Here is a 72,089-nt window from a genome sequence, read left to right on the forward strand (position 1 = left end):
TCCATCTGGACTCCGTCTGAAAAAGGGTCAAAACACGAAAAAAATAGAAACTGGCACTTCGCACTGAGTTAATAGGTTAGTCCCAAAAAAGATATAAAATAGCATATTCATGCATATAAAATATCCAAAGTTGACAAGATAATATCATGGAACCATCAAAAATTATAGATACGTTGGAGACGTATCAAGCATCCCCAAGCTTAACTCCTGCTCGTCCTCGAGTAGGGAAGTGATAAAGACCGAATTTTTGATGTGGAATGCTACCTAACATATTTGTCCTTTGTAACTTCTTTCTTGTGGCATGAATGTTCAGATCCGTAAGATTCAAAACAATAGTTTACTATTGACATGAAAACAATAATACTTCAAGCATACTAGCAAAGTAATCATGAACTTTTGAAATAACAAGGCCAAAGAAAGTTATCCCTACAAAATCATATAGTCTGGCTATGCTCCATCATCCCCACACAACGAATTTAAATCATGCACAACCCCGGTATTGGCCAAGTAATTGTTTTTGCACTCTTACTTTCTCAAACTTTTTCAACTCTCATGCAATACATGAGCGTGAGCCATGGATATAACACTATAGGTGGAATAGAGTGTGGTGGAAGTCATGACGCAAAAAGGAGGAGATGGTCACATTGACTCGGCGTATCTATGGGCTATGGAGATGCCCATCAACAGATATCAATGTGAATGAGTAGGGATTACCATGCAACGGATGCACTAGAGCTATAAGTGTGTCAAAGCTCAAAAGGAAAACTAGTGGGTGTGCACCCAACTTGCTTGCTCACGAAGACCTAGGGCAAATTTGAGGAAGCCCATCATTGGAATATACAAGCCAAGTTATATAATGAAAATTCCCACTAGTATATGGAGGTGACAAAATGAGAGACTCTCTATCATGAAGAACATGGTGCTATTGTGAAGCACAAGTGTGGAAAAAGATAGTAGCATTGTCCCTTCTCTCTTTTTTTCTCTCCTTTTTTTGTTTGGTCTCTTTGGCCTCTTTTCATATTTTTTTTGGTGGGCATCTTTGGCCTCCTTTTTTTTATTCCTCACATGGGACAATGCTCTAATAATGATGATCATCGCACTTTTATTTACTTACAACTCAACACTTAGAGCAATGATGACTCTATAGGAAATGCCTCCGGCAGTGTACCAGGATGTGCAACGATCTAGCTTAGCGTATGAGGTTGAAACATCTCGCTAGCTATCCTACGATCATGCAATGGCAATATAAAAGTGACGGCACATGTCATGATACGGAACGGTGGGAGTTGCCTGGCAATATATCTCGGAATGGCTATGAAAATGCCATAGTAGGTACGTATGGTGGCTGTTTTGAGGAAGGTATATGGTGGGTTTGTGCACCGGCGAAAGTTGCGCGGCACTAGAGAGGCTAGCAATGGTGGAAGGTGAAAGTGCATCTATACCATGGACTCACATTAGTCATGAAGAACTCATATACTTATTGCTAAAGTTTTATTTGTAATCGAAACAAAGTGCTAAACGCATACTCCTAGGGGAAGGGTTGGTAGGTGTTAACCATCGCGCGATCCCGACCGCAACACAAAGGATGACAATCAATAAATCAATTATGCTCCGACTTCCTAACATAGCGGTTCACCATACGTGCATGCTACGGGAATCACTAACTTCAACACAAGTATTTCTATATTCACAACACCCTACTAACATAACTCTAATATTACCATATCCATATCTCAAAACTAATTGTGAGGAATCAAACTTCTCTTACTAATCAATGCACTTGAATATGGAAGTTTTTATTTTATCCTCTTTGGATGCCGATCATATTTAGGACTAATTTCATAGCACGCGCCAATTACCAAGTTACTTAGAGAGAGCACTCTCAAAAAGATATAAGTGAAGATCGATAGTTTTTATTTCTACAAAATATGACACCGCCGTGCTCTAAAAAGATTTAAGTGAAGCACTAGAGCAAAATTATCTAGCTCAAAAGATATAAGTGAAGCTCAATGAGTAGTTGAATAATTATTTGGCTATGTGAAGACTCTCCCATCTAAGAATTTCAGATCCTAAGTACCTTATTCAAACAAAATAAAATGACGCTCCAAGCAAAACACATATGATGTGGTGAGTAAAAATATAGCCCCAAGTAAAGTTACCGATGGATTGAAGACGAAAGAGGGGATGCCTTCCCGGGGCATCCCCAAGCTTAGGCTTTTTGGTCTCCTTGAATATGGATTTGGGGTGCCTTGTTCATCCTCAAGCTTAGGCTCTTTCCACTCCTTGTTCCATAGTCCATCGAAACTCTACCCAAAACTTCAAAACTTCACAACACAAAACTTAACGGAACTTCGTGAGATGGGTTAGTATGATAACGAGCAGATCAATCACTTGGGTACTGTAAAAACAAGACTCATAATTATTTTAACACAATGCCTACTATATCTTACTATTTCCACAATTTATATTACTCAATATAATCTATGGAAACACCAAAACAGGCAAACTATGCATTGAAAATAGAATATGTCAAAAACAGAACAGTCTGTAATGATCTGAATGCTAACCATACTTCTGCACCTCCAAAAATTATGAAACAATTATGAAAATTAAGACAATTTGCATATAAATCAGCAGCAAAAAAGAATCAGCTCAATATCTATCTATGGATACGAATGATAAATAATTTCGTGAGCGCAAAGTTTCTGTCTTTTTCGGCATGATCAAACAACTATCACCCAAACTAATCATAAAGGCTTTACTTGGCACTTTATTGAAACTAAGGCAATAAAACATGATTAATACAGTAGCTTAATCATGTGAACACACAAAAACAGTAAGGATACATATTGGGTTGTCTCCCAACAAGCACTTTTCTTTAATGCCTTTCAAGCTAGGCATGATGATTTCAATGATGCTCACATAAAAGATAAGGATTGAAACATAATGAAAGCATCATGGAGCATATGACTAGCACATTTAAGTCTAACCCACTTCCTATGCATAAGGATTTTGTGATCAAACAATTTATTGGAGCAAGAATCAACTAGCATAGCAAGATAAAACAAGCATGACTTCAACAATTTCAACACATGGAGAGGAAGCTTGATATAATTGCAATATGTAGAAGCATATAATCCTCTCTCATAATAATTTTCAGTAGAATCATGAATGAATTCAACAATACAACCAGCACCTAAAGCATTCTTTTCATGATCTACAAGCATAGAAATTTTACTACTCTCCACATAAGGAAATTTATTCTCATCAATAGTAGTGGGAGTATCGTAAAAGACTTGAACACTACAAATTGTTTCCACATTAAAAGAGTAATGTTCAGTGAAAGGATACTCAAGAGTATGACAAGTTTTATCATCCCTCTTCTTTATAGCATAAGTATCATCACAATAATCATCATAGATAGGGTGCATGCTTTCATCATAATAATTTTGATCCTTCAAAGTGGGGGAACTAAAAAGATCATCTTCATCAAACATAGCATCCCCAAGCTTGTGGCTTTGCATATCATTAGCATCATGGGTATTCAAAGAATTCATACTAACAACATTGCAATCATGCTCATCATTCACATATTTTATGCCAAGCATTCTATGTAATTCTTCATCTAGCACTTGAGCACAATTTTCTTTTCCATCATTTTCACGAAAGACGTGATAAAGATGAAGCATATGTGGCCAACTCAACTCCATTTTTTTTGTAATTTTATTTTATAGACTAAACTAGTGATAAAACAAGAAACTAAAAGATTCGATTGCATAATCTAAAGATATACCTTCAAGCGCTAACCTCCCCGGCAACGGCGCCAGAAAACAGCTTGATGTCTGCTATGCAACCTTCTCCTTGTAGACATTGTTCGGCCTCCAAGTGCAAAGGTGTGTAGAACAGTAGCAATTTTCCCTCAAGTGGGTGACTTAAGGTTTATCAATCCGCGGGAGGCGTAGGATGAATATGGTCTCTCTCAAGCAACCCTGCAACCAAATAACAAAGAGTCTCTTGTGTCCCCAACACACCCAATACAATGGTAAGTTGTATAGGTGCACTAGTTCGGCGAAGAGATGGTGATACAAGTGCAATATGGATGGCGGATATAGGTTTTTGTAATCTGAAATTACAAAAACAGCAAGGTAACTAAAAATAAAAGTGAGCACGAACAATATTGCAATGCGTGGAAACAAGGCCTAGGGTTCATACTTTCACTAGTGATGTTCTCTCAACAATGATAACATAATTGGATCATATAACTAGCCCTCAACATGCAACAAAGAGTCACTCCAAAGTAACTAATAGCGGAGAAAAAACGAAGAGATTATTATCGCGTACGAAACCACCACAAAGTTATTCTTTCTGATCGATCTATTCAAGAGTCCGTAGTAAAATAACACGAAGCTATTCTTTTTGTTCAATCCATCATAGAGTTCGTACTGGAATAACACCTTAAGACACACATCAACCGAGACCCTAATGTCACCTAGATACTCCATTGTCACCTCAAGTATCCGTGGGCATGATTATACGATATGCATCACACAATCTCAGAATCATCTATTCAATCAACACATAGAACTTCAAAGAGTGCCCCGAAGTTTCTACCGGAGAGTCAAAACGTGTGCCAACCCATATGCATAGGTTCCCGATGTCACGAAACCCGCAAGTTGATCACCAAAACATACATCAAGTACTCACATGAATATCCCATTGTCACCACAGATAGACACGTGCAAGACATACATCAAGTGTGCTTAAAGACTCAATTCGACAAGATAACTCCAAAGGGAAAACTCAATTCATTACAAGAAGGGAGAGGGGGAAGAACATCATAAGATCCAACTATAGTAGCAAAGCCCGCGGTACATCGAGATCAAGACATCTCAAGAACACGAGAGAGAGAGAGAGATCAAACACATAGCTACTGGTACATACCCTCAGCCCCGAGGGAGAACTACTCCCTCCTCATCATGGAGATCGCCGGGATGATGAAGATGGCCATCGGAGATGGATCCCCCCTCCGGCAGGGTGCCGGAACGGGCTCCCGATTGGTTTTTGGTGGCTACAGAGGCTTGCGGCGGCGAAACTCCCGATCTAGGTTTCTTTTTGGGGGTTTCTGAATTTATAGGAATTTATGGCGGTGGAATTACGTCGGTTGAGTCCACGAGGAGGTCACAAGCCTGGTAGGTGCGGCCTAGGGGGGTGGGGGTGCCTCCTGGGCTTGTGACTCCCTCGTGGCTCTTCTGGCCTTCTTCCAAACTTCGGGGGTCTCTTTTGGTCCAAAAACATCATCGCGAAAGTTTTATTCCATTTGGACTCCGTCTGAAAAAAGGGTCAAAAACACGGAAAAAACAGAAACTGGCACTTGGCACTGAGTTAATAGGTTACTCCCAAAAAAGATATAAAATAGCATATTCATGCATATAAAACATCCAAAGTTGACAATATAATAGCATGGAACCATCAAAAATTATAGATACGTTGGAGATGTATCAAGCATCCCCAAGCTTAACTCCTACTCGTCCTAGAATATTTTAAACCCCACTTTGTAAATTCCTATAGTATTCAAATCAACTCCAACTGGAGTGATTCCAAATTCCACAGTCTTCTTATACCATGCCCTATTTTTGAAGCCTTGGTCAACACTTTTATCAAGTTTTATTCTGTTACATTAAATAAATAGCTTCCTATTTCTATTTATCCAATATTAGAAAATCTCTAGTATATTCATATCAGTTCCAAATCCAGTGAATCAACTTCCTAAATATTTCTAAAATTATACTCTGTTAAATGAGTGCCCCCGCTCATTTTTATCATGATATTTTATGTAAGCTTCTTTAAAGATCACCTATTCTTCCTTTCATCCATTCAAATTCCCTGATGAACCAAGTCTCCTATAGCAAGCTTCAGGTATTTTTCTTATGACCAGAGAGGTCCAAGAAAGATATAGCTCCTATTTATGTAGCACTTTTAGTTCTGCTTGTTGTCTGGCTTACCATGGTTATTTCCGATGATAGTTTACGGAGTAGATGGATTACCCGGAGTTGGATCGGAACACCTCGAAGACCCCGAGGACTTATGTGAGCAAAGGAAAGCATCCCTTTGACCATGTTTGAGCAAATATTATATTGCATGCTAGTAGAGCAATTATTCCATTGCATATGATCATGAATATTCGGTAAATCAACGATATGATGTTTCCGATGGCTCCTCCGAAGCACTTGCATCTTGAGCATGATCCTACCACCTATGAGGGTCATGCTAATATCATGTTGACAAGTAGATCTAAGCATAGTAGAAGCATGAGCATGATGATGGTGAATAACAAAGGTTTATGAGAACCCCGTCGGGTGCCACTAATGCCTGAGGGTGATGATCAGATAAGGTGGCCACTTGTGAAGAAGTGGTGCACCAGGTATATTTGGTGTGAGTGGTTTCGAAAATGGGATTAGATTTATGATGTGTCGACTGTCCCAACCTTACATGTGCGACCACGTTACCCCTTTATGGAACGTGGCTTTGTTGATTACTTTGGTTAGTGCTAGCAAAGAGCCACATTACTAGTGGCGGGAGTGATGTGTGGTCACTCTCGTGACGGGGTCGTGCTAGGTAGGACGACTATGCCGTTTTTACGTGTTCCGGGCATACCGTTGGTCCCCGCATGGATGATACTGTCCACAGTCGGTGCTTGTAAGCCGTACATCATGTGGGTTGGGTACCAATCGAGTGGATCTCTTTGTCTAGTATCGTCAGGGGAAAGGCAATGATCGGGTACTTACCTCGGGTATGTTATATACCGCGAGTCGTGGATGACATGGAAGTTTCCTGGATCTCGTGGGTACAGCGTACAACCTCTGCAGAGTGTCAAACTATTCGAATAGTCGTGTCCACGGTCAAGGACAGTTGGGTAATCCTGCTTAAACTACGTCCAGTTGTTTCCGCATATACCAAGTGTGTGTGTGTTTGTGTGTGTGTTCAAGAAGTTATCTGAGTAAGAGACGATATGACCAAGTTTGGTGACTTGGCATATTGGGTGGACCCGAAGTGTTCAGCCCACAACAGATATGTTGACATCTGTAACCTGTTCTTCAAAATACCATCTAGTTTATGATGCATATCCATCTATGATCATGTTTATTTACAGTTAAGGTGCTATCCACCAATAATGGATATTACTTGTTACCATACCAACTGCATTATCCATATCATGGGTTGTTTGCGAGTACATTCAAAGTACTCATTGGCTTGCCACTGCTTATTTCATTCACCAGGTATGAGTGATCAGGATATGGTGAAGAGTAACTTGGTGACATTCCTACGAGCTAGGACGCTTCCCAGCCAGAATGCATGTAGGTTAAGGTTGATGGCATGGGTTCACGCTTTCAACCAATATTTCCGCTATTGCTCAAGTTTGGTGTGTTGGCCCTCAATGTTGGGGAACGTCGCATGGGAAACAAAAATTTCCTACGCGCACGAAGACCTATCATGGTGATGTCCATCTACGAGAGGGGATGAGTGATCTACGTACCCTTGTAGATCGCACAGCAGAAGCGTTAGAGAACGCGGTTGATGTAGTGGAACGTCCTCACGTACCTCGATCCGCCCCGCGAACAATCCCGCGATCAGTCCCACGATCTAGTACCGAACGGACGGCACCTCCGCGTTCAGCACACGTACAGCTCGACGATGATCTCGGCCTTCTTGATCCAGCAAGAGAGACGGAGAGGTAGAAGAGTTCTCCGGCGGCGTGACGGCGCTCCGGAGGTTGGTGATGATCTTGTCTCAGCAGGGCTCCGCCCAAGCTCCGCAGAAACACGATCTAGAGGAAAAACTATGGAGGTATGTGGTCGGGCAGCCGTGAGAAAGTCGTCTCAAATCTGCCCTAAAAGCCCCATATATATAGGAGGAGGGAGGGGGACCTTGCCTTGGGGTCCAAGGGATCCCCAAGGGGTCGGCCGAGCCAGGGGGGAGGACTCTCCCCCCCCCAAACCGAGTCCTACTTGGTTTGGTGGGAGGGAGTCCTTCCCCTTTCCCACTTCTTCCTTTTTTTTTCTTTCCTTTGATTTTTTTCTCACTTGGCGCATAGGGGATTGGTGGGCTGTCCCACCAGCCCACTAAGGGCTGGTGTGACCCCCCAAATGCCTATGGGCTTCCCCGGAGTGGGTTGCCCCCCTCCGGTGAACTCCCGGAACCCATTCGTCATTCCCGGTACATTCCCGGTAACTCCGAAAACCTTCCGGTAATCAAATGAGGTCATCCTATATATCAATCTTCGTTTCCGGACCATTCCGGAAACCCTCGTGACGTCCGTGATCTCATCCAGGACTCCGAACAACATTCGGTAACCAACCATATAACTCAAATACGCATAAAACAACGTCGAACCTTAAGTGTGCAGACCCTGCGGGTTCGAGAACTATGTAGACATGACCCGAGAGACTCCTCGGTCAATATCCAATAGCGGGACCTGGATGCCCATATTGGATCCTACATATTCTACGAAGATCTTATCGTTTGAACCTCAGTGCCAAGGATTCATATAATCCCGTATGTCATTCCCTTTGTCCTTCGGTATGTTACTTGCCCGAGATTCGATCGTTAGTATCCGCATACCTATTTCAATCTCGTTTACCGGCAAGTCTCTTTACTCGTTCCGTAATACAAGATCCCGCAACTTACATTAAGTTACATTGCTTGCAAGGCTTGTGTGTGATGTTGTATTACCGAGTGGGCCCCGAGATACCTCTCCGTCACACGGAGTGACAAATCCCAGTCTTGATCCATACTAACTCAACTAACACCTTTGGAGATACCTGTAGAGTATCTTTATAGTCACCCAGTTACGTTGCGACGTTTGATACACACAAAGCATTCCTCCGGTGTGAGTGAGTTATATGATCTCATGGTCATAGGAACAAATACTTGACACGCAGAAAACAGTAGCAACAAAATGACACGATCAACATGCTACGTCTATTAGTTTGGGTCTAGTCCATCACATGATTCTCCTAATGATGTGATCCCATTACCAAGTAACAACACTTGCCTATGGCCAGGAAACCTTGGCCATCTTTGATCAACGAGCTAGTCAACTAGAGGCTTACTAGGGACAGTGTTTTGTCTATGTATCCACACAAGTATTGTGTTTCCAATCAATACAATTATAGCATGGATAATAAACGATTATCATGAACTAAGAAATATAATAATAACTAATTTATTATTGCCTCTAGGGCATATTTCCAACAGTCTCCCACTTGCACTAGAGTCAATATTCTAGTTCACATCACCATGTGATTCCAACGAATCCAACACCCATATAGTTATGGGGTCTGATCACGTCTTGCTCGTGAGAGAGGTTTTAGTCAACGGTTCTGAGACTTTCAGATCCGTGCGTTCTTTACAAATCTTTATGTCATCTTATAGATGCTGCTACTACGTGCTATTCGGAAATGCTCCAAATATCTACTCTACTATACGAATCCGTTTCACTACTCATAGTTATTCGGATTAGTGTCAAAGCTTGCATCGACGTAACCCTTTACGACGAACTCTTTAACCACCTCCATAATCGAGAAAAATTCCTTAGTCCATCAGTTACTAAGGATAAATTTTGACCGCTGCTAGTGATTCAATCATGGATCACTCTCTGTACCTCTCAACAGATTTTGAGTCAAGGCACACATCAGGTGCGGTACACAGCATGGCATACTTTAGATTCTACAGCTAAGGCATAGAAGACGACCTTCGTCTATTCTCTTTATTCTGCCGTGGTCGGGTTTTGAGTCTTACTCAAATTCACACCTCACAACGCAACCAAGAACTCCTTCTTTGCTGATCCATTTTGAACTCTTTCAAAAACTTGTCAAGGCATGCATCTTGTTGAAACTTCTATTAAGCGCTTTCGATCTATCTCCATAGATCTTTGATGCTCAACGTTCAAGTAGCGCAATCCAGGTACTCCTTTGAAAACTCCTTTCAAACAACCTTGTATGCTTTACAGAAATTCTACATTACTTCTGATCCACAATATGTCACCCACATATACTTATCAGAAATTCTATAGTGCTCCCACTCACTTCTTTGGAAATACAAGTTTCTCGTAAACCTTGTACAAACCCAAAATCTTTGATCATCTCATCAAAGTATATATATTCCAATTCCGAGATGCTTGCACCAGTCCATTGAAGGATGGCTGGAGCTTGCATACTTGCTAGTATCTTTAGGATCGATAAAATCTCCTGCTTGTATCATATACAATGTTTGCTCAAGGAAACCGTCGAGGAAACAATGTTTTGACATCCTACGTGCAATATTTCATAAATAATGCATCAACAACTAACATAATTCTAACAGACCTTTAGCATCGCTACGAGTGAGAAAGTCTCATCATAGTCAACTGTTTGATCTTGTCGAAAACATCTTTGCGACAAGTCGAGCTTTTCTTAATAGTGACTTATCACCATCATTGTCTGTTTTCCTTTAAAGATCCATTTTTACTCAATAGTCTTATGACCATCAAGCAGTTCTACTAAAGTCTACACTTTGTTTTCACACATGGATCCTCTCTCGGATTTCATGGCTTCCAGCCATCTGTCGGAATCTGGGCCCACCATCGCTTTCTCCATAACTCGTAGGTTCACTGTTGCTCAACAACATGACCTCCAAGACAGGGTTACCGTACTACTCTGCAGCAGTACGCGACCTTGTCGACCTACGAGGTTTGTAGTAACTTGATTCGAAGCTCAATGATCACCATCATCAGCTTCCACTTCAATTGGTGTAGGCGCCACAGAAACAACTTCCTGCGCCCTGCTACACACTGGTTGAAGTGATGGTTCAGTAACCTCATCAAGTTCTACTACCCTCCCACTCAATCCTTTCGAGAGAAACCTTTCCTCGAGAAAGGATCCGTTTCTAGAAACAAACATTTTGCTTTCGGATCTGAGATAGGAGATGTACCCAACTGTTTTGGATATCCTATGAAGATGCATTTATCCGCTTTGGGTTCGAGCTTATCAGACTGAAACTTTTTCACATAAGTGTCGAAACCTCAAACTTTCAAGAAACGACAGTTTAGATTTCTCTAAACCTCAGTCTATACTGTGTCATCTCAACGGAAATACGCGGTGCCCTATTTAAAGTGAGTGCGGTTGTCTCTAATGCATAACCCATAAACGATAGTGGTAATTCGATAAGAGACATCATAGTATGTACCATACCAAATAGTGCGTGGCTATGACGTTCAGACACATCATCACACTACGATGTTCCAGGTGGCATGAACTGCGAAACAATTTCCACATTGTCTTAACTGTGTACCAAAACTCGTAACTCAGATATTCATTTCCATGATCATATCGTAGACAGTTTATCCTCTTGTTACGATGAACTTCACTCTGAAACGGATTTGAACTTTTCAACATTTCAGACTTGTGATTCATTAAGTAAATACTCCTGTATCTACTCAAATCGTCAGTAAAGTAAGAACATAATGATATCCACTGCGTGCCTCAGTACCCATTGGACTGCATACATCAAAATGTATCACTTCCAACAAGTTACTTTCTTATTTCATCTCAATGAAAACAAGGCCTTGCTCATGTGGTATGGTTTGCATGTCACTAGTGATTCGAAATCAGGTGAGTACAAAGATCCATCAGCATGGAGCCTCTTCATGCAATTTATACTAACATGACTCAAGCGGCAGTGCCACAAGTAAGTGGTACTATCATCATCAACTCGTATCTTTTGGCACCAATATCATGAACATGTGCAACACTACGATCGAGATTCAATAAACCATTGAAGGTGATTATTCAAGAAAATAGAGTAACCATTATTCTCTTTAAATGAATAATCATATTGCAATAAACACGATCCAATCATGTTCATGCTTAACGCAAGCACCAAATAACAATTATTTAGGTTTAACACCAATCCCGATGGTAGAGGGAGCGTGCGACGTTTGATCATATCAACCTTGGAAACACTTCCAACACGTATCGTCACCTCGCCTTTAGCTAGTCTCCGTTTATGCCAAAGCTTTCATTTCGTGTTACTAATCACTTAGCAACCGAACCGGTATCCAATACCCTCATGCTACTAGGAGTACTAGTAAAGTACACATCAACATCATGTATATCTAATATACTTCTCTTGACTTTTGCCACCCTTCTTATCTACCAAGTATCTAGAGTTGCTCCGCCTCAGTGACTGTTCCCCTCATTACAGAAGCACTTAGTTTCGGGTTTGGGTTTAATCTTGGGTCTCTTCATTAGTGCAGCAACTGTTTTGTCGTTTCACGAAGTATCCCTTCTAGCCCTTGCCTTTCTTGAAACTTAGTGGTTTTACAAACCATCAACTATTGATGCTCCTTCTTGATTTCTACTTTCGTACTGTCAAACATCGCGAATCGCTCAAGGATCATTGTATGTATCCTCGATATGTTATAGTTCATCACGAAGCTCTCACAGCTTGGTGGCAGTGACTTTGGAGAACTATCACTATCTCATCTGGAAGATTAACTCCCACTTGATTCAAGCGATTGTCGTACTCAGACAATCTGAGCACACGCTCAACGATTGAGCCTTTCTCCTTTACTTTGTGGACAAAGAATCTTGTCGGAGGTCTCGTACCTCTTAACAAGGGCACAAGCATGAAATCACAATTTCATCTCTTTAGAACATCACTTATGTTCCGTGACGTTTTAAAACGTTTTCGGTGCCTTGCTTCTAAGCCATTAAGTACTTCGCACTGAACTATCGTGTAGTCATCAGAAACGTGTATGTCGGATGTTCACAGCATCCACAGACGACGCTCGAGGTGCAGCACACCGAGTGGTGCATTAAGGACATAAGCCTTCTGTGCAGCAACGAGGAAATCCTCGGTTTTACAGACCCAGTCTGCAAAGTTTTGCTACTATCAATTTTCAACTAAATTTTCTCTAGGAACATATAAAAACAGTAGAGCTATAGCGCAAGCTACATCGTAATTCGCAAAGACCATTAGACTATGTTCATGACAATTAGTTCAATTAATCATATTACTTAAGAACTCCCACTCAAAAAGTACATCTCTCTAGTCATTTGAGTGGTTCATGATCCAAATCCACTATCTCAAGTCCGATCATCACGTGAGTCGAGAATAGTTTCAGTGGTAAGCATCTCTATGCTAATCATATCAACTATACGATTCATGCTCGACCTTTCGGTCTCATGTGTTCCGAGGCCATGTCTGCACATGCTAGGCTCGTCAAGCTTAACCCGAGTGTTCCGCGTGTGCAACTGTTTTGCACCCGTTGTATGTGAACGTTGAGTCTATCACACCCGATCATCACGTGGTGTCTCAAAACGAAGAACTGTCGCAACGGTGCACAGTCGGGGAGAACACAATTTCGTCTTGAAATTTTAGTGAGAGATCACCTCATAATGCTACCGTCGTTCTAAGCAAGATAAGGTGCATAAAGGATTAACATCACATGCAATTCATAAGTGACATCATATGGCCATCATCATGTGCTTCTTGATCTCCATCACCAAAGCACCGGCACGATCTTCTTGTCACCGGCGTCACACCATGATCTCCATCAACGTGTCGCCATTGGGGTTGTCGTGCTACTCATGCTATTATTACTAAAGCTACATCCTAGCAATATAGTAAACGCATCTGCAAGCAAAAACGTTAGTTTAAAGACAACCATATGGCTACTGCCGGTTGCCGTACCATCGACGTACAAGTCGATATTAACTATTACAACATGATCATCTCATACATCCAATATATCACATCACATCGTTGGCCATATCACATCACAAGCATACCCTACAAAAACAAGTTAGACGTCCTCTAATTGTTGTTGCATGTTTTACGTGGTGACCATGGGTATCTTAGTAGGATCGCATCGTACTTACGCAAACACCACAACGGAGATATATGAGTTGCTATTTAACCTCATCCAAGGACCTCCTTGGTCAAATCCGATTCAACTAAAGTTGGAGAAACCGACACTTGCCAGTCATCTTTGAGCAAAGGGGGTTACTCGTAACGATGAAACCAGTCTCTCGTAAGCGTACGAGTAATGTCGGTCCAAGCCGCTTCAATCCAACAATACCGCGGAATCAAGAAAAGACTAAGGAGGGCAGCAAAACGCACATCACCGCCCACAAAACCTTTTGTGTTCTACTCGAGAAGACATCTACGCATGAACCTAGCTCATGATGCCACTGTTGGGGAACGTCGCATGGGAAACAAAAATTTCCTACGCGCACGAAGACCTATCATGGTGATGTCCATCTACGAGAGGGGATGAGTGATCTACGTACCCTTGTAGATCGCACAGCAGAAGCGTTAGAGAACGCGGTTGATGTAGTGGAACATCCTCACGTCCCTCAATCCGCCCCGCGAACAATCCCGCGATCAGTCCCACGATCTAGTACCGAACGGACGGCACCTCCGCGTTCAGCACACGTACAGCTCGACGATGATCTCGGCCTTCTTGATCCAGCAAGAGAGACGGAGAGGTAGAGGAGTTCTCCGGCAGCGCGACGGCGCTCCGGAGGTTGGTGATGATCTTGTCTCAGCAGGGGTCCGCCCGAGCTCCGCAGAAACACGATCTAGAGGAAAAACTATGGAGGTATGTGGTCGGGCAGCCGTGAGAAAGTCGTCTCAAATCTGCCCTAAAAGCCCCATATATATAGGAGGAGGGAGGGGGACCTTGCCTTGGGGTCCAAGGGATCCCCAAGGGGTCGGCCGAGCCAGGGGGGAGGACTCTCCCCCCCCAAACCGAGTCCTACTTGGTTTGGTGGGAGGGAGTCCTTCCCCTTTCCCACTTCTTCCTTTTCTTTCTTTCCTTTGATTTTTTTCTCTCTTGGCACATAGGGGATTGGTGGGCTGTCCCACCAGCCCACTAAGGGCTGGTGTGACCCCCCAAATGCCTATCGGCTCCCCCAAACCGAGTCCTACTTGGTTTGGTGGGAGGGAGTCCTTCCCCTTTCCCACTTCTTCCTTTTCTTTCTTTCCTTTGATTTTTTTCTCTCTTGGCGCATAGGGGATTGGTGGGCTGTCCCACCAGCCCACTAAGGGCTGGTGTGACCCCCCAAATGCCTATCGGCTTCCCCGGAGTGGGTTGCCCCCCTCCGGTGAACTCCCGGAACCCATTCGTCATTCCCGGTACATTCCCGGTAACTCCGAAAACCTTCCGGTAATCAAATGAGGTCATCCTATATATCAATCTTCGTTTCCGGACCATTCCGGAAACCCTCGTGACGTCCGTGATCTCATCCAGGACTCCGAACAACATTCGGTAACCAACCATATAACTCAAATACGCATAAAACAACGTCGAACCTTAAGTGTGCAGACCCTGCGGGTTCGAGAACTATGTAGACATGACCCGAGAGACTCCTCGGTCAATATCCAATAGCGGGACCTGGATGCCATATTGGATCCTACATATTCTACGAAGATCTTATCGTTTGAACCTCAGTGCCAAGGATTCATATAATCCCGTATGTCATTCCCTTTGTCCTTCGGTATGTTACTTGCCCGAGATTCGATCGTTAGTATCCGCATACCTATTTCAATCTCGTTTACCGGCAAGTCTCTTTACTCGTTCCGTAATACAAGATCCCGCAACTTACATTAAGTTACATTGCTTGCAGGGCTTGTGTGTGATGTTGTATTACCGAGTGGGCCCCGAGATACCTCTCCGTCACACGAAGTGACAAATCCCAGTCTTGATCCATACTAACTCAACTAACACCTTCGGAGATACCTGTAGAGTATCTTTATAGTCACCCAGTTACGTTGCGACGTTTGATACACACAAAGCATTCCTCCGGTGTGAGTGAGTTATATGATCTCATGGTCATAGGAACAAATACTTGACACGCAGAAAACAGTAGCAACAAAATGACACGATCAACATGCTACGTCTATTAGTTTGGGTCTAGTCCATCACATGATCCTCCTAATGATGTGGTCCCGTTACCAAGTAACAACACTTGCCTATGGCCAGGAAACCTTGGCCATCTTTGATCAACGAGCTAGTCAACTAGAGGCTTACTAGGGACAGTGTTTTGTCTATGTATCCACACAAGTATTGTGTTTCCAATCAATACAATTATAGCATGGATAATAAACGATTATCATGAACTAAGAAATATAATAATAACTAACTTATTATTGCCTCTAGGGCATATTTCCAACACTCAAGGCCCTATATATATAAGACTTGACCTACGATGAACAAGACATAATATATGCAAGGCCATTATCTGCATCGCTAATAGAGCGACCTTGTCAATAACAAGATTGTGTCGATCACCACCGGTGGATGAGAACCTCGCCATTTGGTCCGCCTCACCCTAGTGAGCAGGAAAACGGTTCTCTTCATCCCCTGCTCTAGGTGTCGATACTATGATCAACATGACTAACGGGTTGGAACTCTATCATGCCTTACTGATGTCATTGCATAAAAGTTGTCCACTTGGAACTCTCAACGTCTTGAAAGGCAAAAACACAACGACAAGGTTATAAAGACAACAGAAGACCTGTCAACAGTAGCCATGAAGAACCATCTTCATTTGCAACTCACCACACGAGAAGTCATCAAGAATTCTTTCAACTCAACCCGAGTCGCTTCGGCGAGCAACAATAAGAGATGTGGCAACACCATGAGAAGGTCCAGAAGACTTAGCGGACTCCTCTCCAGAGCACGGAGCAAGCACGACTGTTGATTCCAAGAACCCTAGGGTAGGATGAGTCGTGAATCCCTTATGCGAAGTTGAGTCCGTGAAATGGTTCAGATGGGACCATGTTGTGTGTTGCTTGTTTTTGTTTGTTTGCGCTTGATATAAATCGCGCTTTTGCTCTAGGCAAGAAGCCCGTGATTATATCACCTGCCTCATCTTGATGTTTCAGTTGACTTTCCAACACTTGTTTGATTGCACTTGCACTATAGCACCCCTTAGGCACACCCCTGTGTGTTGCTACTCTCTCTCACCCCTCTCGACAGCTGAAGGCCAGCAAGACAGGATGCACCAGGGATCCACTTCGATAGACAGCTGACACTGAAGACACTGGCTATACCATGCTTAACCACACGCAACTCGTAGAGGTTATGATTTCCTCCAGATTGGAAACCCTCCCTAGCCCAGCCTAACCTCCACAAGCCTTTCCGGCCCAAATTTCTGGTCACGTGTCCAATACACGGATTTGAGAGAACACCCGTCGAGCCCCGATAAACCCCCGCTTAGCACCGAGTTCTTCAAGGAACGAGTGATCATGGTGAACGAGTATCCTTCATTCTTAAGATAGCACCATAACCCTGATGCCATAAATAGGACCGTGCTCGGATTTAAGAATACTAGACTATGGTTTGTTGTGGTGATGATGTGTATCTTGAGGATATAGCTAAACTATCCTGGTGGATCGTAACACCCTTATAAAGGTAGGTGAATTTGGTGGAACAAATTGATATAGTAGCATAACCTACATATTCCTAGAGTAAGTTGGATTCAGTAGGATGATTATGGTCGTGAGAAATAATTCTTGGTGGTATAATTGACTTTAACAAGTAGTTGACGTGGTTTGATGCTTTTACCATAATGACTTGGAGTATCAAGTAAGAGTTCTTATTGGACTTGATTTTTGGATTTAAATAGGTAATCTCAATAGAGTATCGATATTGGCACAGACTACATGGTTCGGAGTAAATCGGATTTAGTCCAACGATATTGATCATGATGCCATGTTTCTCGATGGGTTACAAGTAGTTGTAATTGGAATTGTAGGAATAACTCACGAACTTGTATAAGCATAGCCTTGGAGATTAGTTGTCCATGATATTGGAAGTTGGTGGATATACTATGATGTAATCCTTGCGGTAAAATGTGAATTATGAGGATTCTAAGTGATTATGCAGAATTTCGTCAATACTGGATTTGTAGGAGTGATGGGTCCAGTGATGATCGACCGGATTGATGGACCATTTGATCGGATTCGTAGAAAGGAAACAAGATATTGGATCGGTGTACTACGTATTTCCTTAGTATAGAAATGCAGTACCCTGTCCATTGAATGATCTAGCTGGACGTTTGGATTCGTAGCATCCCAGTTCAAGCTTAGCAGCTTATATGCTTTCCTGAGGCTCTAGCATACAAATGCATGTGCAACGTATGCTATATCATACTTGTGGTATTTGGGTTTAGTCCTCCCCTCAACCCCAGAGTTGACTAGCATGAGCGGTGTGGAGTTGACTTATGTGAGATGGTATCTTTGATGAAATAGAGTGATTTTGTCCGGAGTGAGAGGTCAGAATACTGGCATCTAAGGAATGTGCTTAAGATAAGATGATAACTGTTCACTCACATCCTAAGTTACTTGAGACCCTAAAGCCTCACCGAGCCATAAGGTGGTCGGATTACGACCATAGAAAACGACCCTAAGTCGTTGGAATATGGCCCGTACTCCACCCGACCTCCACCCATCGTGCCTATGACAAGCATGGGCATGAGGTACCAGGTCATATTGGATCACAAACCCCTCGGCCAGTGACCGCCCATAGTGAGTCCCCGCTCTCCTCACCTATCTCATAAGCACTATGCTTATGTGATGCTTGGGAAAATATGTCGTTATCCTCACAGATGACATACTTATTCACCCGATAAGAGGAAGAACACCTTAGTCCTGTTTGGGCAAGCCCCAAGAATGTCGATCATTGTGCCTCTCGTGGGTATGGTGTTATCCCAAGAGGATGGGTTTCTTGAAGCAACCTCAAGACAGGGAAAGTCTATCCTACCCAAGACAAGATGAAGAACCGCTATGGTTGGGAAACCACGACAATGACAAGGAAGCAGAAGACGTCAACCACCGATCCTGCACCGACTACATCAACGATGTCAAGAAGCCTCGACGATTCAAGATGATGAAACCTTTGGACAGCAAGGGAAATCAGAGAGCCTCTTCTTGGTTCAAATCAAGGACTAGAGTATTGATTGGATCATGGTGAAAACCTGCTAAAGGTGATTCACCCACTTGACGAGCCGCAGACCTTGGGAGTGGATGACTGGTCTATACTCTTGGGTAGCCAGCTCATCCAGAACCCCTCGCGAACCTTCCGAGATGTTAGGACCTATTCTGGACTCTGAGTCCCCGAGCTTAGACTCCTGGGCGATACCCAACCCACACCCTTTTGCGAGAAGCCTTCGGAGGCCCATTGCAACACCCTCGAGGATGAAGACCACCTATGAGCATAGCTTGCCTGCCTTAAGGAGTCAAGGACTTCCCCATCAGCAGAGAGCTACGCGAGGACCTTGACCGTACGTTCTAACATGAGACATCTAGATGTCACTAACCGGCATGAGCAGCCTAGGACCAGAACCCAAACACATTCTCTTGCCACGTATTCCGACTTTGGAATGAACTTGCAAGCCAGAACCTTGCACGGACTTGTTCACAAAGCCCTCGACAGGCGGAGCATTTGAAGCTGTGTCATCAAGCACCTCAAGACCAAGAAAAGCAACATGGGGACATGAAGACTACCTCCGACTCAAGATTTTGTATCCCTCCAACACCTAGCCTAGAAATTTCGGGGACAAGATTTTCTTAAGGGGGTAAGGTATGTAACACCCTGTTTTTAACTCTTCTAACTGATTTGACTTTTCTCAAAAAATTAGGACCAATTAAATTTTTTGTGAATGCTTGTGATGCTTGAAGTGACTATTGTTTGCTTGCTTGCTTGTATGCTTGTGTTTGATTCTCAATAATTTCTGTTACTCTCCAGACTCACCTCCTTAGCCCAAAAACACTTGCCTAATGATCATGCCATGTGTTTAGGACCAGAAACTATTATTACCAAGTATTATTTTCACCAAAAAGCATTTCTTTGAATTAAGCTTTCAAAACCCCTCACATGGGATTTGTACTACAAGTCCTCAAATTAGGGAATTTATTTTTCACCAATTATTTTATCTAAAACCCATTATCAAAATGGATTCCCAAATCCACAATATTATTATTTTAAAAGTCATTTTACTATTTTATTTAAATGCCTTCATGTGAGGCCAGAAATGGTCTCTTATGAAGGAAAGTTATTTCTATTGCTTTCAAATTATTTAAGAAAACTTAGGGAAACTTAGTGGACATATATATTCCATATATATGAGTTTCAAAACATGGTCATGTTCAAAATATTGGGTAAACCCCTTCAAAACCCTTCTTGCCTATTTCAAGCTTTTGGAATAATAAATTCCTGTAAAATTCTAGCATGCCACATATGATATATGTGATGATCTTGCCAAGTTTCATGTCAATCCAAGTCGAATTGATTCCCCTAATTATTCTAAAACCCTATCTGTCCAGATCCAAATTTGAGCAACTCTACATTGCCAAGTGTCTCCAATTGTGCTCAAATTTGGTGGACATGTTCTAATGTTCTAATAATGCATCCACACCAAGTGGTGCATCAAGGAGAATAGAAGAACTTGTTCCAAGCCCCTCAAAACCCTCTCCGTTGATTTATGACTTTGGGAAACTTTACATTATAAAGTTTCTCCAATTGACCCCCAAACTTTTTGGGCATGCTTTAATGCTCAAATAATGCCTCCACACCAAATATTGGATTTGTGGGAATTGATTTGAATAGCTTTGTAAGAGAAGGCCATTTCTGCCCATTTCATGGGTTTTCTAAGTCTACATTGGAAACCTTCTCCACCAAATCCCAAATTTGGTGTCCAAGCTTATTTTCGTCTATTATTTGATCTTGTTAATCTTCATGTCGATTGAAGTCCATCTGGTTGCCCTGACACCCATCAAACACCTTGTGTGCACTCAAAAAAGTGGCTACTTTGGCCCCTTCCACTGTTACCCTTGATCTCAAATTCCTACCACAGCCTCCCCTAGTTACCTTTTTACTCCAGTAGCTTTTCCATTGCCACTAGTCTATTACTGGAGAGAGACTCCTTGTAGCTACCTCTCATTTTTACCCTTGGATCACCATTTTTACCCCTCTTGACCCACTTGTGCTTAATCCAAAGCCCCCACCTGTTTTCAAAGATTCCCCAACATGCTAATCCATCATTTCAAACAAAGAGATGGCATGCTCATGTAGGAAAAATAACCAACACATCTACAAGTTGATTTCTGGCTGAAATGTAGCTTTGTATAGCAAGTACTAGCTACCCACGTGTGTGTGAGCTCAAACTTGGCATTGTTGTAGTCCTTCCATGTTTAAGACGGGTAGACAAGGTTTCACCTCAATTACCTTTGTGTGAAAACCACTTTTGCCAGCCCCTAGTTTCCTATTGCAAATTAATCACAGTCAAAACCCCATCTACCCTGTCCCAAGTGCAACCAAATTCCTCCTCCAGTCTCTAGAGGGCATGCCTTGCATGTTTGACAGTAAGGCTTGACCACAAGACGGACCTAGGCACACCTGGCCGTGGTGACCACCACCCTAACCTGCAATAAGGGTGCTCTGCACCTTGTTTTCTTTCTCCAGGACATATCCAGTCGTTGCATCATGTCCGAGCGCACCAGGGCATCCCCCTTGACTGGTATAAGCCCTTCCCGATACTTGCTAGCCTCCATAGTGCCCTAGGGACGCGTGTCTTCCCCCATGCCAGAGAGCTCAAAAGCTTCTCTTCGGCCGCCCCCTCCATTTGTGGCCTCCCCCGAGCCATTGCTGCCTGTGCATCTCTTCCCCTCTCCCTGGAAGCCTCCTGGACCACCTCCCCTTCTTTCCCAAGCTCTCCACCTCCTCCTACCCCTCAAATGGTCGGAGCTTTCCCTCCGGGAGCAGGCTCGCGCGGCTCCCTCCTTCCCTTCTAGCTCCCAGAGCTCCCCAGAGATCCCACCCCACCCCACCCCCCGTGCTCCCTCCTTTCCTTCCCGTCGCCGGAGCATCCCCAGCCAAGGCCGACCCTTGCGGCCTCCGCCATGGCCAGGGGCCCCCTCGCCCCTGAAGCTCTCCTGAGGGGCTGGGCCACCAGGTGGGTGTGGAGGTCCTTCCCGAGCTCAATGGTAGGTGCGGCATCAGCAGCCATCGTCGGAGCCAACGGGCCGAGCTTCGGCATGGCCTGCCTCCCGCTCCCGTGCTTCCTCTCTGTCCAAGCGAAGGAGGAAGAAGACTCCTGCGCGCGGGCCCCCTGTCGGCAAGCCAACGCCGGGCCCACGCATTAAGTGGTTGCGCCCCTGGACGGAGACCGTCTACACCCGCGTGGAGGCGCATTCACATGAATGCGTCTTCGACGTGGACGGCCTGCCCGCGTGGCTGGGCAGCTGGGTCGGCCCACTTGTCTACCGGCCGCCCTGAGCGATCTATAGGCTCCCTCGTAGCCCGTTTCTTTTGCCTTTTCTTTTTCAGAAACTTCAGAAATCAATAGCAAAATCATTTGAGCCCCAAAATTGATGATTCAAATTTCTGCAGGTCCCTAAAATCAAGTTCAATCCATTTAAGTGCATTGCACATTTTTCAAGAAGACTTTCTGTGGGATTAATATTCAAACGCCCATTTGAATATTTTAGACCCCACTTTGTGAATTCCTATAGCATTCAAATCAACTCCATATGGAGTGATTCCAAATTCTAGAGTCTTCTTATATCATGCCCTATTTTTGAAGCCTTGGTCAACATTTTTATCAGGCTTTATTCTCTTACATTAAATAAATAGCTTCCTATTGCTATTTATCCAATATTAGAAAATCCCTAGTATATTCATATCAACTCCAAATCCAGTGAAAGAACTTCCAAAATATTTCTAAAATTATACTCTGTTAAATGAGTGCCTCCACTCATTTCTATCATGATATTTTTTGTAGGCTTCTTTAAAGATCACCTATTCTTCCTTTCATCCATTCAAATTCCCTGATGAACCAAGTATCCTATAGCAAGCTTCACGTATTTTTCTTATGACTAGAGAGGTCCAAGAAAGATATAACTCCTATTTATGTAGCACTTTTAATTCTGCTTGTTGTGTGGCTTACCGTGGTTATTTCCGACGATAGTTGAGGGAGTAGATGGAGTACTCAGAGTTGGACCGAAAGACCTCGAAGACCCCAAGGACTTATGTGAGCGAAGGCAAGCACCCTTTGACCTTGTTTGAGCAAATATTATATTGCATGCTACTAGAGAAATTATTCCCGTTGCATATGATCATGAATATTCGGTAAAGCATCGATATGATGTTTCCGATGGCTCCTCCAAGGCACTTGCATCTTGAGCATGATCCTACCACCTATGAGGATCACGCTAATATCATGTTGACAAGTAGATCTAAGCATAGTAGAAGCATGAGCATGATGATGGTGAATAACAAAGGTTTATGAAAACCCCGTCCGGTGCCACTAATGCCCGAGGGTGATGATGAGTTAAGGTGGCTGATACGTCTCCATCGTATCTACTTTTCCAAACTCTTTTGCCCTTGTTTTGGACTCTAATTTTCATGATTTGAATGGAACTAACCTGGACTGATGCTGTTTTCAGCAGAATTGCCTTGGTATTATTTTTGTGCAGAAATCGAAGTTCTCCAAATGTCCTGAAAATCTACAGGGAGCAGTTTTGGAAATATGAAAAATATTTGCGCCAAGTTCCACCTGAGGAGGTGGGATAGTGGGCCACAAGCCCTGGCTCCGCCACCACCCCCCTGGTGGCAGTGGGCAGGTTTGTGGGGCCCACACGGCTCTGCCGCCCCCAACCTCAGGTCTATAAGTTCCCTTTCGTCCCAGAAAAAATAAAAAGAGAAGTTTTCATCGTGTTTGCGATACGGAGGTGCCGCCACCACCTGTTCTTCATATGGAGGGCAGATCTGGAGTCCGTCTTGGGCTCCGGAGAGGGGAAATCGTCGCCATCGTCATCATCAACCTTCTTCCCTCTCCAATTCCATGAAGCTCTTCGTCATTCGTGAGTAATCTATTCGTAGGCTCGTTGGGCGGTGATGAGTAGGATGAGATCTATCATGTAATCGAGTTAGTTTTGATGGGGATTGATCCCTAGTATCCGCTATGTTCTGAGATTGATGTTGCTACTACTTTGCCATGCTTAATGCTTGTAACTAGGGCCCGAGTGCCATGATTTCAGATCTGAAATTATTATGTTGTCACCAATATATGTGTGTATTAGATCCGATCTTGCAAGTTGTAGTTACCTACTTTGTGTTATGATCCGGCAACCCCGGAGTGACAATAACCGGAACCACTCCCGGTGATGACCATAGTTTGAGGAGTTCATGTGTTCACCAAGTGCTAATGCGTTGTTCCGGTTCTTTATTAAAAGGAGAACCTTAATATCCCGTTGTTTCCTTTTGGACCCCGCTGCCACGGGAGGGATGGACAATAGATGTCATGCAAGTTCTTTTCCCTAAGCACGTATGACAACACACAGAATGCATGCCTACACCACATTGACGAACGGGAGCTAGCCACATATCTCTCCGTGTTATAGATGTTGCATGATGAATATCATCCAAACAAATCACCGACCCATTGCCTACGAGTTTGTCCTACTGTTGTTGTTACTACTGTTGCTACTGCTGTTACTTGTCTTGCTCTGCTGCTGTTACTACTGTTGCTACTGTTGTTACTTGTCTTGCTCTGCTGCTACTGTTGCTACTTGCTACTGCTGTCACTATTGCTTTTCCTTGCCGCTGCTATTGCTCGTTACACTGCTGCTACCTGCTACAATCTTGATCGCTGGTCGTTGATGGGAACTGACAATTTCCATCAACGAGGCAACTTGGCGCCATTGATATGACACTTAGGAATAGTCTGCCGTCAACAGATCGTTTCTGACACCGTTGTTATCGTACTACTTTGTTGTTACTACTTTGCTTGCAGATACTAATCTTTCAGGTGTGGTTGAATCTGACGCATTTAGCTGCTAATACTTGACATTATCCTCTCACCTCCTATAGGCGTACCAACAAATTTGGGTCGAATACTCTACCCTCGAAAACTGCTACGATCCCACGCGCTGGTGGGCCGTCAACAACATTCTTCTAGTTTCGATTGCCGGAGAGTGCTAGCAGCATTCTTCTGGTGCCGTTGCAAGGGGAAGAACAGTTGACATCAGTGGCCACTTGTGAAGAAGTGGTGCACCGGGTATATTTGGTGTGAGTGGTTTCAGAATTGGAATTAGATTTATGATGTGTCGACCGTCCCAACCTTACATGTGCGACCATGTTAGCCCTTTATGGGACGGGGCTTTGTTGATTACTTTGGTCGGTGCTAGCAAAGAGCCACATTACCGGTGGCACGAGTGATGCGTGGTCACTCTCGTGACGGGGCCGTGCCAGGTAGGATGACTATGTCGTTTTTACGTGTTCCGGGCACACCGTTGGTCCCCGCATGGATGATACTGTCCAGAGTCGGTGCTCGTAAGACGTACATCATGTGGGCTGGGTGCCAATCAAGTGGATCTCTTTGTCTAGTATCCTTAGGGGAAAGGCATTGATCGAGTACTTACCTCGGGTATGTTATATACCGCGAGTCGTGGATGACACGGAAGTTTCCCGGATCTCGTGGGTACAGCGTACAACCTGTGCAGAGTATCAAACTATTCGAATAGTCGTGTCCACGGTCAAGGACAGTTGGGTAATCCTGCTTAAATTACGTCTAGTTGTTTCCGCATAAACCAAGTGTGTGTGTGTGTTCAAGAAGTTATCTGAGTAAGAGATGATATTACCAAGTTTGGTGACTTGGCATATTGGGTGGACCCGAAGTGTTCAGCCCACAACAGATATGTTCACATCTGTAACATGTTCTTCTAAATACCATCTAGCTTATGATGCACATCCATCTATGATCATGTTTATTTACAGTTAAGCTGCTATCCACCAATACTGCATCTTACTTGTTACCATACCAACTGCATTATCCATATCATGGGCTGCTTGCAAGTACATTCAAATATTTCCGCTGGTTATTTCATTGGCTTTCCACTAGTTATTTCATTCACCAGGTATGAGAGATCAGGATATGGTGAAGAGTAACTTGGTGACGTTCCTGCGAGCTAGGATGCTTCCCAGTGAGAATGCCTGTAGGTTAACGCTGATGGCATGGGTTCACGCTTTCGACCAATATTTCCGCTATTGGTCAAGTTTGGTGTGTTGGCCCTCAAGTCCCTATATATGTAAGACTTGACCGCATAAGTCATTTATTGTATCAAAGGGTATGTATGGATGTAAGACTCTTGTTATTCAGTTTCTGTGTGTTCGGTGAGCAATGATGTAATACCCCAGATGTAACCCTTGCCATATTTGGGAACCTTTCCTATTTGGAACCATGATGTCAATGCTATAAGAGTTATCATTTCATGTCATCACCTTTGCATCATGGCATCATCCTTTCTTGCAACTTTATTTCTTTCTTTTTGTTGTTGTTAGCTATGCTTGTGGTGTGTTGTGATGATGTGGTGTTTGCCAAGCTATTATTTCAAACTAGGTTGTTTTCAAACTAGGTTTCAAAAAAACCTTCACCATTATTATTTGAGCTCATGATTTAACTTGTTTAAAACCTGTTGTAAAAATGTTGTTCATTTGTTGTTTTATCTTGTGTGTGAAGGGGTGTTGTCTTGGGTTTTAAAACCTAAACCATATAGGGTTTTTATCTACAAAACAGTATAGGAAGTTATGTTTTGCATTTAATTTAGTTGCTCCAAAAATCAGTTTTATATTTTATTTAAATAGGGCATAATTCCCTTATGCCCTAGGAAAAACCCTTTTGTTTTATTCAGAGAGGCCAGGTGGGCTGGCTCCCTCCTTTCTCCCTGGCCCATCTTCTTTCTGTCGCTAACGCAACCCATCCCCCGACCATCTCCTTCCTCCTCGCGATGTCAGCACTGTACGACCGAAGGCCAGCCACTGATCCTCCCTCCCCTATGATCTTGCGGCTCCAAGCGCACCTCCCGAGGCCATTTAAGCGGCTCGTCGCCCTCTCCAGCCCTAGGCCGTTCCATTTCCCCCTTCTCCTCTCCCTCGCGTCGTCAGGGCAGCCCTCCGACGCCGACGCCATGGAGGGGCTCCAATGAGCTTCGGGCAGTCAGCAGTTCATGATCCTCCGCCTCTTCGTCAGCACCAAGAGGACGCGGTGGCCGTGGAGGTTCCGTTCCCGCAGCAACCGGACGGCGACGGCTTCTTCCACGACGTCCACGACGTCGACTACTTCCCCTGCTGCCGGCGATCTCCTCTGCTCCGGCTCGTCGCCCTCCCTCCTCTCCCGCGCCGGATCGACGCCTAGGCCCTAGGTGAGCTGCGCAACATCTTCCCCCCGCTCCTTCCCTCTCTGTCAGCGCGTGTAGATGGTCGCACCGATGCCTCGCTGCAGTAGCGCCGTAGGAGCTCGAGCAGAAGCTGTCGCCGTAGTTCCTCGCAGTAGTAGTAGCGCATGGTAGGGCCTTTTCCCGCGCTGGCTTCGGGAATGGATTCCATGTGCTGTCTGCATCCCTCGTCGGTGACCAGCTCCTCCGATGAGACCCCGTGTGCTCGTCGACGGCGCCTCTGTTTTGGTCAGCTAGTTGCAGGTAGCATCGAGGGGTATGCTCAAAAGAGCAACTTCCCCCTCCCTGTCAAGCATCTGTCCGTAGCCCGACTGGTATAGCGCGTGGGCTTGTCGCCACAAGTCGTGGGTTCGAATCCCCGCATACCCCCTTTTGTTGTTTCATTTTATTTCAGAGTGCGGCGTCGTCAGAGCTAGCTTACCTGCTCTGTTGCTCCTACTAGAGCAGTAACAGAGTGCTAGCCCAGTGGTTGGTGTGTGTCGTGGCACGAGGGAGGTCCTGGGTTCGAAGTCGTGCTCATGCATGTGTGTGTGTGGGCATGGGTGCACATATGCACTTGTGCATGACGGCTAACCCATCATGCTTGACAATTTGGGGTGATGTAGTGGTGTATGGGCTTGTGTGTGTGCATATGTGGGTGTAGTTGATGCTACAAGTGCTCTTTTACATGTGACATTGTTCCTACATATCTTGTTGGATTCTAGGTGGTGTTTTTCGAGCTAGCTTTGTGCCTAGATGTTACATGAAAGTGCCCATGTATTATATATGATTTTGGGGTAGAATCATCCATGGAATCCATTGGTGGAATCAGATTTCACTTTAGAGCAACTTCATAAAACTGTTATTTTCTATCGTGATGCCATGTTTAGTGCTATACATTGTGCCTTGTCAAAGTTGACACTTGGCTGAAACTGACAGCTTTGTGAAAATCTATGATTTTTACTAAGTTTGAGAATCTGATGTTATTTTCTTCCTTTGTTGTCTTGGTTGCAAAAGCTCATGTGTTGGGAATCAGCCCATGCAACAAACTAAAGTTTGTGAGATTTTGTGTTTGTCTAGCACCCTGTTAAATTTCATGCTTATTCACTGCCTGTAGATATCATTTTGGAGGCTGTCCAAATGCTTCAGGGCATAAGCAGCTGGTGAAAATCTGAGATTTTCAGTAAGTCCCAGAATCTATGATATTTTGTCCATTTTAGTGTGTGTAGATCTGCTCACGTGTGACTCCTTTGAATTAACTTCTTGTTCGGGGTTGTAGAGCTTTTGAATGGCTTTTGCCTCATATCTTGTTTGGCTCATTTGGATGGATGTAGCTACTTTAAATATTGTAGACAAACTTCTATAATGTTGTTAAAAACAGATTGCATGTTTTTGTTGATTTGAAGCTTGTGTGGGCATTGTTGATGGTGTGGTGTGTTCTAATGCACCACCCCACTTATATTTGGTTGTTTGATCATGTGGCAACCTGGTAACACCAGGGGAGTGCCATTGGAGTGTGTTTGTGGTTGATTTGAACCGTAGGTCTCCATATCTTGTTTTGTAGTTTCTGGTTGATCCGTAGCTCCGTTCCCTACGTTCTTTATATGTTTTTGCTTCGTTTTCTCGTGATGCACATGTTCATGTCATCTCCATGCATGTCAAGATAACTTAAAATGAGGTTCTGTCCAGAATTCTATTAACTCAACTAATGCATATGAAAGTGACTAGAATAGTGATGCATGCTTCCTTCTTCACACATGCATCATATTGTTTGTTGCATAATGGTGTGTTGGTGTTCATTGGCTGTTATTTTATCTTGGGTAGCATCGGGATCGGGGCCCCCTTGATAAATCGTGTGGTGTTAAGGCTTGTCCGGCAGGACCCAACATTGGTTTTAATTTGTTAATCACCTAATAATAATCTGCATAGGGAATAGCTACCCCGAGGATTTAATCAACAACCCGGGCCAGTGCTCCTCATGAGTGGTGGTCCAAACTAGAGCACCGTGCAGGGTCAACTCAGGGCAACTTGAGTGATTTCTATCGGGCCACTGTACGCGTCGCTTATCCGTCGTGTCCTGAGACTGAGATGCGCGGTTCTTATCGGGGTCGTCGACACGACGAGAGGTCCTGCCAGATTTGTCTTACCTTAGCGATATATCTTGCGTATAGGAATCCCGGTGAAACTTTGGGTCTCCTCAAAGTTGAGGTTTTCCTCTAAGGAATCCGACGAGATCACGAGATTCGTGATAGAGGATTACTTTGCGGCCCGTGGCAGTTTGGGATGGACTAGTTGGAGCACCCCTGCAGGGTTAAATCTTTTGGAAAGCCGTGCCCGCGGTTATGTGGCAAACATGGATAATTTGTTAACATCTCGTTCTAGACAACTTAAAGTAACTCTAATAAAACTGCCAATTGTGTGTGTAACCTTGATTGTCTCCTTCGAAGACCACTCTTCGATCGGGAACACGGTGGGGTTATGATTGACGTAGGTAGTTGTTCAGGATCACTTAGTGATCAATCTAGTCTTCGATCAATTGCATAGACCACCATATAAATTACTCTGATCATCGTAAGTTTGCCACCATATATGCTTAGGTTGCTGCAAACCCATACACTAAACCTTCCTCACCTAATAACTTGACTAGATTCAGTACCAAGGTCATTAGATTGTGAGTCCATGTGGCTCACAGATTACTACAAACCCCCAATAGGTATACATACGCCCGATGTGGGAGATCCTGATGACAACCAGCTGAAATGGGAGTATGATGAGCACTCTGACCGTCTGTATGTGAAATATCCAGAAGACAGAAGTCGTGGTCGTGGTCGTGGGCTAGCATACGGGATGTGTTAGATCATCTATTTTTCTGTTTAAAGTCCGTAGCTGGACTTACTGCTACTTTGAATAATGTATGTGTGTAAGCTATGATATATTCTTAACAGATGGCAAGTGTATGCCTGATACGTCTCCAACGTATCTATATTTTTTTATGGTTTCATGCTATTATCTTGTCAAACTTCGGATGTTTGTATGCCTTTTATATCTTTTTTGGGACTAACTTATTAACTCAGTGCCAAGTGCCAGTTCTTGTTTTTTCCGTGTTTTTGACCCTTTTCAGAGGAGGATTTTAAACGGAGTCCAAACAGAACGAAACTTCCAAAAAGATTTTTTCCAAAACAGAAGAAGATCGGGGAACTTGAGAACCAAGGAAGGAGGTCACCAGGGACCCCACAAGCCCCCTAGCCGTGGCCAGGGGGCGCGCCTCCCAGGCTTGTGGGCTCCCTGGGCCTCCCCTGTCCTAGGTCTTTCTACTATAAATTCCCAATAATTCGAGAAAAAATCAAGAGATCATCGAAAGTACTTTTCCGCCGTCGCAAGCTTCTGCCTCTGCAAGATCCCATCTGGGGCACGTTCTGGTGCCCTGCCGAAGGGGGGATTCGGATACAGAGGGCTTCTTGATCAACACCATGACCTCTCCGATGATGCGTGAGTACTTCACCATAGACCTACGGGTCCATAGCTAGTAGCTAGATGGCTTCTTCTCTCTCTTGGATCTTCAATACAAAGTTCTCCATGATCTTCATGGAGATCTATCCGATGTAATCTTCTTTTGCGGTGTGTTTGTCGAGATCCGATGAATTGTGGATTTATGATCAGATTATCTATGAATCTTATTTGAGTTTCTTCTGATCTCTTATGTGCATGATTTCATATCCTTATAATTCTGTTCGAGTTGTGCGTTTTGTTTGCCTAGCTTGATCTATGATTCTTGCAATGGGAGAAGTGCTTGGTTTTGGGTTCATACCGTGCGGTGACCTCACCCAGTGACACAAGGGATAGCGAGGCACGCATCGTGTTGTCGCCATCAAGGGTAAAAAGATGGGGTTTTCATCATTGGTTTGAGCTTATCCCTCTACATCATGTCATGTTGCTTAAGGCGTTACTCTGTTCGTCATGAACTCAATACACTAGATGCATGCTGGATAGCGGTCGATGTGTGGAGTAATAGTAGTAGATGCAGAAAGTATCGGTCTACTTGTCTCGGACGTGCTGCCTATATGTATGATCATTGCCTTAGATATCGTCATGACTTTGCGCGGTTCTATCAATTGCTCGGCAGTAATTTGTTCACCCACCGTAATATTTGCTATTTTGAGAGAAGCCTCTAGTGAACACTATGGCCCCCGGGTCTACTTCACATCATATTTTCAGACTTAAACTTTTACTTCGTTGCACTTTCCGCCTTCAGATCTCACTTTGCAATCAATCTTGAAGGGATTGACAACCCCTTTATAGCGTTGGGTGCAAGCTCTTTTGTGTTTGTGCAGGTACTCTGGACTTGACGATATTCTCCTACTGGATTGATACCTTGGTTCTCAAACTGAGGGAAATACTTATTGCTCCTGTGCTGCATCACCCTTTCCTCTTCAAGGGAAAAACCAACGCAAGCAAGTCTCCGTCAACGTGTCAATTTCTAGAGCTGTTGTTTCAGAAGTAGCAATGCCCTACTTGTTAATCTTTATTTATGTAATGTGATGATTATCCTGTTTGCGAAACGCGTAGATACGCCCCTTTCCCCTTTTGAGGCCTCACCCCCGAATAAGGAAAGGGTCGTATCTTAGTCGTTACAAGTTGGTAATGAGAGCCTTACGACCATAGGAGCCTTTGTGTGATCGAACTTGGCCGAGTCGAGTCTAGAAAAATGTTTTGAGTCTTAGTTATATCGGAGAGTAGGTTTCTTTTTTCTCCTATTCTATGCTCTGGTGAGGTTCTCAACTTAGGAAATCTTAATTCTACTCCTCTTCTCGCTCAAAAAAATTAGGATCACGCGGGTATTTTGAAATCTATATGATATCGATGTGACGGAGTTCTGTCTTGGTGCCTCCTGTCTGACTTGATTTCTTCCAGGGAGTTGAGCTCCAAGGGATTCTTGTGCACATTGCCATCATTCAGATTTCTTAGTATCTCAGGACAGAGGATGTTCGTAATTGCTTCAATACTAGTTGTGACGAGAGGAGTCCGGCTTCCCCAGTACTGGTGCAGAGAGTACCGGATGTATGGCCACACTTTGTATCGTTGTGATCACGAGGGTCTGTAGTAGATGAAGGTCCGAGATTCTGGTTATGTGTTGGCAGATGTGATACACTGGACGGGTTAGTATAGGAGTTGTGTGAAATATTACTCCTTGTATCCGTGTACCAGATTGCATGACCAGATATTTCGGGATTTCATAGGTGGGATATCAAGTAGTGACTTATAGGACAATCTTCCTACAGATGCATGATGTGAGGTTGGGATTCGACATTTAGTGGGTACGTTTGTTCACGGTCGTCTTACAGCGGTTCTCGTTATGTCTTAAAGAGTCCTTGTAGCTTGCTATGACTCGGGGACGCTTCGTAAGTCATGTGCACTACCTTGGACAGGATGGCTACTGTAAATTCGAGCCCGTGCAATCATATCCACGAAGATATCGGATGGAATCTCGATCATACGTTTGTTCCGAGAAGTTCTAGCTCATACTTGGTTTGCAAGTGGTCTTTAATCAGATTTTGTCGACAGCCACCTTGAGGAAGCATTCTTACTATTTTGTTCGAGTGCAATTGCTAATATTCTTGTTCAGATATTCCTGCCTTTTGATTCAGCTTTTCCTTCAATGTTATTCAATGGTCTAATGTATTGTCCGTCTTCAGGATGGCTCCAGCAACTCGTCAAAATCCGGGTCGTGAGGGTGCTGATGTTCCGCCACCACCCCCTCCGCCTCCTCCTCCGCCGCCTTCTCCTCCTGCAGAGGCTTAACAAGCGGTGATGGCTGCAACAAATGCTAACACCCAGATGTTAATCCAGCTGTTGCAAGAGAGGACAAATTAGCAGCAGTGCAATTTCAACCATGGTGGTAATCAGTTTGCATCTCTGAGTCTATTCCTGGCAAAGCAGCCGAACACCTTCACGTCGTGTGATCAGTCGTTTGACGCTGAGGGCTGGATTCTGGACATGAACAAACACTTTGAGTGCAGCAATGTCCGTCCAGAGGACTTCGTCAAGTTTGCAACATTTCAGCTCAAGGGGTAGGCAGCAGTTTGGTGGCAGCAGTTGAAGGACTCCAGGGGTGGCAGATTGATCAGTTGGGATGAGTTGTGCAGAGATTTCAGGTCTCGCTATATTCCATCTAGCTTTGTGGAGGAGATGCGTGAGAAGTTCAGACGCTTGAAGCAAGGTGGTTCCTCTGTGTACAAGTACAACGTCGAGTTCCACGAGCTGGCTCGATATACCTTGCAGGACATTCCAGATCAGAAGAGCAAGATCTATCAGTTTAGAGCAGGTCTGAAAGAGGACTTGCAGCTGGCCCTCGTCTTGCACGATCCCAATGAGTTTGATAAGTTCTATAACTTGGCTCTCAGGGCTGAGACAGCTTTGCTCAGGGTGGAGAATTCGAAGAAGTGTTCCGGAGCGTCCAGTCCGAAGCAGCAGAAGTACTGGGTGTCTCCTCCTCCTCGACAGACTTAGCAGTTCAAGCAATCAGGTGGTCGTGGTTCTTCCCACCCACCCAACCCATCTTTCCAGCAGAGGTTTCAGCAGCAGAAGCAAGGGAATCCTCAGGTGCAGTTCCGTCAGCCGGCAGATGTCACTTGTCACAAGTGTGGACAGAAGGGTCACTATGCCAACAAGTGCACCTCTCAACTGCGTCTTTTGCCCCCTCCTCCAGGGAAGCCTCCAAGCAATGCAATAGTGAAGTTTAACCCCAGGTCTGCGAGAGTCAATTTGGTGAATGCAGCTGAAGCAGACAACTCCTCAAACGTGATTATGGGTAATCTCCTCGTTAATGATATTCCTGCTAAGGTTCTGTTTGATTCTCGTGCTTCTCATTCATTCATGTCTAGAATGTTCTTTTCCGAGCATGATTTTGATTCTGAGTATGTCATGGGTATAAGTCTGACAGTAGAAGTATGGGGTACGAAAGTATATGGGCAGAGCCTTAGCTACGGCCAGGATGTATGAGTTCAGTCCCCTCTACGGTGGAGGTAGAAGCCCTACATCTCAGTGCTCTGGGGAGCTTTGTGTCGAGTGTATTAGGGGATTACAACAAATGCCAACCCCTGTACCAGTGGTGAAGGGCGGCTTATATAGAGTGCGCTGCCCTTCATAATGGCCCGGTGGACAGGGGTGGAATAGTGGCGATTAAAGGTTGGCGTTACTGGTAACGTAAGCCTTAAATGCTAGTTATGGTGTATGAAAACGTATGACCGTTGCCCTCCTGGGAAGTTACGACGTATAGAGTGGATTCCAGTCGGTATGTTAGATATGCTCCGAGTGGATCATCGCCGACTGGATGATGGGGGTGTCCTTAGTTCAGTCGGAACTGTCTAAGGGTCTTGTCTTCTATGAAGGGTAGTCCTTGGGTAGGACCTATAGGGCATACCTATGACCCTACCCTGGGACTATAACCCCATCATTAGTCCCCAAATGGACCGAGGTTGGAACGATGAAGTGATGTCCGGAGTTTGGAGCCGACTGGTATTGAGGTGATCTTAGCGTTGTTTGCCTCGATCCATTTTTACCTTTGCGGCTAGTGATCCGAGTGGATATGCGAGCGAAACGAACCGTGAGGGACCGATTGCTTCTGCGGAATCTTTCGACGTGACCGGTCATACTGACAGCGCCGGATTTTCCGGGATCCTCAAATTTCGGTTGCCGCGCGCTCAGCGGGGATGACGACATCGTCATCGAGTAGATTTCTCCTCCTCGATTACCGTGCCGTGATCTTCTCCACTAATCTTGCTGCAGCCGGTGGGAGGATAAGATCTCGGGCCCACCTGTAGGTGACTCAGTCTGAGGCCTATTAAAGCCTCCCTGGCGGAATTTCCTGTTGCGCTGCTCATCCTCCTCCCATTAATTTCGCCCTCCTCGCAACTCCTTGCACACCTCAAGCCACCTCCTTCCCCTCCTCCTCTACGGACCCGTCACCCTCTCCATGATGAAGGGGCGGACCAGCAAGCTCGAGGCGAAGAAGAAGAAGAAGGGGGCGGCCTCCACTCAGCGGCGGCAGTGGGCGTTGCGGGCGGGCTGGATCCAGGGGGACTTCCTCCCCTCCACGGTGAGGGAGAACGACGTGCTGGAGCTGGTGGAGCACGGCATGGTCGTCAACAAGTCCTGGAGGCTGCCGGAAGGCGAGATGGAGCCGGCGCCGAAGGAGGGAGAGCGTGTTCTTCTGCTCAGCCACGTGGCCAGAGGTTTCTCCCTGCCTCCCCATCCTTTCTTCCGAGGTATCATGAATTACTTCGGGGCACAGCTCCATCACTTTCCGCCGAATGCGATAGCTCATCTTTCCGCATTCATCACCCTTTGCGAGTGCTTCATAGGATGTCCTCCCCATTGGGGGCTCTTTAAATATGTCTTCTCCGCTAGATCTCAAACTGTTAAGAAGCTTAGCCAGTCGGATGATAAGACACACATCCTCCAGCTCTGCGGGGGTTTAGGCTTTCAGAAGAAAACAAAGAGTAGTTGCCCCGGATGAGGATCGTTGTTCCGGTCGCCTCAGCGTAAGTATGTTTGCTCTTCCATCTTCCTTCAGTATCCGATTGGGCTCTTCTTTTTGGGAATTCATGTTTAACCATCGAGTGGATTTCACTCAACACAGTGCTACCTCTGCCACCTCTATGCCGCGTCAGGATGATGATCCCATGGACACTGATAACGCCGCCACGTCCCAGCAAGGTACGTTGTCACGGCTCCGAGAGCTATATTACCGTTTCGCGAGTGCTTTCTTTGATCTTGACCTTTTTCTGTATTTTTATTTTGCTCGGTCGGGCTTCCTTCGGAGGTGATCCATCTGGACGACGACGACCAAAGGAGGTCGGAACCAGCTTTGGCGCCTGTCCCTGGGTTATCCAACCTGCCGGCAATCCCGCCATGAACGTGCCGCCGACTGAGACTGTGGCCCTCATGGCAGAACCAACTGGAGCAGAGCTCGGGATGCCCAGGGAGCCTTCTGCCACGCCGGGTCCGTCGGCTGTTCAATATGATGCACGACGCCTCCCGAAAGATCAAGTAGGAGCAGCCAAGGACGCCATGGTACAAGTGGAGCTGATGGTGGGCGATGCCAAGGGAGCATATGACTCCATCACGTCCCTGTACAAGAAGATCTTGGAGCTTCGGGATGATATCCGAGTAAGTGCGCTAGTAAGTGTTTACATTCCTCTTGGTGCCCACTGGGGGTTTCAGCGAGATACTCGGATACAGTAAGTTGATTTTCCAGTGGGTTCACTCCGAGTGAACCCAGTGGTTGTAGTCCCCGAGACTTCTGTCGAGTGTTTGCACCGGAAGTTGTCTTTATATGTATTTTCCATAATCTCTATAGATCAGAATTGGTCTGCCCGAATGGTACCAGTGGGGGCACGCCGAGTGCACTCACTGGGTGTAGTCCCCGAGAGTAGTGTTACTCGGGTCGAGTAAAAGTAATCTCATAGTGTTGTTGGTGTGCTATGGAGCTCAATGGGACCGACCTGTTCGAGCTTCATACCAGTGGGGTCACTCTCAGTGAACCCGCTGGGTGTAGTCCCCGAGACCGCTGTCGATTGCTTGCATTGGCAGGGGTCTGAAGAATCTTGAGTTTTGACTGTTTTGTCATATCTGTCGAGACTTTTTCCTTGTTGAATTTGGCTGATCCTCCCTTTGTGTCTCTTTGCCAGAAGACTTTTGAAATGGGGTCAGCCTATAATGATCTGAAGGCTGAGAAGACTCAATTTGCTGTCGACTTGGAGGTGGCTGCAAATGACCTGGCTGGCATGAAGGAGGCTCTCGCTGAACGAGAAAAATCTTTGGAGGAATCTCGGGAGGCTAACAAGGCACTGGTAGCCGAGGTAGAAAAAATGAAGAAGGAGAGATCCGAATGGATGGGCCAGCTGAAGTTAATGAACACTCGGTGCAGAGCGCAGGAGAACTACGTCGGCGACTGGGCGAAGAAGATGGTCGCACTGCTCGGTGGTAAGTTGCTTGCCGAGTGCTTTTTGACTTTGGAGTTCACTCCGCGCTTATTTTCTCCCTGTCTTTTCTTTGCAGATTTCTGTCGGGATGTTGAGGCCGAAACAGCCGAAATTGAACGGTCGCTTGGGCAACCGAATGTTCCACTCGGCGACGAAGCTAACCGGGACATGTTCCGAGTGAATTCCCGCCTTAACAGGGTGGGTCCTTTCATTGGTCGCCTGAGAGGAGTTGTCGGCCGAATTGACAAGGAGTTGTGGCCTGAAGATGACTCCCGGAACGAGATAGAGGGGTTGATGAATCGACTGGAGGACGTTCCAAGCAGAGTGCGGGCATGGAAGAAGTCTGTCGCTCGGTGTGGTGCGGACGTGGCGCTGTCTCTAGTCCGAGTGCACTGCAAAGAAGCCCGTGAAGACAAGTTGAAGACGTTACAGGTCGCCAACACCAAGAAGCTTCGATTTGAAGATTTCATGGAGACCTTCCTCGACACGGGCACTCGGATTGCAGATGGAATCGACCTCGACACCTTTGTGGAGCCTGCCAGCCCCGGCGACGCTTGATAAACTTTATGTTGAACGTGCATTTACCTCAGGATGCCGTGTGGAGTATGTATTAAACTTTGGCCACTGATGTTGGCCGGTACATTCGTGGCTCGGTGTGGATAAACTTGATTCACACCGAGCCGACTGATCGTAGAACCAATTTGAATTCGAACCGGATCTTTTGCTCTTCTTTCGCTGAGTTTTTTTTGACACGATTTTGGCTCGTGGTTTTTGTTTGGACGTCTCTTGGTGAACCCAATGGCAAACATGCGGAGCATGTAGTTGTTAGTTATCTTCACATCCACATGAGCCTCAATGAGGGTCTGCTAAGCCTCCGAGTGTATCTCGAGTGTCCACTCGGAGGAAGCTTTTTACTTAGGCGACTCTGGGCCGCAGCTAAGTCCCCGAGTGTGACTTTTGGTGCACACTCGGAGCGAGTTGTTACTTAGGCGACTCTGGGTCGCAGCTAAGTCCCCGAGTGTGACTTTTGGTGCACACTCGGAGCGAGTTGTTACTTAGGCGACTCTGGGTCGCACCTAAGTCTCCGAGTGTGACTTTTCGTGCACACTCGGAGCGAGTTGTTTACTTAGGCGACTCCGGGTTGCAGCTAAGTCCCCGAGTGTGACTTTTAGTGCACACTCGGAGCGAGTTTTACTTAGGCGGCTCTGGGTCGCAGCTAAGTCCTCGAGTGTGACTTTTAGTGCACACTCGGAGCGAGTTTTTACTTAGGCGACCCTGGGTCGCAGCTAAGTCCCCGAGTGTGACTGTTAGTGCACACTCGGAGCGAGTTTTTTACTTAGACGACTCTGGGTCGCAGCTAAGTCCCCAAGTGTGACTTTTAGTGCACACTCGGGGCGAGTTGTTTACTTAGGCGACTCTGGGTCGCAGCTAAGTCTCTTGGTGAAGCCAATGGCAAACATGCGGAGCATGTAGTTGTCAGTTGTCTTCACATCCATATGAGCATCAATGAGGGTCTGCTAAGCCTCCGAGTGTATCTCGAGTGCCCACTCGGAGGAAGCTTTTTACTTAGGCGACTCTGGTTCGCAGCTAAGTCTCCGAGTGTGACTTGAAATGCACACTCGGAGCAAGTTGTTTACTTAGGCGACTCTGAGTCGCAGCTAAGTCCCCGAGTGTGACTTTTGGTGCACACTCGGAGCGAGTTTTTACTTAGGCGACTCTGGGTCGTAGCTAAGTCCTCGAGTGTGGCTTTTAGCGCACACTCGGAGTTATTTTTTAGACCGGAGTCTGCAAACGCGGAAGAATTTTGAATCGGCAGGAAATTAATCTGCTTTGTATTACTTCGATGATACTGGTTCTTTACATTGTCTCTGTCGGCGGTTATGTGTAGAAGCGCTTCAGTAGATCTCCATTCCATGCTCGCGGCTCGTACGTTTCCCTGTCGAGGTTGTAGAGTCGATATGCTCCATTGTTCAGCACCTTAGAAATGATGAACGGTCCTTCCCAGGCGGGAGCCAACTTGTGGGGTCTCTGTTGATCCACTCGGAGCACCAGGTCGCCTGCTTGGAACATGCGGCTCCTAACGTGTCGCGCATGAAATCGCCGCAGATCTTGTTGATAAATTGTTGAACGGATCAGTGCCATCTCACGCTCCTCTTCTAAAAGGTCCACTCCGTATTGCCTGGCTTGCTCTGCTTCGGCTTCGGAGAAGAGTTCGACTCATGGAGAGTTGTGAAGCAAGTCACTCGGAAGGACTGTCTCTGCTCCATAAACGAGGAAAAACGGGGATCGCCCTGTCGATCTATTCGGAGTTGTGCGGAGGCCCCACGGCACCGAAGGCAGCTCAGTGACCCATGCGTCGGCGGCATGCCCAACTTCCCGCAGGAGTCGAGGCTTCAACCCTTGAAGAATGAGTCCATTCGCCCGCTCCGCTTGTCCGTTTGTTTGGGGGTGCGCAACAGATGCAAAATCCACTCGGATACCTTGGCCTGCGCAAAAACCTTTGAACCTGTCCGAGTCGAAGTTTGTGCCATTGTCGGTGATTATGTTGTGGGGAACCCCGTATCTGGCGATGATGTCTCTGATAAATTTGATGGTCGTAAGGGCATCAAGCTTCTTGATTGGCTTGGCTTCAATCCACTTGGTAAATTTGTCGACTACTACCAACAGATGGGTGAATCCTCCTTGGCCTATTCTGAATGGTCCCACTGTATCTAATCCCCATACGGCGAATGGCCAAGAAAGGGGAATTGTCTTCAGCGCGGACGTTGGCTTGTGGGACTTGTTTGAATAGAACTGACAACCCTCGCAACGGTCGACCATATCTTTTGCCATTTCATTCGCCTGCAACCACAAGAAACCAGTTCTGAATGCTTTGGCGACGATCGCCCTTGGGAGGCATGATGACCGCAGGTTCCCGAATGGATTTCTTCCAAAATTAACTGTCCTTCCTCAAGAGAGATACAGCGCTGAAGGACGCTTGAAACACTTTCTCTGTATAACTGGTCATCAATGACGGTGAAGGACTTCGACCTACGAACGATCTGCCTAGCTTGGACCTCGTCTTCCGGTAACTCTTGCCTCGGGATGTATGCAATGAAAGGCACAGTCCATTCGGGAATGACAGCTAGAATCTCCATGACCAGGTCAACACAGCGGGAACCTCGACTTCAGTCTGGTCTGTTGAGCTCTTTGGTTGCACAGGTTCTTCTATAAAAGGATCTTCTTTTACCGAGGGGAGGTGTAGGTGCTCGAGGCAGACATCACTCAGGACAAGTCTCCGTGTGGATCCAAGTTTCACTAATTCATGTGCTGCTTGGTTTTTCAGTCGGGGAACATGGTGAAGTTCCAGACCTTCAAACTTCTTTTCAAGCTTCCTTATTGCATTGCAGTATGCAGTCATAGTGGGGTTCCTTACATCCCACTCCTTCATTACTTGATTAACCACTAAACCTGAGTCGCCATAGACCATCAGGCGACGGACGCCGAGTGTGATGGCCATGCGCAGCCCATAAAGGAGAGCTTCATACTCTGCTTCGTTGTTGGAAGAATCAAAATGGATCTGCAACACATACTTGAGTTTATCACCTTTCGGGGATACGAGCACTACGCCGGCGCCGGAGCCATTCAACATCTTGGACCCATCGAAGAACATGGTCCAATGAGCCGAGTAGATGTGAGTCGGTTGTTGTTGTTCTACCCATTCTGCTATGAAGTCAGCAAGAGCTTGAGACTTTATAGCTTTCTTGGCTTTGAACTTGATGTCGTAGTATAGCATCTCCATTGCCCACTTTGCCACTCGGCCTGATGCGTCCCGATTGTGGAGAATTTCCGACAACGGAGCATCAGATATGACAAATACCGAGTGGTCTTGGAAATAATGAGCCACCTTCTTTGCAGTCATGTAGATCCCATAAATAAGCTTCTGATAATGGGGATACCTCTGTCTGGAAGGAGTCAGGACTTCGGAAACATAATATACTGGCCGCTGAACCTTGTACGCTTTGCCTTCTTCTTCGCGTTCGACTGTCAGAACGGTGGTGACGACTTGATTTGTAGCCGCGATGTACAGATGAAGGGGTTCTTTACTGAGCGGGGCAGTAAGAACCGGCTGGGTGGAAAGCAGGGCTTTGAGGTCGTCGAATGCGGTTTGGGCTTCGTCTGTCCACTCGAAGGTATCTGACTTCTTCATGAGTCCGTACAGAGGTAACGCCTTCTCGCCGAGTCGAGCGATAAACCTTCTCAAAGCCGCTAGGCAACCTGTGAGATTTTGTACGTCATGTACTCTTACCGGTCGCTCCATTCGAACAATGGTCCCGATCTTTTCGGGGTTGACATCAATCCCTCGATCAGAAACGAAGAAACCGAGTAACTTCCCGCTGGGAACACCGAATGAACACTTGGCTGGGTTGAGCTTGATATCGTACCTTCATAGGTTGGCGAAAGTTTCTGCCAAGTCAGTCAGCAGGTCGGAACCTTTGCGTGACTTGACTACGATATCGTCCATATATGCCTCCACATTTCGACCAATCTGGTCTAGGAGGCATTTTTGGATCATTCGCATAAAAGTTGCTCCTGCATTCTTCATACCGAATGGCATAGTGATGTAACAAAAGCACCCGAATGGGGTGATGAAAGATGTCTTTAATTCATCCAGACCATACAGACGGGTCTGATGATAGCCTGAATAGGCATCAAGGAAGGATAAGCGCTCGCAACCCGCAGTCGAATCAATGATTTGATCAATGCGGGGGAGCGGGAAGTGGTCTTTCGGACAGACCTTATTAAGGTGCTTGAAATTGATGCACATACAGAGAGACTTGTCCTTCTTGGGCACCATGACCACATTAGCGAGCCACTCGGAGTGGTGTACCTCGCGAATGAAGTTGGCTGCCAGAAGTTTAGCTACCTCCTCTCCGATTGCTTTTCTCTTGTGCGCGGTGGACCGACGCAGGCGTTCTCGGACGGGCCGAGCGGCAGGATCCACGTGCAGTAGGTGCTCAGCCAACTCCCTGGGTACACCTGGCATGTCAGCAGGCTTCCATGCAAAAATGTCCCAGTTCTCACGGAGGAATTGGATGAGCTCGGCTTCCTATTTTGGATCAAGGGTGGTGGAGATGTTTGTTGGGGCAGCGGTGGCATCCGTCGGGTGGACGCTTACTTTCTTCGTGTCTCCCGCCGACTGGAATGCGGACTCGGAAGCTGGCTTCTTTGAACACATCAGGTCGGCGGGGTCGGCAATCTTCTTGTACTCATCCAACTCGAGTACAACCATCTGCTGGTCTGAAATTCTCGATCCCTGCTGCAAACACTCCTCGGCCCGCTGCTGATTGCCTGTGACAGTAATCACGCCTTTGGGACCAGGCATCTTCAACTTCAAATATACGTAACATGGACGGGCCATGAAACGTACGTACGCCGGACGGCCCAGAATGGCATGGTATGCACTATGGAAATCTACCACCTCGAATGTTAACTTCTCTTTGCGGAAGTTCTTGTCAGAGCCGAAAACGACATCCAACACAATCTGGCCGAGTGATTTGGCCTTTCTTCCTGGGACGACTCCATGGAACTGCATACTGCTCTCGCTAAGCCTGGACATCAGAATGCCCATCCCCTTGAGAGTATAGGCGTACATGATATTCAAGCCGCTGCCGCCGTCCATGAGGACTTTGCGCAGCCTAACTCCTTCCACCACCGGGTCGATGACTAGAGCTTGCCTCCCTGGGGTGGGTATGTGTGCTGGGTGGTCTGACTGATCAAAGGTGATTGCAGTCTGTGACCACTTGAGGAACGTGGGAGTGGATGGAGTTGCCATGTTTACCTCCCTGTTGACCAGCTTCAGTCGACTTTTGCTTTCTACGTCAGCAAAAATCATTAACGTTGCATGGACTTGAGGGAACGGATCCTCCTTGTCCTCATCATCTTGCTCGGTGTCTTTCTCACTAGGTTGTCCTTCACCGAATCCTCGGATCAGGAGGCGACACTGCCGAGTGGTATGTTTCGGCAATATGACATTGCCTTCTTCATCCGTCTTCATGTGGATTGGACATGGTTGATCTAGGATGGAATTTCCTGACTGCTTCTTCTTGGGGTGTACTATTGTTTCCCCTTGCCTTTGAACTTAGCGTTTGTAACGACTGCTGCCTCTGCTTGCAGAGTGGATTGGGCTTTCTGTTTCTGCTTCCGAGTGTTGCTCCCATCTCCATCGGCGACTGACTTATGATTGTCGCTACGAATGCGGTCCTCCTCTTTGCCATTTGCATAGCACGCGGCTATCTCCATCATCTTGCTCATGGAGATGTCGCTTGTCCGACCAAACTTCAGGTATAGATCTCTGTACCGAACGCCTGCCTTGAAGGCGCAGACTGCTTGGTGTTCTGTAACATTCTCCACCGTGTGGTAGAGGGTTGTCCAGCGCTGGATGAAATCGCGCAAGGGCTCATTTTGCTTCTGGACACAGTGCTGAAGCTCTGTGAGACCAGCAGGGCATTTGCACGTACCCTCGAAGGTCCTGATGAAGACTCGGGACAGATCTGCCCAACTGTAAATGCTTGATGGAGCTAACTGGTTCAGCCAAGCTCGAGCCGAACCGTCGAGCATCAGTGGAAGATGTTTCATGGCAACATGGTCATCTCCGCCACCGATCTGGACCGCCACTCTGTAGTCGTCTAACCAAGTTTCTGGTTTGGACTCTCCTGTGAATTTGCTTATTCCCGTCGCCAATCGGAAGTTAGGAGGGATGTCAGCTGAGCGAATGGCCCGACTGAAACACTCAGGACCAAAAACGACGGTCCTGCTTCCACTCGGACGGTCTCTATCGTGACCATCACGGTGGGCTCGACTTCTATCAACCTTCTTCTGAGTGATATACCCTCTTGCATCAGGCCTTTGATCACGTGCGCCACCACCCGAACGATGATCATCGTAATGCCGGGGTCCGTAAGGCCCGCTCCGCGGAGGAGTACACGAACGGCGACGATCTTCGGGATGAGACCGAATGGAAAGAGAATTCCGACTCAGATCCCTGGAACGGCTGCCCCCTCTGTGTCGCTGGTGAGAGCCGGGACTGAAAACCGACCGACGTGTGTTCGCTTGAACGGAACTGTTGTGGATCTTGTTGTGCGACTGGGAGACCGCCGAGTTTTGCTCGATTCCTCTACCAGACTCCGAATCAGTCGGCTGGAGAGAATCGGCGATCCTGGCGGTTGCAGCCAAGTTGAGGATGGGTGTACGGAACACCTCGACGTTGCTCTGGCGAGTGCGTCGACTGGAAGAACGAAGGTGCTGACGACGAGCGCCGGATGATTCTCCGAACTCACGCTCGTTCCGGCCAGTCCCGGGGAGACTTTCGTGGGAATCGGCCATGAGTACTTCGGCTGTAGGCCCGTGACCCTGATACTCGGAAGGTAGTTCAGTCGGAACTGACTCCAAGCACTGGGATGACGGTGGGACCACAACCGATTCGAGCACCGCCACTTGAGAGGACATGTTCTGTCGCGCTAGGGCGTGTCGCACCCAATGCTGGAGCCGCGAGCGACTGGATCGCTTGTTGCGGCGCGTGACAGGGACGAAGATCGACACCGAGTCGATGGCTGGAGAAGAAGAGCGCTGCAGGAACTGGCACGGAAGTGCGTAGCTCCAGGACTCGGAAGCGCCTCGATGCCGAGGGGCGCATCCTAAAGCCATGCCGAATCGTCGGCGATGAAGGAGAGTGCACCAAAGAGGATCTCATGACCCATGCGCAGATCTCCGCTGGATGACATGACGAAAAGATGAAATCGCAAACTCGCCGGAAGTCGCTTAGACGCCTGCCCCAAGGTGGGCGCCAACTGTCGTGGGTATAAGTCTGACAGTAGAAGTACGGGGTACGAAAGTATATGGGCAGAGCCTTAGCTATGTTGAGGATGTATGAGTTGAGGCCCCTCTACGGTGGAGGTAAAAGCCCTACATCTCAGTGCTCTGGGGAGCTTTGTGTCGAGTGTATTAGGGGATTACAGCAAGTGCCAACCCCTGTACCAGTGGTGAAGGGCGGCTTATATAGAGTGCGCTGCCCTTCATAAAGGCCGGTGGACAGGGGTGGAATAGTGGCGATTAAAGGCTGGCGTTACTGGTAACATAAGCCTTAAATGCTAGTTATGGTGTATGAAAACGTATGACCGTTGCCCTCTTGGGAAGTTACGACGTACAGAGTGGATTCCAGTCGGTATGTTAGATATGCTCCGAGTGGATCGTCGCCGACTAGATGATGGGGGTGTCCTTAGTTCAGTCGGAACTGTCTAAGGGTCTTGTCTTCTATGAAGGGTAGTCCTTGGGTAGGACCTATAGGGCAGACCTATGACCCTACCCTGGGACTATAACCCCATCACAGTATTTGAGCAAGGCTTTGTGTGTGGTGTCACCTGGCACTCTTATGAGCGCCAACAAAGTGGTTCGGGATGTCACTGTCAAGATGGGTGATTATGCCTTTCTGGCTTTTCCTATTGTCATTGGCAACTCTGATATTGATTTGATCCTTGGAATGGATTCGTTGGCTATGAACAAGGCGTCTATTGATTTGAAGCTAAAGAAGTGAAGCTCACTCATTCTTCGGAGGACGTGATTATCTTCGCAACGCGTGATGACACGGTCCGTCTGTTTTCCTTGAATGAGAAAGGTGAGATCTCTCCAATTTCGCAAGTCCCAGTGGTCTACGAATATGAAGATGTTTTTCCGGAAGAACTGCCAGGAATGCCTCCGCGCCGAGCAGTTGAGTTCGTACTTGAGCTTGAACCGGGTGCTGAGCCTGTGTGCAAACGGCCGTACAGACTGGGTCTAGAAGAGCTGAAGGAGCTGAAGAAACAACTTGATGAGCAAGAGCGTCTGGGTCTGATCAGACCAAGCTCACCTCCTTGGGGCTGTGGAGTTCTTTTCGTCAAGAAGAAGGATGGTACGGAACGACTCTGTGTTGATTACCGCCCATTGAATAAGAAGACGAATAAAAACAAGTATCCACTTCCTAACATCAATGAGTTGTTCGAGCAATTGAAAGGGGCTAAGATTTCTCGAAGCTTGATCTCAGGATGGGTTATCATCAGATTCGCATTCGTGAAGAGGACATTCCAGATACTGCTTTCAGAACAAGCTTTGGCTCGTATGAGTACACAGCAATGTCTTTCGGTCTGGCCAATGCTCCATCGACCTTCTGTCGAATGATGAATATATCTTCTCCCCATTCAAGAATGAATTTGTCTTGCTGTTTCTTGATGATATTCTGGTCTTTTCAAAAACTGAGGAAGAGCATGAAGAACATCTCAGGCTTGTGCTTGATAAGCTAAGAGAGCATAAGTTCTATGCTAAGTTTTCCAAATGTGAGTTCTGGTTGAAAGAAGTTGTCTACCTTGGGCACATCATCTCTTCCGAGGGCATCAAAGTTGATCTATCGAAGGTGCATGCCATTGTTGAGTGGGAGCCTCCGCAAAAAGTGAAGCAGCTTCGAAGCTTTCTCGGGCTTGCAAGCTATTGTAGAAGATTCGTTGAGAATTTCTCCAAGAAAGCAAAGCCTCTCTCAAGTCTTCTTCAGAAGGGTGTGAAGTATGTCTCGTCTCCAGAGTGTCAGTTGGATTTTGACACACTCAAAAAGAAGCTCACTTCTACTCCAGTCTTGGTCCCTCCTGATGACTCCAAACCTTATCAAGTGTTCTGCGACGCCTCTCTTCAAGGTCTTGGTGCAGTGTTGATGCAAGACAAGAAAGTGGTAGCTTATACCTCGAGGCAGTTGAAGCCAAGTGAGAAGAATTACCCCACTCATGATCTTGAGTTGGCGGCAGTGGTACATGCTCTGATGACTTGGAGACACCTCTTGAGAAAGGTTCAAGTGTTCACCGATCACAAGAGTTTCGAGTACATCTTCACCCAGCCTAACCTCAATCTTTGGCAAACTCGTTGGGTGGAAATGCTCCAAGATTTTAATCCGAGCGTTGAGTACACTCCACGCAAAGCTAATGTCGTGGCAGATGCTTTGAGTAGGAAGGCTTACTGCAACAGTCTCATTCTGAAACCTCTCCAGCCTAACCTTTGAGAATCTTTCAGAAAGCTCAACCTTCAGTTAGTACCTCAGGGATTTCTTGCTAATCTTCAGATTTCTCCTACCTTGGAAGACCAGGTCCGACAAGCTCAACTTCTTGATGCAATGGTGAAGAAAGTTAAGATTGGCTTGGCAAAGGGAGTTCCCAAATATAAGTGCTTCAGTGTTGATGCCAGAGATACATTATTCTTTGAGGTTCGTCTTGTCGTTCCGAAAGGGGATCTCAGAAAGGTTATCATGGAGGAAGCTCAGAAATCTCTTCTCTCCATACGTCCAGGAAGTTCCAAGATGTATCAGGATTTGAAACAGACCATCTGGTGGACTCGCATGAAGCGTGAATTTGCTCAGTTCGTAAATGAATGTGATGTATGTCAAAGGATGAAAGCAGAGCATCAACGTCCAGTAGGTCTTTTGCATCCATTGCCCATTCCCAAGTGGAAGTTCGACCATATTGAGATGGATTTCGTCACCGGGTTTCCGGAGTCCAAGAAGGGTAACGATGCCATCTTCGTCGTCATCGACAAGTTGAGCAAAGTAGCTCATTTCCTTCCAGTCAAGGAGTCTATCTCAGCAGCTCAGCTTGCACAGTTGTACACTTCGATGATAATCTCTTTGCACAGTGTTCCAATGGTGATTTCTTTGGATCACGGAAGCATCTTTACTTCCAAGTTTTGGGACTCATTTCAGTCTACGATGGGTACTAAGATTCGATTCAACACAACCTTTCATCCTCAGACTAGTGGGCAAGTTGAGAGAGTCAATCAGGTCCTCAAGGATATGCTAAGAGCCTGTGTCATTTCCTTTGGCATGAAGTGGGAAGACTACCTACCTTTTGTTGAGTTTTGTTATAAGAACAGCTATCAGGCAAGTTCAGGCAAAGCTCCGTTTGAGATTCTCTATGGCAAGAAATGCCATACCCCGCTCAACTGGTCAGAGACTCGCGAGCGTCAGATTCTTGCGAATGACTTGATTGAAGAAGCATAAGAGATGTGTCGTGTTATTGGGGATAATCTCAAAGCATCGCAGTCCCGTTAGAAGAGCTACTATGATAGTAAGCATCATGACATGTCTTATGAGCTCGATGACTTCGTCTATCTTAAAGTGTCTCCTATGAAGGGTACACAGTGTTTTGGCATCAAAGGCAAGCTTGCTCCTCGTTTTGTTGGGCCTTTCAGAATTGTTGGCAAGAGAGGCGACCTTGCTTATCAACTTGAGCTCCCTTCAAACTTCAAAAATGTGCATGACGTGTTCCATGTCTCTCAGCTCCGGAGATGCTTCAAGACTCCCGAGCGCACAGTTGATCTTCAAGATATCGACCTTCAACCCGACCTATCCTATCGTGAGCATCCAGTTGCAGTTCTTGAGTCGACTGAGCGCAAGACCCGCAATAAGTCAATCAAGTTTCTCAAGGTGCAGTGGTCACATCATTCTGATAAAGTGGCCACTTGGGAGCGCGAGGATCACCTCCGTTCTGAATTTCCAGAGTTCTTTCAGTCCTAGATCTCGGGTCGAGATCTTTTTGTAGTGTGGGAGAGTTTGTAATGCCCCAGATGTAACCCATGCCATATTTGGAAACCTTTCCTATTTGAAACCATGATGTCAATGCTATAAGAGTTATCATTTCATGTGGTCATTTCATGTCATCACCTTTGCATCATGGCATCATCCTTTCTTGCAACTTTATTTCTTTCTTCTTGTTGTTGTAAGCTATGCTTGTGGTGTGTTGTGATGATGTGGTGTTTGCCAAGCTATTATTTCAAACTAGGTTGCTTTCAAACTAGGTTTCAAAAAAAAAACCTTGACCATTATTATTTGAGCTCATGATTTAACTTGTTTAAAACTTGTTGTAAAAATGTTGTTCATTTGTTGTTTTATCTTGTGTGTGAAGGGGTGTTGTCTTGGGGTTTTAAAACCTAAACCATATAGAGTTTTTATCTACAAAACAACATAGGAAATTATGTTTTGCATTTAATTTAGTTGCTACAAAAATTAGTTTTATATTTTATTTAAATAGGGCATAATTCCCTTATGCCCTAGGTATTTTTATTTTGTTTTCTTCAAACCCCTGTGTGGCTGTGTGTATTTTTGTTTGAAGGTGTTATTTAAAATAGGAAAAACCCTTTTGTTTTATTCAAAGAGGCGACGTGGGCTCGCTCCCTCCTTTCTCCCTGGACCATCTCCTTTCTGTCGCTAGTGCAGCCCATCCCCCGACCGTCTCCTTCCTCCTCACGACGTCAGCACTGTACGACCGAAGGCCACCCACTGATCCTTCCTCCCCTATGATCTTGCGGCTCCAAACGCGCCTCCCGAGGCCATTTAAGCGGCTCGTCGCCCTCTCCAGCCCTAGGCGGTTCCATTTCCCCCTTCTCCTCTCCCTCGTGCCGTCAGGGCAGCCCTCCGACGCTAACGCCATGGAAGGGCTCCGGTGAGCTTCGGGCAGTCAGCAGTTCATGCAACAAACTAAAGTTTGTGAGATTTTGTGTTTGTATAGCACCCTGTTAAATTTCATGCTTATTCACTTCCTGTAGATATCATTTTGGAGGCTGCCAAAATGCTTAAGGGCATAAGCAGCTGGTGAAAATCTGAGATTTCACTAAGTCCCAGAATTTGTGATGTTTTGTCCATTTTAGTGCCTATAGATCTGCTCACGTGTGACTCCTTTGAATTAACTTCTTGTTGAGGGTTGTAGAGCTTTTGAATGGCTTTTTCCTCATATCTTGTTTGGCTCATTTGGATGGTTCTAGCTACTTTAAATATTGTAGACAAACTCCTATGATGTTGTTAAAAACAGATTGCATGTTTTTGTTGATTTGAAGCTTGTGTGGGCATTGTTGAGGATGTGGTGTGTTCTAATGCACCACCCCACTTATATTTTGTTGTTTGATCATGTGGCAACCTGGTAACACCAGGGGAGTGCCATTGGAGTGTGTTTGTGGTTGATTTGAACCGTAGGTCTCCATATCTTGTTTTGTAGTTTCCAGTTGATCCGTAGCTCCGTTCCCTATGTTCTTTATATGTTTGTGCTTCGTTTTCTTGTGATGCACATGTTCATGCCATCTCCATGCATGTCAAGATAACTTAAAATTAGGTTCTGTCCAGAATTCCTTTAACTCAACTAATGCATATGAAAGTGACTAGAATAGTGATGCATGCTTCCTTCTTCACACACGCATCATATTATTTGTTACATAATGTTGTGTTGGTGTTCATTGGCTGTTATTTTATCTTGGGTAGCATCGGGATCGGAGAGCGAGTACGTGGATTCTGGAGAGTACATGCAGGAAGATCAAGAGCAGTCCCAAGCTGAAGACATCACACGCAAGATGACCATGACCTTGATACCGTATCTAGCTTTGTTATGCCTAGAATCCCGTTTCCTTCAATACATGCTCGCTGCCTACCACTTGATATAAATGCCAGATGTTATTGCCATGAAACCCAAACACCTCCCTCTCCTAGCAAACGTTGTTTGGCTAAGTAGGCTTGCTCAACCTCTAATGAATAGCTTTGCTAGTTGCAGGTGACAGCTGTCTCATGTGATAACATGAGTATTTTGATATCATTATGTTTAAACTGCTATTAAATGAATGCACCTATATACTTGGTAAATGACGGAAGGCCTAGCCTTTTGTCGGGTGATTTGTTCCATTGTTGCCGCCTTAGTTTCGGTTACCGGTGTTTGATTCCATAACTGATCGCTCCTAACACGTTCGGGGTTGTTATGGGGACCCCCTTGATAAATCGTGTAGTGTTAAGGCTTGTCCGGCAGGACCCAACATTGGTTTTAATTTGCTAATCACCTAATAATAATATGCATAGGGAATAGCTACCCCGCGGATTTAATCAACAACCCGGGCCAGTGCTCCTCATGAGTGTTGGTCCAAACTAGAGCATCGTGCGGGGCCAACTCAGGGCAACTTGAGTGATTTCTACTGGGCCACTGTACGCATCGCTTATTCGTTGTGTCATGAGACTGAGATACGCGGCTCTTATCGGGGTCATCGACGCGACGGGAGGTCCTGCCAGATTTGTCTTACCTTAGCGATATATCTTGCGTATAGGAATCCCGGTGAAACTTTGGGTCTCCTCAAAGTTGAGGTTTTCCTCTAAGGAATCCGACGAGATCACGAGATTCATGATAGAGGATTACTTTGCGGCCCGTGGCAGTTTGTGGTGGACTAGTTGGAGTACACCTGTAGGGTTAAATCTTCCGGAAGTCGTGCCCGCGGTTATGTGGCAAACATGGATAATTTGTTAACATCCGGTTCTAGACAACTTAAACTAACTCTAATAAAACTGCCAACTGTGTGCGTAACCGTGATTGTCTCCTTCGAAGACCACTCTTCGATCGGGAACACGGTGGGGTTATGATTGACGTAGGTAGTCGTTCAAGATCACTTAGTGATCAATCTAGTCTTCGATCGCTTGCGTAAACCACCATATAAATTACTCTGATCATCGTAAGTTAGCCACCATATATGCTTAGGTTGCTGCAAACCCATACACTAAACCTTCCTCGCCTAATAACTTGACTAGATTCAGTACCAAGGTCATTAGATTGTTGAGTCCCTGTGGCTCATAGATTACTACAAACCCCAACAGGTACAGATACGCCCGACGCGGGAGATCATGGTGACAACCAGCTGAAGTGGGAGTACGATGAGGACTCTGACCGTCTGTATGTGAAATATCCGGAAGACTGAGGTCGTGGTCGTGGTCGTGGGCTAGCATACGGGATGTGTTAGATCATCTCTTTTTCTATTTAAAGTCCGTAGCTGGACTTGCTGCTACTTTGAATAATGTATGTCTGTAAGTTATGATATATTCTTAACAGATGGTAAGTGTATGCCCTACTTGTTAATCTTTATTTATGTAATGTGATGATTATCCCGTTTGCGAAACGCGTAGATACGCCCCTTTCCCCTTTTGAGGCCTCGCCCCCAAATAAGGAAAGGGTCGTATCTTAGTCGTTACAATTGATCTCTGGGATCACTGAGCACGTTCATTCGGCGATCTCGATCCATAAGTCGGGGTCCCCACAAAGGCTGTCTTCCAAAACCTCTTTGAAAAACTCGGTGTGACCAACTCCACAAACTCGGCGCCACCGATTTTTCAAAGTTGATCGGGCTTTCCTATCTCGGTACCACCGAAATCGCCAACTCAATTGCACCGAGTTTCCTTATCTAGTGACAGTCGATGAACTAAGTGACACCGATTTTGCCATCTCGGTGACACCGACAGCGTATGGTTATATATATCCGCGGACTGAATCCTTTGATTTAACTTCGTCAAAATGGTTCGTTCACCAAACCCTTGCTGCCTCCAGGACCCCAGGTCATCGCCTTTGTCTCCCCGAGCGCCACCGCCTCTGGGATTCGTCGCCGTCGACACAATCTACTTCGCCGCCATCGCCGTAGCCGAACCGCCACCGAGTTAGGGTATGTCTCGATCTCCTTTGTGTTTCCCCATCTGATTCTCACGCATTGGAATATTTATTCTCCATACCACCATATGCAAACCTCCTGTCCACCAGATGAATCCTTAGATTAGTAGAAGTAGGAAATTTTGGATTTGATCTCCTGTAGTATGCAACTCGACGAGACCGAGTTTGTAAAATCGGTTCCACCGATTCTTGTTTTAGGGTTCCTGAGAAGCAACTCGGTGAGACCGAGAAGATCTTTTCGGTGCCACCGAAAATGGCTGCCAAGTTTCTGTGAAGCGAGTAATCTTTCTCGGTGACTCCGAAAATGCCAACTTAGTGCCACGGATTTACATCCTCCAGAATATCATACCCTAAGTTTCAGACTTCAAATTTTCAAAAATATATGAATCTTGTGATGCTCATTCATTCTGTCTTTCCTATATCCACTTCACGGGTTCTTCTATTTGGTGCCGAGCGTGTCTGTCAGTATGTCAGGTTCAGATGATAGTCATAATGATTTCAGGGAACCAAGTGTTGAATTGGATGCTGGCATTGGTCCAGAGAGGACAAACTCTAACTCTGGATCATATAGCTCCCATGGCTTGCCCAAGGCAGCCACCAGGCGGAGAAGGAAGCTAAATTCTGATGAGGAGGATTCAGACTTTGTGCTTGAAGAGACTTCAGCTCCTTTGAAGGCTCCTCCTAAGAAGATTGTCAGGAAATTCACTGCTACTCCAGCTGATCTGAGAGCACCTGAGTATGCCAGGAAGAGCACTGAGCTTTCCAAGGATGCACCTACAAAGAAATATGGTGTGAAGAGGCCCAGGAAGAGAATTTTCCATCTTGTTGGCAGAACAACTTCCATGCATGAAGATCCAGAAGCTGCGGAGGAAGAAGCTCCTTAGGAGATCCCAGTTCCTCCCAAGAAGAAGAAGTTGATGGCTGGCGCCATGAAGTCTGCTCCTAAGCCTGCTGCTAAAGCAAAGAAGGCTCCAGCTTCCAGGAAGACCACGAAATACATACCTGTAGGTGCCAAAACAAAAGGCCCTACATCCAATGCCCCTACTGCAGAGGAAGAAGCAGATGAGAATGTCCAGTTCTCAGGAAGCTCAGACCATTCCTTCCACTCCACAATGTTGCTCATCCTATAGCAGGGGACATGAAGAAGAGGAACGGTGTCAGACTAAGAAGGTGGAGATACCTTGATCCATATGTTGTCAGGAGAATAATTGTTGTTGATCCAAGGTTTCACACCAAGAATAACAATACTTTTATGAGACGCTCTTATTTGACAAGAGTCGTGTTGTCAGTGATATGAGGTATGTCGATTGGGCATACATAAAGGATAATGAAGATTTCTTTCCACGTGTCCGAGAGAACTTCAAGGCAGTGGACATTGAGAAATTTTTTGGGAAGGAGATGACCCCATGGAATGATGAGCTGATCATGCAAAATCAGAAGAGTCTTGAGAGAGTCGTGGAGACAAAATTCCACAACATGGATGTGAAGGTAACTGAGTTGACCACCATTGTCACACAGCTTCAACATGAAGTTGACTTTGTGGAGATTCCACGCTCATAGGATGAATATGAATATGAAGATGATGATGAGGAGGAGGATGAGTCTCCTCCTCCCACTACTACTAGGTTCAACACCACGCCTCGGTCAGCTATTGTTCCAGCTCACGAGCCAGGCGAGACATCTTCGGCACCTTCAACACCATCTCCAGCTCAAGCACCTCCAGTATGAACTCCTCCAGCTCCAGGGACATCAACACACGACTTTTTAGACGTTGTTCTATCGACTCCATCATCAACTGCCCAGAGAGACGAGTAGTTCTATACTTTTGAACTTTTTGGTAACTTGTTGCCAAAGGGGGAGACTTCGTGTGAGAGAGAGCTTTTGATTTAATTTTCTCTCATTTGGTTTTAAAAACTTTGGTTGTTGGATGACTTTATCCTATATGTGTGATTGATCATACGCTTTATCCTGTGTGATGCTACATTATCATCTCTTAGCTATACTTGTGGTGATCACTCACTTATCTTGTTGGTGTCATGTGCATTGCTATTATTTTTACGCACCACCAAGATGTATGTGACATGGAAGAGTAACCCATGATCCTAATTGATTATGCATTTGCATTCAAAAGCAAATTTTAAATAATGCACAAATTTAGGGGGAGCTCTTGCTTTTCACATACCTCTCAAAGGGTCGATGCTAATCATTGATTATATCTTTTGTCAAAGCTTTGATCTATATGTTGCCATCAATTACCAAAAAGGTGGAGATTGAAAGCGCAATTGCTCCCTAGGGTGGTTTTGATAATTGATCACAACATATGCATCATTGGACTAATGTGTTTTCCAAGTATATTTCACAAAAGTTCAAAAGATGCTATGGCTTAAAGTTTATGTGGAGATGCCCCTTGATGCAAGAAAGGAAAAAATATTGGCTCAAGATTCAAGCTAGAAGACTCTTCATTTTATATTTGTGATAAATCACTTTTTGAGTCCATAGGAAATCCAATACTATTAAAAGGGGGTGAGGTAGTAAAATGAACTGATTGCTCAAATTCTCAAAGTTAGCCACCAAAACACTTAGTCATTTTTCCCACATATCCACTCTATCAAGTTCCACATTCACAAATTCGGTGTCACCAACATTGCCACATCGGACCCACCGAGTTTGAACCTCAGACAGAACCCTAGCCATTCCCACCAAATCGGTGCAACCAAAACTGCAACGGTGCTAGCGAGTTTGGGTGACCAACATTCTGTTGCCAAGATACACAAAATCGAAATTTCCGAGTTTGAGTATCGGTGCCACCGAGTTTGGCCATCTCACCGTTACTCACCTTTTTAGTGCCACCAAGTTGTATATATCGTTCTCACCGAGATTCAAAAGTTCACACCTTTAGTGCTAGTCGGTACCACCGAGTTTCCAACTTCAGTGTCACCGAGTTTGCTCTTTTGTGTGTAACGGTTGGATTTTGGATGATGCCTATATACACCCCTTCACCCACCTCTCATTCGTGGGAGAAGCACTCAGAACACACACTTCATTTCTAGATCCATTTTCTGAGAGAACCACCTACTCATGTGTTGAGACCAAGATATTTCAATCCAATCATTTGAAACTTGATCTCTAGCCTCCCCAAACTGCTTTCCACCAAATCAACCTGTCCTACCCATTCATATTCTATGAGAGAGCGATTTGTGTTGAGGAGACTATCTTTAGAAGCACAAGAGCAAGGAGTTCATTGATCTACCCCCATCTATTACTTTTTGGAGGGTGGTGCCTCCTTGATTGTTTAGGTGTCGGTTGGGAGCCTCCTAATTCGTGTTGTGGAGTTGAACCAAGATGTTTGTAAGGGCAAGGTGATCGCCTACTTCGTGAAGATCTACCGTGAGTAAGGCTAGTCCTCCGTGAATGGAAGCCATGGTGGGATAGACAAGGCCGCTTTTTTGTGGACCCTCCCTCCGTGGACTCTCACAACCGTTACCCTCCGTGGGTTGAAGTCTCCGCTAACATGGACGTACGATAGCGCCACCTATCGGAACCATGCCAAAAATCGCCGTGTCAACCTCATGCATTTGATCTCCCTACCTTACTCTTGTATTTACACTTGCATGTTTACTTTCCGTTGTTGTACTATTAGAACTGCATGTGTAGGCTGTCCTTGACTTGTTATAATTCCGTAGCTGCCTCTCAAGTAAAATTGGCAAAAGATAAAAAAATTATCTTGTCAAGTAGCCTAATCACCACCCCCCTCTAGACATACTTTTGATCCTACAGTTTGTCCTTGATAGGTTTTATATTTTAGGATAGATTGTCGTACTGTCAAGGGGGGCTCTCAAGTGAGTAGCTTGATCGTATCGTTCATTGAGAGCTCAAACCATTTGCATCCATGCATCATCTTTCTTGGTTCTTGTTTGGTGGTTCTCTTTGTGAGTTTTAGAGCTTATGGTCATCTTTATGACAAGCCCGAGTTCATCAAAATCAGAGTTCATGTGCATCTTCTATGATGTTTTCGATGTTGGAGTTTCTGCTAGTTCTTCATTCATAAAGGTTTCACATCTCTATATCATTGGCATTTTTATTAACTGTCTCTTCTTAAGTTTTCCAACAAGCTCTTGTCGTCCTGAATCCAACAGGCTTGAGTTTGCTCAATTCGGAGCTCGCATGCAAATGTATGGCAGTTCAGAGCACGCTTTCACTCTCAAGAGGAAGTACCGCTTGGGAAGAGCGGTAGTACCGTTCTGGCAGTACTGTCGCCCTCCCCTGCCAGCCTCTGTTCCACTTATATTTTTCTTCTGGCATGTGCGGGGTCTTTTTCCATTTTGAGCGGTAGTATCGCTCGGGCTAATGGTAGTACCGCTCCGGCGGAACTACCGCCCCGAGATCTTTGTCGGTTGCACGTTTTTCTTGAAACTTCCGGTCCAGCAGAAGTACCGCTCGCCTCAGCGGTACTACCGCTTGTGCATTGACTGAGTGCATAACGGTTCGAGTTTGGGAGGCCTATAAAAGGGGGTCTTCTTCCCCAATGGTTTTCCATCTATCAAGCTCACGTTTCCCCCCCCCATTGTTGATCTTCTTCGAGCTTGCTAACTCTCAAGCCCTCTAATGATTCGTGCTAGTTCTTGAGAGAAAACAGAAAGGAGATCTAGATCCACATCTCCATCAATCACTTTCTCCTCTATGTGAGGGGAACCCCTTGGATCTTGATCTTGGAGTTCTTTGTGAGCTCCTTTTTCTTCCTCTCATATTCCTCAATGGCTTTTGTTGTTGTGGAGGGATTTGAGTGTGAGGGACTTGACCACTTCGTGTGTTCTTGCCATTGCATTAGTTGCATCGGTTTGAGTCCTCCACGGTGATACGTGGAAGTGAAGTTTGAGAAGCTTATTACTCTTGGGTGCTTGGTACCTTGGAGCTTGTTCTTATTGGGTGCTTTGGCATCCTAGAAGCTTGGTGGTTACCTCGAAGCCATACTCCATTATGTTGAAGCTTCGTGGTGGTGTTGGGAGTCTCCAATTAAGTTTGTGGTGATTGCCCCAACCTTGTTTGTACGGGTTCGGTGACCGCCCTCAAGGGTCCCTTAGTGGAATCACGACATCTTGCATTGTGCAAGGGCGTGAGGATATTACGGTGGCCTTAGTGGCATCTTGGGGAGCATTGTGCCTCCACACCACTCCGAGCGGAGATTAGCATCTGCAAGGGTGTGAACTTTGGGATACATCGTCGTCTCCGCGTGCCTCGGCTATCTCTTACCCGAGCCCTTTACTTATGTACTTTACTTTTTGATGCCATATTATTTCTTGTTATATATCATGCTATCACTTAGTTGTTTATCTTGCTTAGCATAAGTTGTTGGTGCACATAGGTGCGCCTAGTTGTTTTAGGTTTTGTGCTTGACAAATTAATCGTTAGGTTTATTCCGCAGGATCACGTGGCCGTGGAGGCGTCTAATCCTGAAGGCCGGGTTGACGATGATAACGTGGCAGGCGGGCTCATTACAGAAGACGTAAGGAGTTTCCCTTAGCTAGATGACAAGATGAGTATGAATTAGACTAGGTCACGGGCTGTAGTACGACCCGGACTCTGTTGTAATCTCAGGGCCTCAACCTATATATAAAGGGGACCCCTGAGGAAGAGAGAACAAGTGAGAAAGAAACGCTCGAAAGCTAGGTTAGCAATTCTGCACCTTGTAATCGAGATTATCATCAATACATATGAAGCAGGACGTAGTGTTTTACCTCCATCGGAGGGGCCGAACCTGGGTAAACCCTTGTCTCTTGTTCTGGATCAACCCCATCCAAGCGACCACCTAGTTGTGATGGCTCCTAGACTAAGTCCTATCGCTAGGACATTTGTGGCGACAAGTGTAAGAGGCATGGTTAGGCATGCACGGATTTCGATGGAGGAGGTGGGAAAAGGCCATTTTAGGCAGGGGAGGAGGTGTTATATATAGTAGGTTGACTAGGGTTAGGGATTTTGCTCCGTTTTTGGACCGTTCGATCTCGATTGGATGTTCTGGAGGCGGATGGGGTTAGGGTTGGGTGGTGGTGGGCTGGTGGGCTGTGTTAAAGAGGCTAGGTGGGCATGAGAGAGAGACTTGCGGCCCGACACGTGTGTTTTATAAACCAAAACGTGTGTCGAATAAACCGGCTATAGTGTCGCTACATGTTTATCCGTTGGGATATCAAACAGACTCCAAATGTGATGAAATTTGGCAGTCGATCTATCTACACTATATTAAAACCGCATGCCAACTTTCAACCCATTATGAGAAAGTTTTATAATCATTTTTTAAACAATATTTTTACAATGTTGCGGGCGCGGGCGTGTGTGTTTGGTCTCAAACCGGTCGTCGACGAGAAAGGAGAGAACCAGCAACTACGGATGGATGCAAGTTTGAAAACGATGGCAACGAAGTGCTGATGCAATGCGGATGGTGCGAATGATGCGATCATGAATGTGACAAACAAACGAATCACACGATGACAACGGAATAAAACGGGAATCCTCTAGAGCGTTGGTCTCGGGTTGTTACAGCTGGTCTTTTCTCACATTAAATCTTCTTTGCAGAAGAATGGATGCGGACGGAAAATGCGTCGGTCGGTTGGGCGCATTGGTCGGAAGTGGGCGAAGAACACGCCTCCAACCAACTCAAACACACGAAACTTTAAGCAGATTCTAATCCTTGTGATATTTCCTTTGTGTGTTGTTTGGTACATAGGATTGCAATCCATAGGGTTTTTCCCTATGATTCACTCTTTCATATGAGAAAATTAGCCACTCCAACCTCATGTGAAAAATCATACGTTTTTCTCATGCACAATCAAACGCTCATGCTAATTATGTAGGATTGAAGATGATATGCGACTTTATTCCTCTATTTTACAAATCCCGCGAATCAAAGAGGGGCTTTTATGCCTTATCGATTATTTTTAAAAAATTGAATGATCTCTTGTAGTTATCTTTGTTCTGTGTTTTTGTACCTTTTATTAGATTCTGCATGTGTCATTGGGTCTGCTCATCGCAGGAAGACGAGGGGTGGAGATGGTGGTGCCAAGTTTAGTGGCAAATCAGTTCAGGGGCAGAGTTCGAGTGCATCCCTCGATACACTGGTCATAAATGCATCTTCCAAGGCTCTTTGTGCTCTAAGCCTCCCAATGTGAGTCTGGTGAGGAATATGATTCTTTGAAGGATGCTCACTATGTGGCTGATGAGCATGAGGCTCATGATGATGATATCACAAGTGATGATGACTTTGATGCTAAGAATGAAGATTATGATCCTACCGCTATTGTTGATCTCAATCAAATGTGGGTGGAATACCAACATTGATTCTTGCTTATGGAATAATTTCCAACACCAGGTCTATGAGGAGATCCTCAAGGTTAAGAAGTACAATAATGTAGCTTGTTGAAAGGATCGATATGGTTGACTAGAGGGGGGTGAATAGGCAACAACCACTTTTAATTAATTCTTAGCAAGTTAGGGTTAGCAACATAAAGGTTCTCCAAAATGACAACTCGGTGATGAACCTATATGATGCTACCAACTAAAATCACTAAGGCAAGTAAGAGATAGTCTACAACAAAAACATACACAATGTAAAGATTAGAGATAACCGCAAGTGGAACCAATGAAGACGAGGATGTGTTACCGAAGTTCCTTCCCTTTGATTGGAAGTACGTCTCCGTTGGAGCGGTGTGGAGGCATAATGCTCCCCAATAAGCCACTAGGGCCACCGTATTCTCCTCACGCCCTCACACAATGCAAGGTGTCGTGATTCCACTATAGGTGCTCTTGAAGGCGGCGACCGAACCTTTACAAACAAGGTTGGGGCAAACTCCACACAAAGCTTGGAGGCTCCCAAAAAGACCACGGAGCTTCACCACAATGGAATGTGGCTCCGAGGTGACCTCAACCGTCTAGGGTGCTCAAACACCCGAGTAACAAGATCCGCAAGGGATTAGTGGGGGGGAATCAATTTTCCCTTGGTGGAAGTGTAGATCTAGGCCTTCTCAACCAATCCCTAGGAAATCAGCAAGTTTGATTGGCTAGGGAGAGAGATCGGGCACTTTTGAGCTTAGGGAGCAACAATGGAGCTTGGGAGGGTCAAAGGTAGGGTTCTTGAGCAAGAAGAACCCTTTATATAGCGAGGGGGAAATCCAATCGTTTCCCCACTCAAAGCACGAGCCCATCGGTACTACCGCTGGCTGCGGCGGTACTACCGCTGGCTGCAGCAGTACTACCGCAGAGCCCATGGTAGCGCAAAGATACTACCGGGCTAACCAACGCCAAGAAATTCTTCGCAAAAAGTCCGACGAAGTACAACCGCAAGGATGACGGTACTAAAGTTCTGGAGCGGTACTACCGCTGACCAGGGGCGGTACTACCGCTGGGCCAGCGGTACTACGGCTAGGTGACCTTTTTGCAAGAGGAGAAAAAACAGAGATGGGAAAAGCTCCAAAGTTGGAGGGAAAGGGGATGGAGATAAAGTGTGTGCGTGCAAGATTGATTCCACCCAAACCTTTCCAATACGGATCCCCTCTTAATAGTACGACGTTCCTACGACTCAAAAACCACCAAAGAGAATCATAGAGGACACCGTGCTTCTATTCCACGGAGGGTGCCGAATCATCTTGTGCCTTTGTCATGTATTATCTGAAAGCTCAATGCACACGATTAGTCCATTAAGGTAGTGCCATCAATCACCAAAATTACTTAGGCATAAATATGCCCTAACAATCTCCCCCTTTTTTGGTGGATTGATGACAATACCGGATTTGCACAGTAGAAAGCATGTGATCATAAAGATAATTTAATAGAGATAATTGAAGAGCATATGACTCACATCATATGATAAAAATAGGTCTCATAATAAAAACAAGTCTCACATCACACGTAGTAAAGATAGCAAATACGATCAAACCAAGTTCAAAGCAAACACGATAAGGATAAATAAAAGCAAATCCAACTCCTAGACTCTCTCCCCCTTTGGCACCAAGACACCAAAAAGGGGCACACCTAAGACACAGGTGGTCACTCCTCATCCCCAGACTCATCCGTGGCATCTGGATCCTGCTCGTCCTGCTCCTCCTCAATGTCCTCCTCGGAAGCCTCCTCCTCAGCATCAGACCCATTCCACTGGTAACCTTGAGACCTCATCCAGTCAATCTCTGGCGTGATGTCGTCCTCTGAGCCACTTGAGATTGCCACATCAAGGGTCCTTAAGACACGCTTGTGCCTCTGACGGTTCTCCTTCTGGGCCACATGAGACTGATGCTGTCCCTTGGCCTGCATACAGAAGAGAGTCTTCATCTGATCCTTCAGCTTCACAGCCCAAGATGGCATAGCAGAAAAGCGGGTATGCGAAGCAGGTCCTCCTCCAGCAGCATTCTCTGTGTCTGTATCCATGGGATGAGAAGAAGTTGATGGGTTGGTCCATTTGTCCTTTATACGCAGCTTGATAGGATCATGCACAAAATAGTCAGCTGAATAGGGAAGGGATCTATCAGATAGATATCGTTCCACCTCTTCTGAATATAGGCAAACAAGTAAGGCCTGTATATGGGAACCTTACGGTTCATGATGCAATTCTAGAGCTCATGGAACATCACATGAGATATGTCGAGAGGCGCGGTGTCCTTAGTCCTTGCCTCCTCACACAGCAGAAGCATCTCAGCCAGATGACCTTGCACCTCGTCCTTGTTGCCAATACGAGGGAACAGGGAGTTGCGGAAGATCCGATGCATGATATCCAGATGCGTGGGGAGCACACCTTTTTTGATGTAAAGTTGTTGCAGCCTGTCCTTGGGAGTGGAAGTAGACGAAGCTGGAGCATGAGGACGCATCCCAAGAACATTTTCTTCCCCTTCAAAGTCGACGTTGAGGAACTGCATGAACTCCGTCCAGGAACCAATCAGCTTCTGATTACCGGTCATCCAGGTCATGGTGCGCTCGTCATCAGGTTGAAAGTGAACAGTGACATAAAACTGAGCCACAATATCTGGATCGAAGTCCTTTCTGAAGGTGATGATATTGGTAAGGCCAAGCTTTTCAATCAAGGAGAGAGCCTCGCCAAAGTAGTATGGATGCCACCGAAGGTGAGCGAGGTCGATCCACTTCACTAGGACAAAGATCTTCTTGAAGGGCACAACGATGTCATGATAGATCATTGCATGTTCCCGTGACCAAACATGATCGACGCCCCTGAGCTGAGCCTTGTCATCAACATACGGATCATGGGTGTGGAGTGCCAGAAAATCCTTAGGGGACATAGTGCGAACGTTGACCCCTTTGGACTTGGTAGCAGTCTTCTTGAAGGACTTCTTCTTAGGATTCAGACTGGAAGTTGTGGAACCTTCTGGAGCCTGTGGAGTGTGATACTGTTTTGGTTGGGTGTTACGTGCTGGATTCGAGCAACGAGGACCACCTGTGATACACAAGACACACACACCAAAAAGGGCGACAAAAGGAGTCATGGCAATGTTCAAAAATCATAAGAAGAAACACATATTGCCAAGGGAAATAAAAAAATACCCTCCTGGCGGTAGTACCGCTCGCCCTGGTGGTAGTACCGCTGGGGCCCTGGCGGTAGTACCGCTGGGCCCCTAGCGGTAGTACCGCTCCCCCTGGCGGTAGTACCGCAAGGCTGGCGGTAGTACCGCTAGGGGGTTGACTTTCAGATCTGGACATATTTGAACCCACAAAAACTACTAGATTCGTTTCAAGAGATCCACGACTAATAAATAAACTCATTACAAGAATCACCATAGCCCTAACAGATGTGGAACTCGAAATCATCTAGATGGAGACAAGCCTAGTTAATGGGATCCAAGTTTTAGATCAAATCCATGAGATGTATGATAGGAGCTACTAGATCTAAAACATGGAGAACTAGGGCATGTCAAAATATTTGCAATGAAGAACGTTAGACCTAAAATCCCCTAAGATATCTCCCCTGTTCCATAAAAAACTAAGCATAAATCATATCCATGGATCCAAATCAACAAGCTCCTAACCCTAGAAACAAACACACCAACCAAGAGAAGAAGGGGAGGAGCTTTACCGGAGTCCATGGCACTTGACGGAGGAAGGAGGAGGGGAGCAAACCCTCCAACTGAAAGGAGAGGAGGGGCTCCGCAGAGAGAGATCTAAACGGGGGGAGTTCGGTGGAGAGGGAGAGGGAGCCACGAGGAAGAAGAAGTAGGGCAAGAAAAAACGGCTCCCCCTCCATTATATAGTCCAAGGGGTACGGGCCCAGCGGTAGTACCGCTAGGTCATGGCGGTAGTACCCCTACCCTGGCGGTAGTACCGCTGGAGTCCTAGCGGTAGTACCGCTCCCCCTTGAGACAATCCTAAAAAGCCCTAGTCAAGCCTCGATAGGCTGGGGTCCTGGCGGTAGTACCGCTACCCCTGGCGGTAGTACCGTTGGGGGTCCTGGCGGTAGTACCGCTCCCACTGACGGTAGTACCGCTGGGGTCCTGGCGGTAGTACCGCTACCCCTGGCGGTAGTACCGCTCAAAAAGGCACAACGAGACATAGGACTTTGTCGAAATGATGTGGGCAACGACTAGTCAGTGTAGACAAAAAGGTAACACCAGCAAGATATACTGACTAGTCATTTTGTATCCTTTCTTCAACACGAGAGAAAGGTGGGGGCGGTGGCCGAAGCCACCTATGTTTGAGACAAAGGTATGACATCGCGAAGAGTTATCCTTGGGTTCATGACCAACGCTCGTCTTTGAAGCACAAGTGCCATTTAATAATGGCCAAAGTGAAAGACTTGATCGATTTATGCATAATGGGGGGAGGGAAAGTTCATTGAGAGAACAACACTCCCCCTATGTCCATGCCTACACCTAGGACAAGATATAATGCAGAGTGAGGTGCAGAGTGCCTAGTTTCAATCCACATTGCTTGAATCAATGATATTTAGCTCATGCCTTAACTCCCGAAACCTTGCTTCATCTAGGGGCTTAGTGAAAATATCTGCAAGTTGCTCTTCAGTGTTGATGAAGTGAACCTCAATATCACCTCGCTTGATATGTTCAGAATGAAGTGCTGGCGAATATCAATGTGCTTGGTCTTGCTATGTTGCACCGGATTGAGGGAAATCTTGATAGCACTTTGATTGTCACATAGAAGAGGAACTTTGTCACAAGTGACTCCGTAATCCTTTAAAGTTTGCCTCATCCATAGCAATTGTGCACAACAACTTGCAGCTGCCACATACTCAGCCTCGGTGGAAGATAGTGAGACACAATTTTGCTTCTTTGAAGACCAACTTACTAGTGAACGACCAAGGAATTGACATCCTCCAGAAGTTGACTTCCTCTCCACACAGTCTCCCGCCCAATCTGAGTCAGAATAGCCCACTAGGTTGAAGTTTGCTCCTTTGGGATACCATAGACCAAAGTTTGGGGTATGAGCCAAATATCGAAAGATTCGCTTAACACCCATATAATGGCTTTCTTTTGGTGCAGATTGAAACCGTGCACAAATCCCTACACTCAACATGATATCCGGTCTAGATGCACAAAGGTAAAGAAGAGATCCAATCATGGAGCGATATACCTTTTGATCCAGTGCTTTACCATTGGGATCACTGTCAAGCTTGCATCTTATTGGCATGGGAAACTTGACCGGCTTGACATCCTCTAACTCGAACCTCTTGAGCATGTCTTGAGTGTATTTGGCTTGTTTGATGAAGGTCCCTTCTAAGCCTTGTTTAATCTCGAACCCGAGGAAGAACTTCAACTCACCCATCATAGACATCTCAAATTTCTCGATCATTAGTGCAGCAATTTCTTCATTGAAAGATTCGTTAGGGGAACCAAAAATGATATCTTCAACATATAGTTGGCATATGAACAAATCCCCTTTGACCTTCTTGGTAAAAAGAGTGGGATCTATCTTCCCAATCTCAAACCCACGATCTTGTAACAACTCAGTAAGGTACTCATACCACGCACGTGGGGCTTGTTTAAGGCCATAGAGTGCCTTATTAAGTTTGTACACATGATTGGGGAGCTTGGGATGTTCGAACCCCGGGGGTTGTTTGACATAGACCAACTCATTTAAAGGACCATTAAGAAAAGCACTCTTCACATCCATTTGTTGTAATTTGAAATTATGATGAGAAGCAAATGCAAGCAGCATGCGAATAGATTCTAGACGAGCAACAGGGGCAAAGGTTTCACAGTAGTCGATACCCTCGACTTGGGAGTAGCCTTGAGCCACCAATCTTGCCTTGTTCTGAACCACAATCCCATTGGCATCTTGCTTGTTTTTGAAGATCCATTTGGTCCCGATGACATTATGTTCCTCCTTTAGTCTTGGTACCAAATTCCAGACTTGATTACGCTCGAAGTTGTTGAGTTCTTCATGCATGGCCATAAGCCAATCCTCATCATCGAGCGCTTCCTGTACCTGTTGAGGTTCACAATACGAAACAAACGTGTGATGCTCACAATAATTTCAAATTTGTTGACGAGTGGATACTCCCCTTTTCAAACTGCCAAGCACATTCTTCATAAGATGTGCCTTGACTCTCAGCTTGTTTGCAATCTTGGTTGCGCGACGCTCCAAGAGTTCTGCATTGGATAAATAGGGTGCATCAACTTGATTACTTTGCTTGGCCTTGCATTTTGATCCTCCCTTGGCACCGGTAGCCCTCTTAGGTGCTGCATAAGGGAATTGAGAGACAGCATCCTGACCAACTTGATCTTCGACTTGAGCAGGCTCGCTGGTTTGTCCTTGATCTTGTGGTTGCTCTTGATCTTGATATTGTGCTTCTATTTGGTCTGGATCTTGTAGTTGCACTTGATCTTGATCTTTAGCGGATTCGGAACCTTGTGTAAGCACTTGGACATCATGGGGCACATCACCATCTTTGAGCAATTGATCTTGTCCTTGAGCTTGTTCAACTGGTTGAGGGTTTTCTCTTTGTTCATCGGAAGCGTGTGGGACTTGCGAGGATGATGGCTCCACTTGAGTAGAGCATTGTCCTTCTCCTTTGGCCACAAGGGGTTCCTTAATGGGGAATATTTGACCAATCCCCATTCTTCTTATGGCTTGGGGAGGAATTTCATCACCTACATCACAGAGACCACTTTGCTCCACTTGGGAGCCATTATTTTCATCAAACTCCACGTTACACATTTCCTCAATGAGCCCGGTGGACTTGTTGAGGACATGATAAGCATGAGAGTTTGTAGCATAACCAACAAAGATGCCCTCTTGAGCTCTAGAATCAAATTTAACTAAACATGCACCTTTCTTGAGAATGAAACAGTTACACCCGAATACCCTAAAGTACTTGAGATTGGGTTTGTTTCCGGTGAGAATCTCATATGGGATCTTGTTCAAGCCTTTGCGGATATAGAGCCGATTGGATGCATGACATGATGTGTTGATGGCTTCGGCCCAAAAGTTATATGGAAATTTGAATTCCGCCGTCATTGTTCTTGTCGCGCCCATCAACGTCCGGTTCTTCCTTTCCGCCACACCATTTTGTTGAGGGGTGTATGGTGCTGAATATTGATGTTTTATTCCCTCATCACCTAGAAACTCATCCAAGGTGTAGTTCTTGAACTCGATGCCGTTGTCACATCTAATCATCAAAATCTTTGCTTCATGTTGACGTTGAGCTTCATTAGCAAAGTTAATGACAGTTTGTTGAGTCTCACTCTTCCTCTTGAAGAAATATACCCAGGTGTATCTTGAGTAGTCATCAACAATCACCAAGCAGTACTTTCTGCCCCCAAGACTATCAAATGATGGAGGACCGAAGAGATCCATATGAAGGAGCTCCAACAGCCTCTTAGTGTAAATGAGAGTCATTGGACGATGAGCAGTTTCATGAATCTTCCCTTCAATGCAGGCACTTCAAGCACGATCTCTAGCAAAACTCACATTTGTTAGTCCACGAATATGGTCCCCTTTGAGGAGACTTTGCAAAGATCTCATATTGACATGAGCTAGTCGGCGATGCCAAAGCCATCCCACATCAACTTTAGCCATTAGACAAGTCGCAGTCTTAGTGGGTCGATTTGAAAAGTTCACCACATAGAGACCATTTTTGACATATCCAACATAGGCCACTTTAAGAGTCTTGCTCCACAAAAGGACCACTTTATCAAGATTAAAGAATGTGGAAAAGCCCATAATTGCAAGTTGACGAACCGAAAGTAAATTGTAAGCAAGGGACTCAATAAGCATGACCTTCTCAATAGATAACTCTTGAGAGATGACCACCTTACCAAATCCCAATACCTTTGATGATGATGCATCAGCGAATTGGACATGGGTGGGCATAGATGGGGAAAGATGCACATTCACCACTAAGTCTTTGCTTCCGGTCATATGATTTGTTGCTCCACTATCGAGCAACCATGACACCCCACCGGAAGCAAACTCCTGCAATAGATCAAGGCTTGGTTTTAGGTACCCATTATTGAATGGGTCCTTTAATGTTAGAGACAAGGGTCTTAGGAACCCAAATAGCCCATTCAATGGACTCATAGTAAGAACCAACAAATCTGGCATAAACATGCCCATCACCAGCACGACATAAAACATAGGAAGGATTGAGTTTGTCGGCTGTGTTGGTAGGAATGGTTTTGCCCTTCTTTACGCTACCATTCTCCACCTTGTTCCTGTTCACCTCCTGAGTCCCTTCGCCCTCTTTGACAAAGATGTCCATGAGGGTAGGGGATCGTTTGTTCCTGTTCTTCCTTTTTCTTTTTGACTTGGATGTAAGTCCAAGTCGATCCTTTCCTACAACACCCTTTTGATTGCTCAAGAGGTCATTCAGGTTCTTCTCGCCTTGGATGCATGACACAAGGCCCTTCTCAAGTTGTTCCTTCAACTTGGCATTTTCCTCCACAAGATGTACATGCTCACAACAAGGGTTAGTTGTACAAGCATTATCAATTATAACGAAAGGATGACAAGTAGAGATCTCCTTGGTAAGCTTTGCTTGGAGTTGATCATGAGACGCTTTCACGGAGAAATGAGCACCTTTCAAGACCTTGTGAGCCTTGTCAAGTGTGTCAAACTCCACTTTGAGTCTGTCATGGCCAACCCCAAGAGTATCCTTTTCAGACTTAAGCACACGAGTAAGAACAATAACATGACCTAGTTCCTTTTGCAATTTAGCGCAGTCATCATTGTATGACTCCTCAAGAGCCAAACGAAGAGTGCGCTCCTTTTCTAGTGCAATAGATAGTTCAGCAATCTCATCGGCATAGTCACGACTATGTCCTTGCAGCTTGGAGATGGTCTCCTCATGAGACTCGATGAGGTCATTAGCCTCACCCAATTGTTCCAAAAGATCAACAAAGTGCTTCTTGGGTTCTCCTTTGATCGTACATAGAAATTTGTCAAGATCATGCTCATTAAGTTCCACAACATCACTATCATCAACACAATTCAACAATGAAGGAGCAGTAGTGATGTTGGTCTTAATGTTGGGTGTTAATTACATGATCGATACCTTTGGCCATGAGGTACTTGGCGATGTGGTTATCGTTGGGGGCGTTGAAGAGAGACACATTCTTGGGAGAAGGGGTGGCAATGGCGACAGTCGCAGTTGCCACCATATCGTCATCGTCATCATCATCGCAGGGGTACTCTTCAAGTGCCACCATACCCTTTGGGTGGGGTTTCTTGACAAAGTTGTTCTTGTTTGGGAATCACTTGGTTTTGTCTTTGCTAATGAGCTTGCCCCCGTTGTCTTCCCTCTTATCATAGGGACATTCTGCCACGAAGTGACTCACATTACCGCAGTTATAGCATGTCCTCACTCGTTGCTTGGATTTGAACCCACTTGATTGTTCTTGGAGATGTTGGGTCTGGAGTTCCTCTTGTTTCCCGAGAATTGCCTTGACGCAAGAGCCATGTGCTCGTGATAAGCATACTTAGTGTCTTCAGGGCCGCTCTCCTCTTCCTCATCCTCTTCTTCTTCAGAGGTAGCCCTTGCCTTTAAAGCAAGTTTGGGTGAAGCTGTCTTTGACCGAACTCGAGCAAGTGCATTGTCAGCGGCCTCGTTCATGATTGACATTGCAATGAATTCATCCAACACCTCACTGGAAGACAAGGAGTGGACATCTGGTCGTTGGCGAATGACTGATGACATGGCTTTGTTGAATGGCATGATGGCCTTGAGAAACTTGCTCTTGATCCATGTGTCATCCACATCCTTGCTCCCATGATCCTTGAGAGCAACAGCAATAGCAGTCACCCTTCGATAGAGATCACGAGGGTCCTCATCTTCCTTCATCACAAACTCATTGGCCTTATCATGCACCACTTCATAGTTGGACCGTCGAATGCTTGAGCTTCCCTTGTACAACACCATAATGTGCTCCCAAAAGTCTTTAGCCAGAGTGAAGGGGTGCAAGTGAGGAAGATCTTCAGGAGGTACTGCGGATTGGAGAATAAACAATGCGGAGTGATTATATTGATTGTTCGCTTCTTCTCTTGGAGTGAGGTTGCTTGGGTCATGAGGATAGTAGCCTTGCTCGATGATTCTACATAAATTTGTTGAGCTGCGATTCAAATGAGACTTAATAGAAAACACCGAGTTAGCAAAATCACCCTTAACAAGCTTAGGAGGAGGACCAACAGGGTTAAGGCGCAGTGTAGGAACTGGTCCTCCATAGACCATGGGAGGTGGAACCGAGACATAGGTTCCAGTCCCATTATTTTCGAGAGGCGAAGAAGGTCGCATAACTTTAGCCGCTTCCCCAGAGGAATTGGCCTCCGAATCAGTGTTGGTGGGTTTAACCACCAACGCCGGTTCGGGAGAACTTTTAATTCCCTTAATTAACTCTTTAAACATGGTCTTGACTTCGTTCGTCAAGGACGTCTTGAGGTGGGCCATAGCCTCATTTAAGTCGTCCCTTGTGACCGAAGTCAAGCCCAAGGCCTCGGGTTGCCCATGGGGTCCTCCCTCATCATCCTCCATAATCTTTGGGTGGTGAAACCCTTAATAAAGAGACGTGGCTCGGATACCAATTGAAAGGATCGATATGGTTGACTAGAGGGGGGTGAATAGGCAACGACCACTTTTAATTAATTCTTAGCAAGTTAGGGTTAGCAACATAAAGGTTCTCTAAAATGACAACTCGGTGATGAACCTATATGATGCTACCAACTAAAATCACTAAGGCAAGTAAGAGATAGTCTACAACAAAAACATGCACAATGTAAAGATTAGAGATAACCACAAGTGGAACCAATGAAGACGAGGATGTGTTACCGAAGTGTTGGGGAACGTCGCATGGGAAACAAAAAATTTCCTACGCGCACGAAGACCTATCATGGTGATGTCCATCTACGAGAGGGGATTTCCGATCTACGTATCCTTGTAGATCGCACAGCAGAAGCGTTAAGAAACGCGGTTGATGTAGTGGAACGTCCTCACGTCCCTCGATCCGCCCCGCGAACCGTCCCACGAACCGTCCCGCGATCCGTCCCACGATCCGCTCCGATCTAGTGCCGAACGGACGGCACCTCCGCGTTCAGCACACGTACAGCTCGACGATGATCTCGGCCTTCTTGATCCAGCAAGAGAGACGGAGAGGTAGATGAGTTCTCCGGCAGCGTGACAGCGCTCCAGAGGTTGGTGGTGATCTAATCTCAGCAGGGCTCCGCACGAGCTCCGCAGAAACGCGATCTAGAGGTAAAACCGTGGAGGTATGTGGTCGGGCTGCCGTGGCAAAAGTTGTCTCAAATCAGCCCTAAAACGCCACTATATATAGCAGGGAGGGAGGGGATCAGACAGCCTCAAAACCTAAAGGTTTGGCCGAAATTGGAGGTGGAGGAGTCCTACTCCAATCCTACTTGGAGTAGGATTCCACCTTCCCACTTGGAAACTCTTTCCACCTTGTGTTTTTTTCCTTCTCAAACCTTATGGGCCTTAGTGGGAACTTATTACAGCCCACTAGGGGCTGGTTTATCTCTTCCCATAGCCCATGAGACCCCTTGGGGCGTGACACCCCTCCTGATGGTCCCCGGCACCCCTCCCGGCACTCCCAGTACACTACCGATGAGACCGAAACTTTTCCGGTAACCAAATGAGGTCATCCTATATATCAATCTTCGTTTCCAGACCATTCCGGAAACCCTCGTGACGTCCGTGATCTCATCCGGGACTCCGAACAACATTCGGTAACCAACCATATAACTCAAATACGCATAAAACAACGTCGAACCTTAAGTGTGCAGACCCTGCGGGTTCGAGAACTATGTAGACATGACCCGAGTGACTCCTCGGTCAATATCCAATAGCGGGACCTGGATGCCCATATTGGATCCTACATATTCTTCGAAGATCTTATCG

This window comes from Hordeum vulgare, chromosome 2H (genome assembly GCF_904849725.1).
Source record: "Hordeum vulgare subsp. vulgare chromosome 2H, MorexV3_pseudomolecules_assembly, whole genome shotgun sequence".
Taxonomy (NCBI): domain Eukaryota; kingdom Viridiplantae; phylum Streptophyta; class Magnoliopsida; order Poales; family Poaceae; genus Hordeum; species Hordeum vulgare.